The 72,089-nt window shown below is 41.0% G+C and overlaps 2 protein-coding genes and 1 non-coding gene across 4 annotated transcripts in view; 2 read left to right on the top strand and 1 right to left on the bottom strand.

Annotated features, from left to right (window-relative positions):
- Positions 1–7,827, bottom strand: part of Tmem68 (transmembrane protein 68) — an 18,583-nt gene extending 10,756 nt beyond the window's left edge. The window contains exons 1-2 of the mRNA XM_032907815.1: positions 7,261–7,827; positions 1,899–2,063 (exon numbers count right to left, since the gene is read on the bottom strand). Of these exons, the coding sequence (XP_032763706.1) occupies positions 1,899–2,063; positions 7,261–7,585 (490 nt within the window). The 5' untranslated portion in view covers positions 7,586–7,827. The remainder of the gene's footprint in view (positions 1–1,898; positions 2,064–7,260) is intronic.
- A 5,493-nt stretch (positions 7,828–13,320) lies between these two features.
- On the top strand, positions 13,321–52,453 carry Tgs1 (trimethylguanosine synthase 1). Of its 2 annotated transcripts, XM_032907814.1 has the most exons (13): positions 13,321–13,598; positions 17,274–17,338; positions 18,805–18,962; positions 19,215–20,028; positions 22,871–22,988; positions 25,013–25,099; positions 27,187–27,361; positions 36,127–36,427; positions 38,784–38,942; positions 41,210–41,353; positions 43,973–44,189; positions 45,066–45,144; positions 51,362–52,453. In XM_032907814.1, the coding sequence occupies exons 1-13, from the start codon at positions 13,495–13,497 to the stop codon at positions 51,491–51,493; spliced, it is 2,553 nt and encodes an 850-aa protein (XP_032763705.1). In that variant the 5' UTR covers positions 13,321–13,494; the 3' UTR covers positions 51,494–52,453. The 2 variants fall into 2 exon arrangements, with proteins under 2 accessions (XP_032763705.1, XP_032763704.1); XM_032907813.1 differs by lacking the exons at positions 13,321–13,598; positions 17,274–17,338; positions 18,805–18,962 and having other exon boundaries at positions 19,080–20,028; positions 38,787–38,942.
- A 3,873-nt stretch (positions 52,454–56,326) lies between these two features.
- Positions 56,327–56,455, top strand: LOC116906427. The gene has a single exon (XR_004388688.1). It is a non-coding gene; the product is annotated as a small nucleolar RNA SNORA18 (small nucleolar RNA).
- The last annotated feature ends 15,634 nt before the right edge of the window (positions 56,456–72,089 follow it).

Below are 72,089 nucleotides of genomic sequence, written 5' to 3'. Positions count from 1 at the left end.
CTGAAGAGCTGAAACAGCACTATAACTCAGGAAGACTTAAAAACACCTACTTTGCACCACTTAATTAGATTCACTCTGAGTAAATGCAAGGGAGGGTCCATGAACTACAAAATTTCTCTTGCACTAAAAATTATAAATGACTAAAAGTAACTCAGTGTCAAAGTAGGGTATGAACATAAAGGAAAAAGTATTTTGAAAAACCTAAAAACATTTCTTACGTGTGAAAAGAAAAAGCCAGAAACAAGCCTTTGCTCCGTAAGAGAACAACGGTTAGGTAAGCATTTGGGCCAATGATAAAGCTATTCTTGTTGTGGGGTAGATCAGTGTAGGACGGCCTGGCTGGCATGTGGAAGGCCCTAGGTGTAAGCTCCAGCACCTGAAAGGGGTGGGAAGCACTGTAAGACGGTAATGCTTACACTAGCCCCTTAGAGGGAATAAAACCCCTAAATGATGGCATTCTAATACCTTTCTGTTCCCCATCTACACAAAGTCGTCGCACTCTTTCCGAAGATTACATCCGATTTAACATATGCACAGAGAACAGATGTTTTAACATATACTACAGCACTAACCATATTTACAGAAGGCACTGGAGTAGACTGTTCCTTAGCTCACTGCTGAGTTTGAGTCTGGTTCCTGGGCCAGCTTGGCTTTTATTACTCCAGAGAACATACTATCAACTCTCCTGGCTGGTTTCTACTGATTTAGTGATGAAAGAAAGTAAGATTTATCTCAGTAATGTCATTCAATGATTTTTTAAAAATAACTATTTTATCTTAAACAATCTGACTAAACTTTTTAAAAAGATATAAAGTCATGATGAACAGTCTTCAATCTCAAGAGCTCAGGTCCATGAGGCAAATCACACACTGGAAGAGAAGTATGTGTACAACATTCTTCAGGACAACATGGACAAACATGCCCTGGGTATTTTCCCCCAATTCTGATCTGCTTTAAACTTTAACAGCACTAAACAAGAAAAAATATGAACACTTAACTACCTTATACACAAATATGTCTCTTTTTTTAAAATTCTGCTTGAAAGTTGAAGATCTGAGTTAGGTATATCATTAGTTCAAGGTCCGAGCCCCTGCCTAGTTCTCTATCTCTAGCATCACAGGAAACAAAGTCCGAGACTTAAGACTGCTGCTGGGGTGTAGAGGGCTGCAGTCTCCCCAACTTGGTAGGCTGAGGCAGAAGGAGTACTTAAGACCATAAGCTAAAGGCCAGTCTGGGTAACTTGGCTCAATTTTTAAAAGATTTTTAATTTAGAAAATACTGACTAAAGTTCTGTTAATAATAATAATAATAATAAATAATGAAATAGGACTAGAGGGCTACAGTACGGTGATAGAGCATTTATTTGCCTAACATGTGTTCATCCCTAGGGTTCAATCCCCAGTACTAGCAAAATAAAAAGAGATGAGGAGGAGGAGGAGGAAGAGGAGGAAGGGGGGAGAAGGGACAAGGAGGAGAGAAGAGTGGAGGCCAAGAAGGAGGAAGAAGAAAGGGGAGGAGGGGAGGAGGAGAGAGGCAGAAGAAGGGAGAAAGAATAATTAGAGCCAAGGAAGAGAGGAAAAGAGGGAAAAGGGACGGTGGGTGGGTGGGTGGGTACGTATGGATAGAGCCAGCAGTGGGGGCCACACCTAGAAAGCCAAGAGTCTGTAAAGCTAAGGCAGGAGGATTACCCACTCAAGGTGAGTTTAGGCAATAGAGCCAGACAGTCTTTAAACCAAACAAAAAGTAGGTGACACTTTTGACTATTTTTTAAAAGATGTATTACTTAAACTGGATACTTAAATGTTTTCAAATCTGCTCTCCTAAAGAGACAAAACACTTTAAGCAATATAAAAAGAGACTACCACATAATTTGATCACTACACACAGTTAAGCTTTACCTGGGATTTTAAAGACAAAGTGGTCAGCTACCACTCGGCAAGTTCTGCCTTTGTGGATGAAAATTTTAGCCATGAAGTAGTAAAAGTCTATGGGAATAGCTCCATGATAAAAAATTATAAGTGCTGGTCCTTCTGGTATCTTTTCCATCCCGTGAACTTCATAACCTGTTTGAAAGACAAGTAGTAGATAATTAGAATACCTAACAGGAAACCTGTCTTTGCCTTCCTGGGCCCTCTCCTCTGCGGCTCTTCCCCCTTCCCCTTCCCCTTCCCCTTCCTTTTAGACACGGTATAATCTGGCTCCACAGTCGTACAGCAGGACAGAATAAACAAGGCATGTGACTGGACAAGTGGCAGAGTGGTGCTAAGTCCAGGAAGGTCAGGGGTGGCCCAGGAGTGGGAGTCAAAGCAAGAGCAGAGTTGTGAGGCGAGTTCTCAAGCAGGAAAGTGTCACCTTCAGTGATGGCTCGCTAGGGAAGAGGAAGGCGCCCAAGGGTAGACAGAAAAGCACAGGGATGGGGACAGAATCCACCTCAGCACTGGGCTGGCATAAGAGGTTACAGCCAAGTGTGAAGAAAGGGGTAGGGCTGCCTGAGCAGCCTCCCCCGGCTCATGGCTTTGCATACTTCTCACTCACAAATCACTCACCACCTCGTTGTGAATGCACCTACGTTTTCTTGCTGGTGCATATTTAGCCTTAGTAGTTCCTACTATGAATACACTTAGGAATCTTATCTGCCCAACAGTGTACACTCAGGGAGCTACAATCCATGATTATTGCAGTTAAGCTATTACACTTAACTTTATGAAAAATATAAAATGTCTATTGAGGACATTACTATATAAATTTTCAAGGCAAACAAATGTTAAGAACCTAGCCTTTAAGAGTTCATTCCCATTTTCCAGGAAGAATGCTTTTTTAACAAACTGAGAAAGGTTTAAGCTCAAAGGCTGCTAGCCACTTGAAGGTAGGAACACAGAATTTTTTTAAATCGTAAGGTACATATGATCTGAGGGTAAATTTTATAATATAATATAAAATACTGAATAGATCCTGGCATAGGGATATTTTTGAATAATAAAATCTTATAAATAAATAAAATCTGTTCAGTAACAGGTAACTAAATAAACTACTAAATATTTGCGAGAAGGGTTAATAGCATGTGAAGTCCTATTTGACCACACATATACAAATGATAAATAAACCACATTTAAACAGAGTTCATTTGCATGCTACCTTTTTCTTTTTCTTTTTACAATGATCATGTTCTTGCACCCTTCTGAAGTTTAAAAAGCACACATTAAGTTTGAGTGAAACAAAATCAAAGCACAGACACAAAGACCCTTTATGTCACAAGCTCGATTTTTTAAAAAGTCTCACTTATCCAAACAAAGTAACTTAACAAAATAAAACACTAAAGCATGCTAAGCACTGAGCCTCTGAGTCATAAATACTTACTAAAACTACCTTGGAATTCCAATGTAAAATAGTGCTACATCTGCCTATATTGTCCTAAATTCAAATTGATATACATCTTGAAATTTAGGCAATGTGTATGTTGGTGAACAATGTAAACTCCTAACAAGTATCATAGGCAATGGCAACAGGTGCCACTGCTTTAAAGACAACCGAGGTGCAGCTCTGAGACGGGCACATGTGTGCTAACACAATGCTTTGTGGCCGGAGACCTGTACTGGCACGCAGGCATCTAACGAGCAAATATTAAAATCCAAAGCATCCAAACATGATTCCTGTTTGCAAAGTTCAATACCATGACTTCACCCTGAACAGCAGTGCAGGACCGATGCAGCATACAGTTTTGAGCAGGGGGCTAAAACCATTTGTCAAAATCTACATCCTCTGACTATACCTCTGAAATAACTTCTCTGAACCTGTTTCCTGAGGAGGAAAGTGGAAAAAGAACAAAAGGTTATCTATCTTGAAGTAAGGTTTAAAGAAATCAAGTTATTTGACAGTGTTTCACAGTTTAAAAAAAAAAATGCATGTTTTAACATGAACATAATGTTACCAAAGAACACATTAGTGTAAAAAAGCTATCTGTGGAAGGTTTTCTTAATGGCAGTCTATACTTCAGTGACACATATCACCAAGTGTATTTCAAAGTCTGTCCTCTCAGAAGGATTTCTGTGAGTTCAGGGTCACCTTGGTCTATATAGCAAGTTTCTGGACAGCTAGGACTATATAGAGAGGTCTTGTCTTTAAAAAAACCTCCGCTCTGAAACCACTTTGAGGCTTGACAACAGTCTGTAGAAATCTTTGTCAAATGCCGTTTTGCCTCAACAGTGGTTTGTTCTCATCAAAACATAGAACATGTGCTGGGGTTGAATCACTAATGCAGCAGCTGAGAGAAATGAGATCTATAGGAGGCTGCTAGCTGGTGAGGCAGCTCCCTAGGAACGCAGGCCACTCCTGGGGAACTCAGTTACTTTTAGGAACAGGCTTTTTGATTTTGTTTTTTTTTTTGTTTTTGTGGGTTTTTTTTGTTTTTGTTTTTTTTGCTGGGGACCCAACCCAGGGCCCAGCAAGCGCTCTACCACTGAGCTAAATCCCCAACCCTGGCTTTTTGATTTGTTTTCCTAAGACAGGACCCCAGGACCCAGCAACTAAAGTAGGCTGTGTCATTACAGAAAACTAAGAAGTTCTTAGAAAGGAACTAACAAAGTGAGAGAACACACACAGGCAGCACATTGGATGAGTCAGGCACCCAGAATATGTAAGAGGCTCAAAGATGAAGACAACAAACTGAAACCCTTTACATGGGCTAAAGAGCAACAGCTCACTTCCCTTCTTTCTTAAATTTGTTTTAGATTTTTCCTTTTATGTGTATGAATGTTTGGTCTGTGTGGAGAGCACAATGTATGCTTGAAGCTTGACGAGTTAGCAGAGTCTGTTGGACTCCCTGACACTGCAGTCATGAATGGCTGTAGGCTACTGTCTGTGTGCCAGGAAAAAAATCTGGGTCTTCTGCAAGAGGAACAAGTGCTCCCAAATGCTGGAACACCATTCCTTGGTCCCTTTTTCTTTTGGTTTTGCAATAGCCAGCCCTGAACTTCTGATGATTCCCCTGCCTCAGCGTCCTAAATTCTGGAATCATAAAACAATCTACCAGTGACCACTGAGTAAATTTCTCAAAAGTAGACATATAAATGGTCAACAAATATGAGAAAAAAATGTTTCACTGATTATCAGAAGAACGCATGCTGAAACCACAATAAAACACCATTCACCCTAGGTATAATGGCCATCATCAAAAGGTAACAAAGAGCTGCAGCGTGATGTAGCGCAGTGGAAGAGTTCCCAGTATTAGGAGGTCCTGGGTTTAATCCCCAGGGGGTAGTGGGGAATCCCAAATGCTGCTCACAATGAAGAAAGGGAAACTGTAATTTAGTTTAGCCTTTATAAAAAATCATATGGCAAATCTGGGGGAAAACCAAAAAAACAAAACAGAACCACTGATACTATAAAACCCAGCAACTCCACTGCCCGGTACAGAACCAAAGAAGCTGTAGCTGCACACAGACGCAACTGAACATCATGAGTAAAATCCGCCACACAAAGACAGCAGCACGTTTTAAATCCTTAGAAGTACAGACTAGAACAGTGGTCACTAGAAACTGGGAAAGGAGGACAGAGAGAAGGTGAAGGAACTTTTAGAGTCTGGCCGAGTGGGAGGGAAGGAGCCGGGACGGGGATATTAGCACATGTGGAAATATATCGATGAGTCTCAGGTTGTCTAGCTAATGAGTTAGTGATTATTCTTTAAAACAGCAGGCTCTAATGACGGTCTGTTCCCTTATGTTCTCTGTGCCTAGGCGCCTGCTTCCCCTCCACTTCAGACTTCCACCAGGAGCAAGGAGGCATGTGCTTAAACTCTGAGAGTTATTTACAAATTATCCCATTTCAGGGACTCTGGTTTGAAAGCGTAATAGACAGAGGGACGTATGGCTCAAATCCTTGGCATTTTTGTATAGTCCAAACATATGCCATTCATAAATAAGGGACTGGTTGAAAAATTAATTAAAAATTGGTCAAGAGAACCACCAAATCCTTGAAAACAAACCATCAGAGGTAATTTTCATAACAGCCAAAAACATAAGCCACCAACCATTAAGTGTTCAACACCAGAGCCTCGCAAGTCAGGAAGAGTACATTTCCTACAGAGAAGCATGTTGCCACCTCACTTATCCAGAAAGACACCCCGACTTCCTAGATGAATCAAGCAACAAATGGGTAAACATCACGACTGATATTTAATGTTTGCTATTATATTTCGCTCTTTTAAAATGTCGCTTTGGCAGAATCAAATTTTCTCTGAACAGAACAGCAGTGGTGGCACTTTAACCACAACACTTGGAGGGCAGAGGCAAGCAGATCTCTGCGAGTTCAGAGCCAGCCTGATCCACACAGAGACGAGCCAGGCATATGTAGAGACCCCGTCTCTAAGAAGTAGAATTAAAATGAAAAGACTTTTTCTAGCCAAGCATGGTGGCATTTGCTATAACCCCAATTAATACTCAGGAAGCCAGAGAAGGAGGGCAAATTCCAGGGTGGCTACACTACGTTTCCAAACCTTATCTCAAAGCACAAAACTCAGTGTGGCTGGAGAGACCGCTCTGCACACTTGTCCTGCTGCACAGGACCAGAGCTCGGCTTCCACCAACGTTAGATGCTTGCAACAGTCTCTAACTCCAGCTCCAACTCTGACACACGCCCTTGGCCTCTATCAGCACACATACACAGTCAATCAATCAATCAATCAATCAATCAATCAATCAGTTAATCTTTAAAAACAGGAAAATGCAGTTTCTATGAAACAGAAAGAGAGTACAGTGAGGAGAGGATGAGGTCTAAAGGGCAAAGGAAGGCGGAAACAAAAGAAGACATCTATGACATATGTGTGTGTATATATGTATACACACACACATATGGAGTACATACATACATATGTGAAACAGAAGCCAGACTGCTTAAAGGGAGGAACAGCAAGAGGTGGAGACGGGGAGAGGAAAGGAATGAATGGGGCAGCAATAAAAACAAAATGACAGACACATAGGAAAACATCACAATAAAAGCTGTGACTGTGTGGTAGGAAAACAAGAAGTTCTGACAGTTTAAGTAATGTTTATGATGTCTTAAATATCAATTTTCATATTTCAGTTTATAGTAACTGAGAGTGCTGTATAACAGAAATGAACGTTTTAGGAAAAATCCCTTAAAGACATACATATCTAGTACAATGTAGTAAAATCCCTTCCGGCCTATCTTTCAGGAACTCCCCAGCCATTGCAGACATGGGTGTCTGTGCTAACGCCAGGCTGTAAGATGCAGCAGGCCGCTTACCATGCCAAACCGCCGCGTGTCCATCCCACAGGGTCGCCACTGTTTTCCTCGCGCCATCCCACAAGTTGTGAGAGTAGGCTTCTTTTAACACGTTCTTCCTCTTATAGATGTGGAGGAAAATAATAGTAAGGTAGAGAAGGAAGATGGTAAAGTACGGAAGTATTAAAAGGATCAGTGGGGTGAAGACCCACAAGAGATGGTTTGCAAAATTCAGGTAGTCCTCCAACTGTTCCACACCCAACCACTCTTCCAGCACGTGAAGCATACAGGTCACGTAGGGCATGGAGTCCTGTCCTGCAGCACACGTCTGGTTGTTATCTATCATTTTCCTCAGATAAAAATCCCAAATTCTGTCTCTTTCTTCATTGCCATAGGTGTTACTGCAATGCCTGAAGGGAGAAAGATGCAGTTATTCTTTACAAAGGTAAATAGGTTGGTTTACTTGTCTATTTTGCTATGGACGTGGTCGTCTTTAATACCAAGTTAAGTAGGGGTTTTAACACTTAACTGTGAGAATAAGGCTTTCTCTACAAAATGGTGAAAAAGTGTCGGGCTTAGCTTCTGAAATAACTTGCAAGCTGTGGTTAAGAGGGAAATGCTGATATGGAATGAAATTGCTGCTCAAACTTGTGATCTAACCCCTATCTTCCACAGACCACACTGAACCTTTCACTCTTTCTACTGAGACTGTGTCCTACACAAAGGAAAGCATCAGTGTCTGATTCTGTAACGCAGAGTTTTAGGAAATGATGACATACACTTGGATATTTCCTTTTATAAAGAAATTGATTTGCATAAGAGCTTATCTGCTCTTTTGACACTACAGGATTTAAAAATGCACTTTTTATCTTACAGTCATGAAAATTTCTGTTAAAACATAAACGACTGAAAAATAGCTACAAAAGTATAGCATGAACTCACTCTCTAACTTGGCTTACCAGGAGTACACAAATATCCTATCTCTAGCTTCAATGCATGAACTCTGAAAACACAGTACACAAATGAAATCTTATCAAACAAAAATCATTAGGAACTTAGATTTACATTCCCATGAAATGTACGGCAGGAGATGGCCACAAATGTCTGACAAACAATGACAGCCCTAGGTGTGTCACAAGGTACACTGAGGCTGCTCTGCACAGCTTAAGGCCCACCCACGAAGCTGTTTGACTACAGCTATAAAACATGTACAAATGTACGATGTCTAAATGGCTGTCACTTCTTACTTGTACCAACAGGCTATAAGTCAAATCGTCGAATGTGACATTTGATAGTACAACTTTACTATCCTTAAGACATAATTACCTACTATGATTTCCTTCTTTCATTCATATGTTGACTGCCTCAAAGTCTGATCTTTAACCATTATTTCATATTACATAACTTTAAGAAAGCCATCTCAAATTCATTGTGACAGATCCAAGAAAGGAATAAATAAAAGAGAGAGAATAAACCAGACTCTCACACAAGAACAATTGTATGGTATTTTGTTAGCAAGATTACCTTGCTAAGTAGCTTTGTAACAGAGCACACATTCTGACTAACAGAGGACTTGGTCTGACTTCCTTGTAATGAACAGCATTTCTCTGTGGCAGCTCTGACTAACACAGTAGATGTTAAACTCCTCAACCTATGCTTGATTATATCACTGTATGGTTACTCTTCTTATCACTAAAAGTTCTGTTAAAACATAAATGACTGAACACATAGCTACAAAAATATTCCATAAACCCTCTCTCTAAAATACTCATCACTACCATTAAATACCCAAGAAATAAGGCAGTTGACAATAAGAAGGGTTGACTTTGGCTCATGGTTCAAAGGAAATCAGAAATAATGGCAAAGTTGTGGAAGCACAAAAGACTTGGTCCTATGGCAACAAATAGGAAGCAGAGAAAGTGATCACCATGGTTTCTGCATTCCTCCTTTTTATTGAGGCCAACCCTTTCAAAATACCTTCTCAGACACAGTCAGTGGGGTGCTTCACTAATGTACCAAGTGCTTCTTAATCAAGTAAAAATCAAACGTTGATAAAAAAATTAATAAAATCAAAAGTTGTAATAAAATTTAACCATTAAACTAACAAATTTACCATAAGAGTTAAACTATAATTTACCAGCATTTGATCATTTAAAATTCAATATGGCGAAATTTAGTGCCTTTAGAAACCAGCCTGGCAGTTTCTGTAGAAGCTAAACATATGTTACTATATTACCCAACAATTCTACTACTACCTATACCCATGAAGACTAAAGACATTCACACAAAAGCTTGTGCATTCATAGAATCATACTAATTCATAGAATTAGTAACAGACTCATTCATAATAGTGAAAAGTAGATAGACTGAGATGCCTACCAACTGATGAGTGAATAGAAATGACAGATCCATGTAACACAGCACCATTCAGTCAGAGAGCAGAGCCCTGCTGCAGCGGGGGTGAACCTGGAAAAAAGCACAATAAACTAAATTAAAAACATGCAAAAATCAGAAATAGCCAGGAAGTATGTGTCCACTGATATGTCATACCAAAAGTAAGCTAATCAGAAAAGTTAGGAAAATTAGTGGTTGCCAGACCTGGGGAGCATCAAAGAGATAATGAGGCACCCTAGAATTAGAGAGCAAGGATGCTGAACCCACTAATCTGCTCGGTGTAAAGTGGTACAGGTACCTGTACATGTACATGTACATGTAACTCTCAAAAACTGTTAAAGTATTCAAACACTGTTAATAAGTAAACTAGGTTAAAGGAAATTGCCTAGGCCCAACTAACAGTTTGAAACCATGGCTGTTATTGTTTAAGGCACTGACCAAGCCTAGGCTTATTTACATTTTAATAGGTTTTAACATCTTCTGACTTTATAGCTTTCTACAGTACCTCCTCAGAGAAGTTAGTAATACAATTATACTAGTCTCCCTTATCCACAAAGTGTACATTCTAGGACCCAGGTAGATTCCTAAAACTAAGGATAGCACCAATTTCTATACAGGTTATGAAAGCACTGTCAACTCCAAAACCCAAGCTGCTCCAAAACAGAAAAGTCTGAAGGCCACCAAGTAGAAAATTCCACATTTAAAGTCACAGCCTCATATAGTAAGCCACAGTGAAAATAGCATGTATATGTATATGTACATATATATATACATGTAAAGTGTATAATATGTAATATATGCAGTATATATATAATATATGTGTATGTAGATAGATAGATAGATAGATAGATAGATAGATATTATCTCCAGCTATGAGCACAGAGTACATACAAAACCTAAGTGAGATGAAGAGACCTAGGAATATCTTTAACAAAGGAAGAGAATAATCTCTACAGTAAAAGTTATAAAAACAAGGACAAAAGAAATTAAGAAGATATTAAAAAAAGTCCAAGTTTTTGTTTCAGAAAAACTAATATTGTTAAAAGTTTACATACTAGTTAAAATGATACTCATATTCAATAAAATATCAAAGACATTTCACAGAAATAGAAAAAAATACGTTCACAGAATTATAACAATCCCCAAACGACTTGAAACGACCAAAGCGACATGAGCACCGGGAATAATGATGAAGGCACTACCATATCTGCCGTCAATGTAACCAGAACATGAAACGGACATAAAAATAGACATGCAGACCAATGAAACCAAACAATATAAAAACAAATGCACATATTTACAGCCAATTTCTTTTAAACAAAGCCAGCAATGTTAAACTTTGCACTTTAAAGTATTAGGGAAAAACTATGTCCCCCCCCCCAAGCACAAACATCCAACCCCCCCCAAAAAAAATTAATCAAAGAGCAGATTTATTTCTAGACTGTACTAAGTAGTCAAAAGGTTCAACAAGAAAAGTTCACACAAGCCCATTAAGAAAAGGGTTTGAACAGTCACTTCTTGGGAGATTATGCAAATGACCAGCAAACATGAAAATAGATAGCAACAATGTTGCAGCTATTCTTCCCTGTCAATGTTGTGTTTAGAACCACTAGGAGACAAACCTCTGGGAACATCTATGAGAACTTTTTCCCTTGTGTTAACAGAGGTGGGAAGATTCACACTAACTTTGGGTGGTACCATCTTATGCTCTCATACAAGGAAGTTAAGCTCATACAAGGAAGATACAAACAGGGCAAGCGCAGGGAGGGATATAGACAGGGTGATTTAGTGGGTGTGGGGCATAGCCAAAGGGAAGAGTTAACTCTTAAAGCACAGAAGGAAAACTGGTTCACAAAGTAAGTATCCAAAAACAACTAATAGAGAAGATTTTGAATGCTCTAACACAAAGAAACACTAAGTCTGAGGTGAGAAATATATTGTTTCCTCCAACCTCTTCATGAATACATACTATATATGTGCACTGAAACACTGCCTTGTGTCGCAGAAACACGGACAAGTTTTAGATGCCATGGCTTTTTAAATTTTTTAAAAATATTTTTTATTAACTGACTCTGTGGGGAGAGTACATTAGTGAGCATATGTCATGGCTGTTCATGTGGAGGTGGAGGACAACTTTCAAGCATCAGCGAATGTTTTGTGGCAAGCACCTTTAACCAATATGCTTTCACCCCATAAAAAACAAACAAACAACTGTGATTTTAAGCTTCTTTCTCCAGGTTCTGATGTGCATTACCTTTCAAAAGATTTTTTCAATATAAAAATACTCTTCTACTTTTGATTAAAGTCTCCCACTCTCTTAATGATTACCGTTCTAATTATAGTCTAAGTCTAGTCACTCATTCCAATAATGCTCCAATACATCTTTATTTACTTACTTACTTACTTACTTACTTACTTATTTTTCAGCCAGGATCTGTGTGGACCTGACTTGCTTGGCAGATTAAGGTGGCCTTGATCTCAAAAAGATTTGTCTGCCTCTGCCTCCCAAGTCTGAGATTAAAGGTGTATGCCGCCATACCTACCTATAATCCACATCTAGACTGGTGTATCTACAAATGCAGTACTCTTTCCTTCATAACTCCTAAGTTCAAAATATATTTGACCTCAAAATCAAGCCGCATCAAGAATGTAGGGAAAAACATTTTCTTTAAAAATTAAAGTATTCCCATCGATTCACAAACATGGTCCAAATACAAATATCAGCTCAGTTCTTATACAGCCCATAAAAAGTATCAATGAACACAAACTAAGTCTTCGATGATGCAAAAACCTTCAAACATGAGCTTATTTAGTTTTTGAGGAAGCTGTTGGCCAGTCTCAAACAGCACCTAGTGCTGAATGTCTTTTTTCCCCCAAATATAGAAATTCTGTAAGTTTTCTATGTTCAACTTACGCATATTATTTCTTACAAATGTTTAACTGATTACAAAACCCAGCGATCGCGGCAGCGCAGCATTTACAGGATCTGGACCAAGTCGAATTTGCACAAATATAAAAGTTTGTAAGTGCTGTTTCCTTGGATCCTCTCCGGAGCCTCGTGGGATAATTATTGCTATTCAACCCCTTTTTATAGGTAGTCAGACGCTGCTCCTAGAGGCCAAGTGGCTTGCCAAAAGTCACATGGGTACTAAAGAGCATAAACCAGCATTCCAACCCTGCTCAGTCAGCTCACCAACAGTTCTAACCTGTACCAATGGCCTCGGCACTAGGGTCTCACTTTTCCCTCCAGCTCCATCAGGCTCGCGGGACTGGGCCGTCATGAGACAAGAGAAACGCCTAGCCTCAGACAAAAAGCTGCGGCGGTCCGTTCCGAGAGCCGAGAGAGTTGCGGATGCTGAGAACTAGCAGGCGACGGGCGTGGCAAGAGCCCGGCTCCCAGACCGGAGGGCGCAGGCGCAAAGATCCGGGAACCAGCCCGGCTTTCCGCTCCCGGCCCCGCGACCTGGACATTATGCTTGCCACCGGCTGGACATCATGGAGACGTCCATGGGAAGCCCGACGCACCTGACAAGGAAGTCACAGAAGATCAGGTTATCCTCAGCGACGTCGGCAGCTAGTCCGCGGTTGACCCGGGAGAGGCGGACTCTCAGATAGCGCCGGCTTTCTTTAAACACCTGAGAGGAAGAAGCCCGAGCCACATTGGGTGTAGAACCGTCTGTCAGACCGCCCCTTCCGGTAGCCGCCGTAGCTGCTTCCGGTGGCGCGCCTGGCCGGCTCCGGGCTCGAGCGTCCCCAGGCGCGTTCCGCTCCTCTGCCCGCGCGGGTTACGCCTCTCTGTGTCCAGCAACACAGCAGAGGCCCGGCCCCGCCGCGGACACAAGAGCGAGCCCGGGTAACAAAATGTGTTGCGAGAAGTGGAGCCACGTGGCCGAAATGCTGCTCTTCATTGAAGACCGCGAGGAGGAGTACAAGATCCTTTGCCTCTGCTCCCGAGCATTTGTAGAGTAAGTCTTGGCGGTCCTCTCACTTTTTATCCTTGCTTAGGAATGTGGGTGTCGCTGATCTCGAGTGAGGCTTACCTAAAAACCAGATGACCTGCTTCTAGGGCAGACCGATGTCTAAGAAATTGGAAACTTCTCGGGCATGAAGGAATATTCTACTTCGATTACTAAAGGGAAATTATTAAAATTTTGATTTTTAAAATGTGGTACCCTAGATATGTTATTTCGTATTTACACAAGTGAAGGGCCAATCTCAGGGTTGAGTGAGTCGTGCGCCTCAGTGATAGATGCAGAAGAATCGCAAGTTCGATCCTGAAGTACACCAGTAAATTGGAGGCGTGAAGTGTAAGCTAATGAAAATAGCACGATGAGATGAAGGATCTAAATAAAGCTCTATTTTCAAACAGTAAAATCCTTTCCAACTAAAATTTTCAACTAAAAAACAACTTCTAAGTATTTGAGACAAAAGGCTTAACTGTTTACAGCAGGTTTAGAGACATCTCTGAGGAAAATGTTTGTTTCATGCTTAAAATTGCCTGGCTGGAAAGAACCTTCTGGTAGAAAAAGCACCGACAAATTTTAAATTTAAGTTTGAAATTTTTCTTTTTCATTATGAACTTGAGGGAAGATATCCGAAAGTTCCTCAAAAGAGAATTAAAACACCATGTTAAATTTAATACTAAAAAGGCACTGTCCTCATTTGCACCGGTCAAAGTTGAGCAGTTCTGAGGGAGGGGAGGGGAGAGTAAGGATGGTAATAAGATAGAAAGGAAGACTCAGAGACAAGCATTAGAATTGGGAGGGCTGCAGGTCTGTACCACACCGGCCCCAAATGTATTTCTCATAGCCTTAATATACTTTACAGTATCGTGGGAAACAAGTCACAAACTAGCAGAGACAATGGCTGACATAGATTGGATATCTGTTCCCATCCAGAGGCTTCCCTGTTCCTTCCACCAAGATTAATAGAATGTCCGGCCCCTTACCTTGAACTTAAGTTGTAGATCCTAGTTCCGTACGTCAGCAGGCCAGGAAATCTGCTATCCAACAGGCCCTGACCTCCCTTGACTTTGCCTGACAGGCAGGCTTTCACAGAAGCAGGCAAAAATGGCTGCCAACGCTCATTATATATAGTCAGGCGTGCATTTAATTTGAACTTTTGTGCTCCTATTAGATGTGCTGGTAGGTAATGGAATAAAAGAAAGAACCAGACTGCACTGAATTTACCTTCTAAACAAAGTTCCGTATTGCACTAGGATAGCTGTTTGTAAAATTATTCAGTTAACTCTGGATATGAGATGGGTCTGTGGAGCTTTGATAGCAGTCTGTGGCAGGATAGACAGTGAAATTATGAGGCCTTGGAAGGGGAAAGTCTTCTTGAAGCCTCTTTTTGGCTGAGAGTTGAGAACACCAGTATCCTTAACAGATTTTGATGCGAAGGTTGACTGAGTGAAAAAAATGTGTAGAAATGGTTTGAATAAAGTATTAAACTAGCCTGGTGTGATGGCCCACATCTTTAATCCCAGCACTCGGAGAAGAGAAAACAGTCAGGCTGATCTCTGAGTTCAAGACCAGCCTGGTCTTCAAATCCAGTCTAGGACAGTCAGGACTCTGTTACAAAGAGAAAGCCTATCTCAAAAAGAAAAGGAAAAAAAAAGGTTGGACTACAGCAATGGACTATGGAGATGCTCAGTGAGTAAAGGCATTTACCACCAATACTGAAGGCATGGGTTTGATCCTCAGGGTCCACATGGTGGAAGAAGAGAAACAACCCCAAAGACTTTAAGACATGGTCTTACCAAGTGACTGGCTGGCCTGAAACATTCTATAGACTAGGATGGTTTCAAACTCACAGAGCTCTGCCTGTCTCTGGCTCCCAACACTAGGATTAAAGGTGTAGGCTAAAATAGCAATTAGTCATGTGAGCCATCCTGGAGCACTTGGAGAGATCTAGGCCACTAACAGACTGTCTCAAAAAGAAACTAGACAGTCTGAGGAGTGACGCCTTAGTTTATTGAGAGAGTCGACTGCTGTTGTTACTGCTACTTTTCACACTATCTTTAATGTTCCAGTAGAAGACCTTTTGGGGTAGTTCTTATAGCCCAGACTTACCTTTCCAGTTTCTAGACTCACTTCTCCAAGAGCATCTTGGTTCTTTTAGTACTGGCCTCAAGCTTTTCTGTTGCTATGATGAAAATCTTGCAACTTAAGAAAGAAAGGGTGTGTTCTAGTTCAGTTCCAGGTTATAGTCCATCAAAGGAGGCAAGCCACAGCAGCAGAAACTTGATGGACTTCGTCAAATCCAGAGTCCCCCAAGCTCGGATATGTGCCAGGGACACATATGATGCCATCCCTGTAGGTAGGTAGGTCTCCAACATCAGTTAATGCAATTAAGATGATACTTAACAAACGTTCTCAGAGGCTTTTCTCCCAGGGAGAAATTTAAATTGTGTTAGATTGACAATCAGTACTAACCAACCCAGAACTTTAAAACCAAAAGCCGTGTATTTGTTGTTCCTGTGTCTTCTCAGTAGACAGCTCTGCAGTACCCATATGAACCATAGTACATGTGTGAATGGGTATTTGCATATATGTATACATTCCGTGTATCTAAGGCCATGAGTTTTAATACTGAACCATTATGTAGAAACCTTTTTTCCACAATCCATTTATTCATTCATTGTAACCATAATGACAGCTGTACTGACCCTGCCTCCCCCTCATATCTCAGTGTCCCATGTATTTGGGTAGTGACAGACACAACACTGATGCCTGTGTGTGGCTCCCACTCCCTCCCTTGCCCATGGTGCCTGTGTTCTGGTGACTAGTGGGACTAGAGATCATGTGGCAAGAGCACATTTGCACTATATCTCCTTGCTATTCTCTGTTGATCTTTTTTATGCTTCATAAAGTATCCCTTCAAAAACAGGAGTGTTCAATCATACAGGAGTTTTATTTTGTTTGTTAGAAGGTCACCAGAAATTCAGTGCTAGGCATGGTAGCTCATGCTGTAATCCTAGTAGTTGGGATACCGAAGTGAGGGCAGGAGAGTATATGACATCTCAAGTTCAAGGCCAGGCTCTGCTACATGGTGAGACCCTATCAAAGAAAGTAATATGTTACAATGTGTGGTGTGCTTTTATTAAATGTTCTGTAGGTTTATTTTAGTAATGACATTTTCAATTATAGTAATTAATGTGCAAAAGAAAGTTGAATAAGAACATTATTCAACCTTTATACAGACCATGGCTATTTTGTCTACTGTGTAATAGATATTCTTCCTGTTTATGAATATATTATAGTATAGAGATGTAACTTAATATGTGGATGAGTTCACCCTTTCCGCTATTGGAATATATTCAAAAACTTCGAGAATACCTAGTTGCTTCTGTGGAACAAAGAAAATCAGATTTTTTTCTCCCATCGCCCAGGAGAAATTCCACTTAATTTTAAAAACTAGCAATGATAAGCATTGTCATGTGTCAAGAAATGCTATTTTATATTCGTTACCGATTTTTAAAACTCCAGGGGAAACATTGTATAGGTGAGAGAAATGTATTAACAGTTTGCTTCTCTTTCTTAACCTTTATTAGTTTATCAGTTTATCATTAACTCCTTCTTCTTTCCAGGTTTATAGTTCAACTTTTTCCAATGCAGATTATTTATTTTGCTTCACAGGGATCGGAAATTATACAACTTGGGATTAAAAGGCTACTATGTCAAAAGCAGTGGCAATAATGCAGGTAAAATAGAGTAAGGCGAATACCCCATTTTGGTAAAAAATTAACTCTGTTATCATATTCACATAATAACTTATGATAATGTGTTCTACTCGCTGGCATAAAGGTGAATGATAAATAATCCTATAATCTCTCTACCTCTCTCTCACACACACCTACATACATACACATGCACACAGGTGCTTGTCTAGAATTTCTATCAAAGTTCATCTTTTATTTTCCTGATTTTCCTGTTGTGTGCTGGCTTGGCTTAGACTCTGGTGTCTACCATTCCTTCCTGATTTGTAACCATTAGCCTGGAATTTGAAACTTTTTTAAAAATCTTTTTTTTTTTTAATTGATATTGGCATTTTGCCTGCATGTGTGTGTAAGTGTACTACAAGCATGCAGTGCCCATAGAGGGCATCTTGAGGGAATCATGAATTTTGGGAATGCCCAGAAGAGAACATCGGATGGATCCCCTACAACTGTAATTATAGATCTTCTGAGTCACTATGTAGGTGCTGGGAATCCAGCCTGACCCTCTCTGGAAAAGCAGCCAGTCCACGGAGCCATCTCTGCAGTCTAAGTTTGAAGTTTTGTAAAGTAAAAACCATGAAGTCTCTGTCAGATTTTTATAGTAAAGGTAGAATTAGGATGAATCCCAAGTGAACATTACTTCAGCCTTTTGCCTGAAGTAATAAGACACTACAATCCTATCTGACTTACAATACCAAATAAAATCAGAACATTTATTCTATGTTATGACTTGACTTTATACTCTCTCACACTTCCCTATCCCCTTTCTCTTTCCACATAAAAGTTTCTCAGAATGAACAGAACTGCAGCACAGAGTTAAGCCAAAGACAACTCCAATATAGTCTATCGTAGTTGCCTTCAAAGTACTTTACCTTTCTCAAGGATAGGGCAAGCCAAGGTTTCATACCGTGCTGTCCACATAAGGATTCTGTAGGCTCTAGACTCCTGCTGAACCTGAGAAACTGTGTTACCCACGAGAGGACCACAAAATTGGTTGATTTGTCTTCCTCATCCGATGCTCACCTGAGCTTTCATAATGTCAGTGGATGGAGTAGTGAGTGGGACGCTCTTCGCTACTTAGATGGATGCCTTGTCCTCACTGAAAAGTCTCTTAGGTAGAATTTCCTATGAGGTTTCTTTAGCAGTATCTATTTCTGTTTCCTAAATGATAGACTTGGAGTGAGGAGTGTGTGTGTGTGTGTGTGTGTGTGTGTGTGTGTGTGTGTGTGTGTGTGTATGTGTGTGTGTGTGTGTGTGTGTGTGTGAGAGAGAGAGAGAGTTCACATTACCACTACCAACTCTTTAGATTTTGAAATATGTAGCAATAGCATTAGTACAAGCATGGGCAAGTCATGTAAGAGTTTTGGATCTCAGATTCTTCTTTAAAATGAGGATAAGAAAACCTGCGTTTGCATTTTCTCTACAATGAAGCTAACAAATGCTGTCTATAGGAGACCAAGTTACAGAAGAGGAGGAAGATGATCATTCCAGTGGCACTACAGAATCACATAGCCCAGATGAAAGTGACCTTGACTCTGAGGCCAAACTCATGAGAAGTATGGGATTACCAATTCAGTTTGGTAGAATGTCTATACATGAGAATTTTGAGGTATGGGTCTACTCTTAATTTCCATTTCTTGTTTTTATAAAGCAGTATTGTCAATCAGATTCATTCACAGAACACTTTACTCGTATCATAGCGAAAGTACAAGTTGGGGTTTGTCCCACATGTAACTTTTCTTCTGTTGAGTACTTAACAGTTACTTTTTGTGTATTAAAAACCCATGCTGGGAGTTTGGGTGTGGGTGGGTTGTGCTACTCTTGAGGTAGACTCAAGCTTGTTACCATTTATCTGATGTAGGTGTCCATGAATGCAAGAAATAAAGCTAAAGTGAGGCAGAAGAGGAGAAAGCACCGAAAGCAGTATTTAGATGAAATGGTGCGGGAGGACTGGAGAAATGACTGTGAAGAAGATGACCTTGTAGTCTCCGATGACCCATCTTCAGTTGAACACTGTGAGAACAACAGAGCATGTGAAATTCAGAGCAAAACAGATGCTGAAACAGAAAACCTTTCTGTTGAAAATACACTGGCTCCAAAGCTAGAGGTCACAGAGAATTGGGAAAAGTACTGGAATGAATATGGAGAAGGGCTGTTGTGGCAAAGCTGGCAAGAAAAATATCCAGACCAGACACTGTCTTCTGAACCTTGGAACCTTCCTGATACAAAGGAAGAATGGGAGCAGCACTACAGTCAGCTTTATTGGTATTACTTGGAGCAGTTCCAGTACTGGGAAGCTCAGGGCTGGACTTTCGTGGCCTCACAAAACTGTGATAAAGATGTTTGCACATCTCATGCAGAGGTTGACCAGAATGCCGAGAGCAGCCTGAAAGCAGATGTAACGACTTTTTCATCTTCACCTAACACAGCGGAGGATGAAAGCCTTGGCTCAAATGACAATGACCACAATGAAATTATTGCTGGGCTTAATAAGATAACTCTGAGTGCAGAGGAAGTAGAACAGAGCCAGTTAGATTCCTCTGAACACTGTGACAAGCCACTCAGTGAAGTCACTGGGAAGGAGTGCCCTGCCTCTGGAGGAAGTGACTCCTGTCATGGAACACCCAAGGAAAGTGACATATCTGAGAACAGAAGCTCAGACCAACCAGCTCAAGGTAGGATTGTCCAGACTTAGTCTGTCAGGTAATGGTTCTCAGTCTGCTTAACACATTAATATTTAATGAACATTTTATCCCATCTTAATGTCGTATCACAAATAGTAATTAATTGCACATCTATATTAATAAAAAAGGTACTCCTTCCTTCTGTACCTCTGTAGCCAGTAAAGGCAAGACTGAAACACTCCTGGGAAATCTAATTTACAGTGAACTTTCAACTTAGAGTTTTTCAAAACAAATGAATTAGAATTAAAAGCAAGCATTTCACAGGCAAAAGCTTTGTTTATCATAGATTAATAATCTTCTAATTTAGAAATTTGAGGTTGTATTAAGACACAACTGCATAATCAGGCTGAAATTTATGGTCCTGCTGCCACAGCCTCTCCAGTCCTAGGCTTGTGGTAGTTGTGAACCAGTCCTGACCCCAAGTTTGCAGAGTTCTGTGGCTTTCTCTTTTCTCTGAGCTACTACATTCTCATTCCTTTCTGTTTTGAGACTCATCCTTTCTTAACTGACTTTGTGTTAAGTTTCTGTCTCTATATTCCTGATACATACATCTCAACTTCTTTCCTGTTGCTTTCCTGTGATAAAATACACATTGTGTTGCTGGCAAAACCGCCCTAAGGAAGAGAGTGTTTACTTTCTCTAGCAGTCGAAGGTTTGGACCATGGCAGGGAATTTAAGGCAGCCCTTGAAGCAGCGGGTCCTATTCAGCTGCATGCTCATACTCAGCCCACACTCTATGTCGTCCAGGCCCAAGCCCTGAAAATGGTTCCACCCACCTTTTAGGGTACTGTTCTCTTACGACAGATAACCTATTGAAGAAAATACCCCTAAGGTCCTTAGAGGCCTGTCTCCTACGTCATTCCAGAGCCCTTCCAGGGACAGTGAACACTGACCGTCACAGCTTCTCTACTTATTAAACAAAGTTTGCAGCATACTGGTCAGTGTATTAGGCTGTATTTCTGCTGTATTTTGCCCCTTTTATCCACTTCCCTGGTTATACTTTTTTCCTTTTCCAAACACAGTAATGCTTCTCAGTCATTGCCATCTATGGTCTGCCCCACATATGTTGGTTGGCTGTAATTTGCTCCTTTGAGTTGTCTCTCGGGATCAATGAGTATTTAAGGTTTTAGCATACTTTCATTTTCCTGTTAAGATCAAAATGTGGAGTCTGTGTTACATTTCTACATGCGTGTGACTTCTATGCTTTGTCACTGTCACTCTCCAGTCTATCCCTGTTTGCTTCCGTAGAGGCAGTGGGACCTGAGAGAATGGAACCAGTATATGAGATGGACTAAAGTCTCTTGCAATAGTCAACTTTATTCAGAGATAATTTATACTCTGAGGGATGAGGAGTTGCTCGTGTAGCGTGTTCAGTCACAAGTACAAAGCCACACTTGACAAAAACAAATAAAATAGCGAGTCGTAATGAATAATCTGAAGTAAACTCACTCCTGTCCACTATACCAGGGAGGGGCATGGAAACACATTCCAAGAACAGTTCTGTTTTTTGAAGAATCTGAGATCATAAGACTTTGTATTGTTTTCTTGGAGTTTTCTCATAAGCACTCATAATTCTTACATGACTCCCTTCTTGCAACATGTTCTGATATATTGCTACGGTTCACCTGTTGTTAGTAAATGTTCAATTTTACCAATACTCAGGAGCCAGATATTGGGGTGAAGCCCGGTAGCTCAGAAAGGCAGAGAATGTCCCAAAAGGAAGCTTTCCTGCTCCACGTCAAAAACCCTTCAGACTCACTGTCCCTCCCTTTTACTTCCTGTGTCTCTCTATCCATCCTCCTGTCTCCCTCTTACTCTGTATGGTTTTTTTCCAGTTTCACTTCTTGTCAACTGGTTGTTCTTTCTCTTGAACTATGATTGACTTCATTTAATCCTGTTTACAATAAACAGAAAGCTCTTGAATTAAAGGTGTGTGCTAGGTCTGGGCATACAACTAGAAACAGATTTTCCAGTAAATCACACAATCTCAGGGTTCACAGTGATCAAATATCCTACAACATTCACCTTAAGAAATTGCCTTGCCAGAGTCAATGAGGTGGCTCCGCAGGTAAAGGCACTTGCCTGACAATCTGAGTTTGATCTCTAGAACCCACATAGAAGAGAGGACCTCGTCCCACAGGTTATCCTGTGACCTCAACCCTCAGGTCATGGCCTCCCCCCACACACACACACACACCCACAAAGATTGATTTAAAAGAAAAAAGAATGTACCTGCCAACAGTTAGCAGGTAGCAGAAAGGACTAGCTGTACCCTGTAGCACACTTTGTATAGATCTAGACAAACTAGCTTCATTTTGCTTTTAAAGCACAGTTGTGTTTCAGTTACATAGGAGGTGAGGTTCTGAGAAGTTCATAATCAGGTGATTCCACTGCTGTACATTCACCAGAAGTTACTGAAATTAAAACAGTGAGTGAGTTGTGATGAAATCTCATGAGACTGGGCTGGAGAGGATGGCTCAGATGTTAGGAGCACTGGCTGCTCTTCCAGAGGTCCTACCTGAGTTTAATTCCCAGCAATCACATGATGGTTCACAACCATCTGTAGTGGGATCCGTTTACAGATGTGTCTGAAGAGATCAACAGTCTACTCACATAAAATAAATAAATCTTCAAAAAAAAAAAAAGCTTAAAATCTCATGAGACCACTATTGAGTGTTCAAATTCGCAGTGCCATCTTTGACTAAAACACAGTAACACAAAAGTGTATATGATTAGACCATGGAACCTTAACAGGCATAGCATAATTGATTGCCTTAGAAAATAACAGAAGAGTTGCCAAGACTCAAGGAAAAGTCCATTGTACTCTCTTTAGAGTTGCAGGAATCTTCAGGAACGAATACAAGTAAACATAGACCACACCATAACGGGACTGATGGAAACGAGAGTGAAGATGACCCACCTGAGCATAAGCCTAGCAAAATGAAGAGAAGGTAAGTCACACATTACCTCGCCCGGCAGCGCTGTGCTGGAAGGGAAAGACGGGTCTGTTAGTAAGACCTTTAGGCCCATAGTCCTAATTCTGCCATTCATAAATTCTAAAGAAATAATTTCTTTCCTCATTTTGTGCGACCAATAACCAGGTTTTGTGATATCATTAAGTTGACTGGAACTATCACATAGTATAGGAGATTATCGTATAGTACATAACATTCAGCCCACCCCACACATGTAGTTGAATTTCTTTCTTATATATATGTTAAGCTACTTTTGAAATAGACTTCAATCAATTGTTCTTGTTAAATGCATAGGGATGACGAGACGAAGGTAGGTTCTTTAATTTGGCACTTACCTAAATTTAGAGTGAAGATCAACTCTACCCAAGACAGTGCTTTCAGTTTACCACCCATACAGTGCAATACACCATGATGGAAAGTCTAATGTGTCCCAAGTACTGAGACTGTAGGTAATTAGGAAAGGATAGAGCATTACAGACTTGGAACGTTAGGCAGACATATTTCTTTATAGTGTTCCACATAAGATTTTTTTCCTTCCATGTAGAACTAGAAAAATGATAAGCAAACAGGAGTCTGAATAGCTTAGTCCAGTAGCACATGCCACTGCTGTGTTGGCTGTAGGAGGAACCTTTGCTTATTAGTGCTCCACTAGTTGGTACCAGTTCCCTGAAGAAGAAGGATGTGTGCTGATATTCCTAGGATTTAGTATGTACTCAGTAAAGTTTTTAGTGAGTTTGGCTTGCTTGGAAAGAGAAACTTTGTAAGAGTTACTTCTTCTGTATTCTGTTTGATGCAGTGGATCATATAATCAGTGTTCTTAAAGATACCTGTTTAAGGCACTTGTCACTTCTGAGATGCGATATCTACAGAAACAGCTTAAGGAAAGAGGCTTTGGACTCTAGCTTGAACTTAAGTTCCCATCATGACAGGGAAGTCGTGTCCATGGAAGCAACTCAAGGTTTTGACTGTAAGCACAAGAGGTAGCTGATAGTGGTACATCAGGGCTCAATGAGAGCTAAGAACTCGTTCCCATCTTGCTTTCTTTTGCGATTCTTTGTCTGTCTGGAATGCCACTGTGGAGAGCCTTTCATCCTCTAGGAGAACCCTCACACACACAGGCAGAAGTGTACTTTGTAAGTGAGCTAAGTCTGGTCAAATTCAATTGGTAAATTCTTCAGGGTTACTTGCCACCTGTATCACAGCCTTTTTTAAAGATTTGTTTTCTTATCACCTGTATGTGTTCTGAGGGTAGTATGAGATGCCCAAAGAGGTCAGAAATAGACATCAGATTCCTTGGCTCTGGAGTTTCCAATGGTTGTGAGCTGCTCAATATGGGTGCTGATTACCAAACACTGGGCTTCTGAGAGAGTTTCATGTGCTCTTAGCCTCTAAGCCATCCCTTCAGCCCCCACGCCTTACTCTTTCTAATAACAGTTCCTATGAAAATGTTTTGGTTTGATTGAGCTCTAGAGAGATCACTGCAGAAAATTAAGCTCGGGCTTCAGCGGAGATGACATAGATAAATATTTACACCATCTTCAGGGACAGAGGTAGAATACTTGAAGGTTTAAGATTGGGGAGCTACAGAGATGGCTCAGGAGTTAAGAGCACTGTTGCTTTTCCAGAGGGGCTGAGTTAGGTACCAAAAACCCATGTCACACAGCACATAATAGCTTGTAACTCCAGCCCCAGAGGATCTGAGGTCCTCGTCCTGGCCTCCACTGCCACGCCTGAATTCACACACTTATACACATAGATAGAGACACACATACATGCATTTTAAGTTAAAATCTTTAAATAAAAGAATATGAATGCTCGTTGGTTGTACACTACTGAGTACATTAAGTTATCCAAAAATACTGATTAAAGTACTTTTTTTTCGTACTTTCTGGTTTTGTGTGATACTGTTCATGCTGAAAGTCATGGCTTATTACTGTTTCCTTCTTTTGCCTTTTTTTTTAATCTTGTTTTTATTATTGTTTTTGTTTTTGTTCTTTTAGCCATGAATTGGACATTGATGAAAACCCAGATTCGGAAGTTGATGACAATGGTTTCCATCTAGGATTCAAGCATGGCTCAGGACAAAAGTAATTATTCATAAGGGCTATCACCTTCTTGAAATCCTAATAACTGCAACCGCCTGAAATCTTTTTGGAATTCAAGTAGATAGTATATGATACTGGATTTGATGCCATTGCAAATAATACGATGAAGACACCAGCTTCTCTTGTCAGTAGGACTGAACGGTAGAAGTTGCATTATGTACTCGATGTATTCTCTGTATTAATTCAGTTGCACTTAGTAGCAGCCCAATGTCATCCCAGTCTATTACATAGATGCAGCAGCTGTAGGTCACATGCAGTTTGACCTAATCCAGATCACATTTCACAAAAAGAGGGTTTCGTTTAAGCTCACCTTCAAGTGATGGTCCCCACCTGGCATCTCAGGGTGCTACCCTTTGTTCTTCTCAAAACTGAGAAACAGACCTTGGAGCAAAGATGTTGTGAAAATTCAAATGTTTCACAGCTAGGTACATAGGTGACTCATTTGTTTCTACATCACTAGTGTAGCATGCATAGGTCACAGCTTGCTTTCTTCAGCAGTATGCCATATGTTCCCTTTCTTGTGGGTACACATAAGCAGTGTTTACCTGCTCCTTTCAGTGAAAGTTGGTGTTAGATCTCCATCCTCGTTAACAATGTCCAGATTGTTCCTAAGCTCTAAGCATGGTATTTGTTGGATGCATCCCCTTTGTTCTTTCCTCCTTGATGGGGTGGGTAGTCAGTACATCGTATAGAGATAGAGCAAAAAACGATCAACCATTTGCCTTTTAAATGGCCTTTGGGGTTTTTTTTTTTTTTTTTCTGTATTTTGCTATTGCACATAAAGCTGCTGTGAACATTGTGTGTAGAAACCTAAGTATTCTCTGGAATTAAATGCCCAAAGGTTAAGAAAAATATGAATGAGTAGATATTTATGTAAGAAATTTATGCAGGAAAAGAAAATGAGAACTGCCTCACTAGTTCAAAGGTGCATGTCTATACCTCAGAGCCTATACTGACTTCACAGTCACTGCTCAGATTCCTGAAGTCAGGGATAGTTTATGTAGTCACTTTAGGCTAAAAGCATAGAGTTTAACGGTATATATAAAAGCTGTTTATATCGTTGGCAGCACTGATTTTATGTAAACTATTGTTTGACTCTTAGTAGTATACACTCATGGAGGTAAATTTCATTGTTTGGAATTTTAACTTTTGTCTTTTCTATTTAGAAATAGGATTGTACTTAAAGAGAAAGTATTTTATTATTAATATTATCATTACTATGAAGGTAACATGAGTCAAAGAAGACTTTTGGGGGCTTGGAAACTTTATAGCAGACAGAAACTCAGGCATTTAGCAACTATTCTTAGCATTAATTTGATGATGGCCCTATGTAAGGTTTTGTCATCACTCTGAGAAAAATTACCCCAACAAGGAAGTATGCTTCTGTTTCGGTTTTACTAGCCTTCTTTATAGCAATCAGCTACATAATTTCTACTTTCTAATCTACATTAGAATTGCATTTTAGTTGTGATGTCATACTTGTGATGCTAGCATTCAAGAATCTGAGGCAGGAGAATGAAGGATTTAAGGCAAACCTGGGCTATATGATATAAGCCTAACTCAAACAGGAAAAAAATAACCCATGTTAGACTTATCATCAGTGTTTCACATTTGGTTTTGGGGTTTTTTTGGAGGGAGTGGTGTTTGGTTTTTTTTGTTTGTTTGTTTGTTTGTTGTGTTTTTTGTTTTTTGTTTTTTTTTTTACTTTGGGGGGGTGTTGGTTTTGGGGGCTTGGGCTTTATTTTGGGACAGGATTTTCCTGTGTAGTCTGAAATTCTCTCTGTAGACCAGGCTGGCCTGGGACTCAGAGATTTGCCTTCACATTTGCTTTTAAATTGTCATAAAGACAAACCATAAGCTCTTCTGTAGGTCGTTATGTGATTTCATCATTTTGAAAGTTTATTAGGATTAAATGATAGCTATAACTAGCAAATACTAGTAAAAAGTATTATTTGGGGACTTGGGGGGTTGTTGGGTTTTGAGGTTTTTGTTGTTTTCATTTTTTTGGTTTTCTTTTCCCCTATACACGAAAATTTTTAGCATGAATCATTTCTTCTGGTCTGATTTAGATATGGTGGAATTCCAAATTTCAGTCGTCGACAGGTCAGGTATCTAGAGAAGAATGTGAAATACAAGTCAAAGTACCTGGACATGCGCAAGCGGATGACTGTGAAGAACAAGCACATCGTCTTCTCCGAGGAGTCAGGGAAACCCTTTATCAGGAAGAGTAAAGTACGGAGTAAGGTGCGCACAGCTGGATGAGACAGAATCGGGGTTTAGAACTTGTGTTTAAATGGGAAGTTCCACCCTTCAAGATTGAAGGCTATGTCAGATGATTTTCCACTAGCTTTACGAAGGTATATATTGTGTAAACTAGGTTTGAGGAACAGGGGAGGAAATTAAGGTAATATAGAAAAAGGGATGTTTGAAAACTAAAAAGCTGGAGCATCTAAGAAGATAAGTCAGTTAGATTGATTTGCCCATGTAGATAAGGACAGGGGAATTTTCATATCTTTTTCACACAAAGTAGGATCCCAGGATAGATTCTGCAGAGGTTTTAACCACAAGCCTGAATTCTGAGCTCATCCAAAGACTGATCACAAGACTGAAGTAATAGGCTTGACCCAAGAATGTAAAATACAAGCCTAGTTTACAGATTCACACTGTAACATGACCTCTCTTGGTCTTTGCAATCAAGAACCAGAAACAAATGTATTAGAACATCATGTGATGGGTGAGTTATCCTTCTACTAGGGATGGGGCATTTCTCATGATCAGAGCCGCCTTATCATTGATGTTGCCACCAGCTCCCTTTAAAGACAGGGAGCACAATCTCAGGCTTCTGAAAGATTTTGTTGTATCTTCGAATGCTTTGACTTCAGCATTCTGGCTAAGCATGCTACAAATAAATAGTTTATTTTTCGTATGTGCGTGTGTGTGTGTGTGTGTATGTGTGTGTGTGTGTGTGTGTTTCAGATTGGTCAAGGTTAGTGGGTTTTTTTTGTTTTGTTTTGTTTTTTTTAATTTTTATTAACTTGAATATTTCTTATATACATTTCGAGTGTTATTCCCTTTCCGGTTTCCGGGCAAACATCCCCTCCCCCCCCCCTTATGGGTGTTCCCCTCCCCACCCTCCCCCCATTGCCGCCCTCCCCCAAAAAGTCTAGTTCACTGGGGTTCAGTATTAGCAGGACCCAGGGCTTCCCTTCCACTGGTGCTCTTACTAGGATATTCATTGCTACCTATGAGGTCAGAGTCCAGGGTCAGTCCATGTATAGTCTTTAGGTAGTGGCTTAGTCCCTGGAAGCTCTGGTTGCTTGGCATTGTTGTACATATGGGGTCTCGAGCCCCTTCAAGCTCTTCCAGTTCTTTCTCTGATTCCTTCAACAGGGGTCCTATTCTCAGTTCAGTGGTTTGCTGCTGACATTCGCCTCTGTATTTGCTGTATTCTGGCTGTGTCTCTCAGGAGCGATCTACACTTCTGCACTTCTTTGCTTCATCCATCTTATCTAATTGGGTGGCTGTATATATATGGGCCACATGTGGGGCAGGCTCTGAATGGGTGTCCCTTCAGTCTCTGTTTTAATCTTTGCCTCTCTCTTCCCTGCCAAGGGTGTTCTTGTTCCCCTTTTAAAGAAGGAGTGAAGCATTCATTTTGATCATCCGTCTTGAGTTTCATTTGTTCTAGGCATCTAGGGTAATTCAAGCATTTGGGCTAATAGCCACTTATCAATGAGTGCATACCATGTATGTCTTTCTGTGATTGGGTTAGCTCACTCAGGATGATATTTTCCAGTTCCAACCATTTGCCTACAAACTTCATAAAGTCGTTGTTTTTGATAGCTGAGTAATATTCCATTGTGTAGATGTACCACATTTTCTGTATCCATTCCTCTGTTGAAGGGCATCTGGGTTCTTTCCAGCTTCTGGCTATTATAAATAAGGCTGCTATGAACATAGTGGAGCACGTATCTTTTTTATATGTTGGGGCATCTTTTGGGTATATGCCCAAGAGAGGTATAGCTGGATCCTCAGGCAGTTTAATGTCCAATTTTCTGAGGAACCTCCAGACTGATTTCCAGAATGGTTGTACCAGTCTGCAATCCCACCAACAATGGAGGAGTGTTCCTCTTTCTCCACATCCTCGCCAGCATTTGCTGTCACCTGAGTTTTTGATCTTAGCCATTCTCACTGGTGTGAGGTGAAATCTCAGGGTTGTTTTGATTTGCATTTCCCTGATGACTAAAGATGTTGAACATTTCTTTAGGTGTTTCTCAGCCATTCGGCATTCCTCAGCTGTGAATTCTTTGTTTAGCTCTGAACCCCATTTTTTAATAGGGTTATTTGTCTCCCTGGTCTAACTTTTGAGTTCTTTGTATATTTTGGATATAAGGCCTCTATCTGTTGTAGGATTGGTAAAGATCTGTTCCCAATCTGTTGGTTGCCGTTTTGTCCTAACCACAGTGTCCTTTGCCTTACAGAAGCTTTGCAGTTTTATGAGATCCCATTTGTCGATTCTTGATCTTAGAGCATAAGCCATTGGTGTTTTGTTCAGGAAATTTTTTCCAGTGCCCATGTGTTCCAGATGCTTCCCTAGTTTTTCTTCTATTAGTTTGAGTGTGCCTGGTTTGATGTGGAGGTCCTTGATCCACTTGGACTTAAGCTTTGTACAGGGTGATAAGCATGGATCGATCTGCATTCTTCTACATGTTGACCTCCAGTTGAACCAGCACCATTTGCTGAAAATGCTATCTTTTTCCATTGGATGGATTTGGCCCTTTGTCAAAAAATCAAGTGACCATAGGTGTGTGGGTTCATTTCTGGGTCTTCAATTCTGTTCCATTGGTCTATCTGTCTGTCTCTGTACCAATACCATGCAGTTTTTATCACTATTGCTCTGTAATACTGCTTGAGTTCAGGGATAGTGATTCCCCCTGAAGTCCTTTTTTTTTATTGTTGAGGATAGTTTTAGCTATCCTGGGTTTTTGTTATTCCAGATGAATTTGCAAATTGTTCTGTCTAACTCTTTGGAGAATTGGATTGGTATTTTGATGGGGATTGCATTGAATCTGTAGATCGCTTTTGGTAAAATGGCCATTTTTACTATATTAATCCTGCCAATCCATGAGCATGGGAGATCTTTCCACCTTCTGAGGTCATCTTCAATTTCTTTCTTCAGTGTCTTGAAGTTCTTATTGTACAGATCTTTTACTTGCTTGGTTAAAGTCACACCGAGGTATTTTATATTATTTGGGTCTATTATGAAGGGTGTCGTTTCCCTAATTTCTTTCTCCGCTTGTTTCTCTTTTGTGTAGAGGAAGGCTACTGATTTATTTGAGTTAATTTTATACCCAGCCACTTTGCTGAAGTTGTTTATCAGCTTTAGTAGTTCTCTGGTGGAACTTTTGGGATCACTTAAATATACTATCATATCATCTGCAAATAGTGATATTTTGACTTCTTCTTTTCCGATCTGTATCCCCTTGACCTCCTTTTGTTGTCTGATTGTTCTGGCTAGAACTTCAAGAACTATATTGAATAAGTAGGGAGAGAGTGGGCAGCCTTGTCTAGTCCCTGATTTTAGTGGGATTGCTTCAAGTTTCTCTCCATTTAGTTTAATGTTAGCCACTGGTTTGCTGTATATGGCTTTTACTATGTTTAGGTATGGACCTTGAATTCCTATTCTTTCCAGGACTTTTATCATGAAGGGGTGTTGAATTTTGTCAAATGCTTTCTCAGCATCTAATGAAATGATCATGTGGTTTTGTTCTTTCAGTTTGTTTATATAATGGATCACGTTGATGGTTTTCCGTATATTAAACCATCCCTGCATGCCTGGGATGAAGCCTACTTGATCATGGTGGATGATTGTTTTGATGTGCTCTTGGATTCGGTTTGCCAGAATTTTATTGAGTATTTTTGCATCGATATTCATAAGGGAAATTGGTCTGAAGTTCTCTTTCTTTGTTGGGTCTTTGTGTGGTTTAGGTATAAGAGTAATTGTGGCTTCATAGAAGGAATTCAGTAGTGCTCCATCTGTTTCAATTTTGTGGAATAGTTTGGATAATATTTGTATGAGGTCTTCTATGAAGGTCTGATAGCAATCTGCACTAAACCCTCCTGGACCTGGGCTCTTTTTGGTTGGGAGACCTTTAATGACTGCTTCTATTTCCTTAGGAGTTATGGGGTTGTTTAACTGGTTTATCTGTTCCTGATTTAACTTTGGTACCTGGTATCTGTCTAGGAAATTGTCCATTTCCTGTAGATTTTCAAGTTTTGTTGAATATAGGCTTTTATAGTAAGTTCTGATGATTTTTTGAATTTCCTCTGAATCTGTAGTTATGTCTCCCTTTTCATTTCTGATTTTGTTAATTTGGACACACTCTCTGTGTCCTCTCGTTAGTCTGGCTAGGGGTTTATCTATCTTGTTGCTTTTCTCAAAGAACCAACTTTTGGTTCTGTTGATTCTTTCTATGGTCCTTTTTGTTTCTACTTGGTTGATTTCAGCTCTGAGTTTGATTATTTCCTGCCTTCTACTCCTCCTGGGTGTATTTGCTTCTTTTTGTTCTAGAGCTTTTAGGTGTGCTGTCAAGCTGCTGACATATGCTCTTTCCTGTTTCTTTCTGCAGGCACTCAGCGCTATGAGTTTTCCTCTTAGCACAGCTTTCATTGTGTCCCATAAGTTTGGGTATGTTGTACCTTCATTTTCATTAAATTCTAAAAGTTTTAATTTCTTTTTTTATTTCTTCCTTGACCAGGTTATCATTGAGTAGAGCATTGTTCAATTTCCACGTATATGTGGGCATTCTTCCCTTATTGTTATTGAAGACCAGCTTTAGGCCGTGGTGGTCCGATAGCACGATGGGATTATTTCTATCTTTCTGTACCTGTTGAGGCCCGTTTTTGACCAATTATATGGTCAATTTTGGAGAAAGTACCATGAGGAGCTGAGAAGAAGGTATATCCTTTTGCTTTAGGGTAGAACGTTCTATAAATATCCGTTAAGTCCATTTGGCTCATGACTTCTCTTAGTCTGTCTACGTCTCTGTTTAATTTCTGTTTCCATGATCTGTCCATTGATGAGACTGGGGTGTTGAAATCTCCTACTATTATTGTGTTAGGTGCAATGTGTGTTTAGAGCTTTAGTAAGGTTTCTTTTACGTATGTAGGTGCCCTTGTATTTGGGGCATAGATATTTAGGATTGAGAGTTCATCTTGGTGGATTTTTCCTTTGATGAATATAAAGTGTCCTTCCTTATCTTTTTTTGATGACTTTTAGTTGGAAATTGATTTTATTTGATATTAGAATGGCTACTCCAGCTTGCTTCTTCTGACCATTTGCTTGGAAAGTTGTTTCCCAGCCTTTCACTCTGAGGTAGTGTCTGTCTTTGTCTCTGAGGTGTGTTTCCTGTAGGCAGCAGAATGCAGGGTCCTCGTTGCGTATCCAGTTTGTTAATCTATGTCTTTTTATTGGGGAGTTGAGGCCATTGATGTTGAGAGATATTAAGGAATAGTGATTATTGCTTCCTGTTATATTCATATTTGGATGTGAGGTTGTGTTTGTGTGCTTTTCTTCTCTTTGTTTTGTTGCCAAGACGATTAGTTTCTTGCCTCTTCTTGGGTATAGCTTGCCTCCTTATGTTGGGCTTTACTATTTATTATCCTTTGTAGTGCTGGATTTGTAGAAAGATATTGTGTAAATTTGGTTTTGTCATGGAATATCTTGGTTTCTCCATCTATGTTAATTGAGAGTTTTGCAGGATACAGTAGCCTGGGCTGGCATTTGTGTTCTCTTAGGGTCTGTATGACATCAGTCCAGGATCTTCTGGCCTTCATAGTTTCTGGCGAAAAGTCTGGTGTGATTCTGATAGGTCTGCCTTTATATGTTACTTGACCTTTTTCCCTTACTGCTTTTAATATTCTTTTCCTTATTTTGTGCGTTTGGTGTTTTGACTATTATGTGACGGGAGGTGTTTCTTTTCTGGTCCAATCTATTTGGAGTTCTGTAGGCTTCTTGTATGCCTATGGGTATCTCTTTTTTAGGTTAGGAAGTTTTCTTCTATGATTTTGTTGAAGATATGTACTGGTCCTTTGAGCTGGGAGTCTTCACTCTCTTCTATACCTATTATCCTTAGGTTTGATCTTCTCATTGAGTCCTGGATTTCCTGTATGTTTTGGACCAGTAGCTTTTTCCGCTTTTACATTATCTTTGACAGTTGAGTCAATGATTTCTATGGAATCTTCTGCTCCTGAGATTCTCTCTTCCATCTCTTGTATTCTGTTGGTGAAGCTTGAGATCTACAGCTCCTTGTCTCTTCTTTTGGTTTTCTATATCCAGGGTTGTTTCCATGTGTTCTTTCTTGATTGCTTCTATTTCCATTTTTAATTCCTTCCACTGTTTGATTGTGTTTTCCTGGAATTCTTTCAGGGATTTTTGTGTCTCCTCTCTATGGGCTTCTACTTGTTTATTTATGTTTTCCTGGAATTCTTTCAGGCATTTTTGCGATTCCTCTCTGTAGGCTTCTACTTGTTCTCTAAGGGAGTCTTCATGTCTTTCTTGAAGTCCTCCAGCATCATGATCAAATCTGATTTTGAAACTAGATCTTGCTTTTCTGGTGTGTTTGGATATTCCATGTTTGTTTTGGTGGGAGAATTGGGCTCCGATGATGCCAAGTAGTCTTGGTTTCTGTTGCTTGTGTTCCTGCGCTTGCCTCTCGCCATCAGATTATCTCTAGTGTTACTTTGTTCTGCTAATTCTGACAGTGGCTAGACTGTCCTATAAGCCTGTGTGTCAGGAGTGCTGTAGACCTGTTTTACTGTTTTCTTTCAGCCAGTTATGGGGACAGAGTGTTCTGCTTTTCATGTGTGTAGTTTTGCCCTCTACAGGTCTTCAGCTGTTCCTGTGGGCCTGTGTCTTGAGTTCACCAGGCAGGTCACTTGCAGCAGAAAAAGTTGGTCTTACCTGTGGTCCCGAGGCTCAAGTTCTGCATGGGTGCTGCCCACAGGTTCTCTGTGGTGGCAGCAACCGGGAAGATCTCGCCCGCCCTTCCGGAGCCTCCGTGCACCAGGGTTCCAGATGGCCTCAGTGTTTTCCTCTGGAATCAGCAATGTGTGCAGAGAGCAGTCTCTTCTGGTTTCGCAGGCGTGTCTGCCTCTCTGAAGGTTTAGCTCTCCCTCCCACGGGATTTGGGTGCAGAGAACTGTTTATCCGGTCTGTTTCCTTCAGGTTCCGGCGGTGTCTCAGGCAGGGCTCCTGCCTCTCCTGGGCCCTCTCCCACGGGAGCCCAGAGGCCTTATACAGTTTCCTCTTGGGCCAGGGATGTGGGCAGGGGTGGGCAGTGTTGGTGGCCTCTTCCGCTCTGCAGCCTCAGGAGTGCCCACCTGACCAGGCGGTGAGGTCTCTCTCCCATGGGTTTTGGGAGCAGAGAGCTGCTGCGGGCCGGGATCCGCGGGTGTGGGACTTCCGGTAAACACAGGACGTGCCCGGTCCTAGAGGAATTCTGCCTCCGTGTGTCCCGAGATCACCAGGCCGATTTCTTGCAGCAGAAAAGTTGGTCTTACCTGTGGTCCCGAGGCTCAAGTTCACTCGCGGGGTGCTGCCCACGGGCTCTCCGAGGTGGCAGCAACCGGGAAGATCTGCGCCGCCTCTTCCGGGAGCCTCCGTGCACCAGGGTTCCAGATGGCCTCCGGTGTTTTCCTCTGGAATCAGTAATGTGTGCAGAGAGCAGTCTCTTCTGGTTTCGCAGGCGTGTCTGCCTCTCTGAAGGTTTAGCTCTCCCTCCCACGGGATTTGGGTGCAGAGAACTGTTTATCCGGTCTGTTTCCTTCAGGTTCCGGCGGTGTCTCAGGCAGGGCTCCTGCCTCTCCTGGGCCCTCTCCCACGGGAGCCCAGAGGCCTTATACAGTTTCCTCTTGGGCCAGGGATGTGGGCAGGGGTGGGCAGTGTTGGTGGTCTCTTCTGCTCTGCAGCCTCAGGAGTGCCCACCTGACTAGGCGGTGAGGTCTCTCTCCCACGGGTTTTGGGAGCAGAGAGCTGCTGCGGGCCGCTTTTTTTTTTTTTTTTAAGATTTTATTTATTATATATGAGTGCACTGTAGCTGTCTTCAGACACACCAGAAGAGGGCATCAGATCTCATTACAGATGGCTGTGAGCCACCATGTGGTTGCTGGGATTTGAACTCAGGACCTCTGGAAGAGCAGTCAGTGCTCTTAAGCACTGAGCCATCTCTCCAGCCCGGTTGCTGATATTTTAATGACCCTTTTTATACCTGAAATAAACTACCTGGTGTCAGTCTCTTAAGACTTTGTAATGTGTTGGGAGTAATAATTCCCATATATTTCACCTATAGATGAATATAGAAACAGCTGCATATAATGGCTGCTATGACCTTAGTTCTCTTGGGTGTGGAGAGGTGGCACTTTCTCCTCAGTATGAGGTTTTGTTTATCATTTATCTGCCTTTCTCTGAAAGTTATTCATTCTTAAGATCATAAAGACCCGATATAGAGAAGGTTCATTGTACAGCAAATTCAAGGAAGTAACTCATCCAGCCTTTGACTGCCATTACATTTTAGCAAGTAAACTTATTTGGTTAGGACTTAATTCTGTCAGCTCTGTTATTTGTATTTATTCTTTCTGAGATAGCTCTAACTTGGCTTGAGTTTTGCTTTTAGATTTACTTATGTTTACGACTAGTGTTTGTGTGTGTGTGTATGTGTGTGTGTGTGTATGTGTATGCGTGTGTATGCCTGATACCTGTGTAGACTAGAAGACATCAAATCTTCAAGACAAATCAGCAATCAGTTGATGCCATGTAACTTCTTTTTAAAGAATTCTTAATTAGGTCATAGGATGGTCCCCTAAATTCCAGATAGCCCAGAATTACTTCTAGCTTGTTTGATACATTTAATTATGATGGCTTGTTAACCAAGTCACAAATAGTAAAAGGTGAGAAAATTCTGTTTTCTTTATAGTTAATTGATGTTTGTTATGGTATCTTAAAATTGCAGGTGGAAAAATTCCTAAAATGGGTTAATGAGCCAGTAGATGAGGAGATATCACAGGAGCCTCTGTCTCACAACAAAATGCAAGACACTTGCACAAGCAGTGACTCTGAGGAACAAGACATGTCCATGGAGAAAACTGACGGTCTGATGGAGACCAGAGATCCAGAACCTGAAAACTGTCAGACCATCTCTTCAGCCAGTGAACTGGAAGCAGAAAAGAGTGAAGGGGGCTCCTTACTAGCAGCTGTTCCAGAGAACTGTTCAACTGAAGGAGTAGCAAACTCTCCCCGTGCAGAAACAGAAGGTAACGTAGATGTGCTTCACCTGTGTGTCCTCGGCTCACACTCGGATTGCACGCCTGCCTCTGGGTAGTGAGACTGAGCTGAGGGCTGTGATCGGCACTGTGACTGGTCTTTCCTTTTCCTTACTCGGGCTGGATCAGATTAAGACAAGCACTGTCTGTGTGGACTGTGACCTCTGTTACCACTCTGTCCCTGCCGACAGTGGCTTGTCACTCTTGACATTAGTGAAGCATACATTTTCTTCTTGATAGGTTTTTGTGATGGTTTGAAGGGTTTTGATGGAATATTAACAAAATACATTTACAGTAGTTGGTGCTAATAAATATGAAAACTAACATTTTTAGTGGCCGAATTTCTTTTATTAGTAAAGATGAAAGCATTCGCGGGAACGTCACAGTAAAGACGTTTACTTACTTCACTTTGTGCATTGGCTCACGTTTGTCCTTCCGAAGCAACCGTGTATATTGCGGTCCTCCTTTCCTTTTACAGTTAATAAGAGGATCCAAGTCCTTCAGTTATGGTTACTGTTGCATTGATGATACACCAAAAAAAGTAAATTGTAAAAAGTAAATTGGGGAGGAAAGGGTTTATTTATTTGCCTTACATATCCTGAATCAGTCCTGTGAGGGAAGCCAAGGCAGCAACTGAAACAAAGCAGGACCAAGGAAGAAGGATGCCAAGGCCTGAAGGAGTGTTACTGATGGCACAGCCTGCTTTCTTACAGCATCCAGAACCACCAACCCGGGGTGACACCACCCACCATGGGGTGGGTCCTCCCACATCAATCAGTTCCTAAGAAACTAACCTACATACAGACTTGCCTACCTACATACAGACTTGCCTGCAGCCCCATCTTATGCAGGCAGTTTTTCAGGTGACATCCCCTCCTCGGAGGTGACTCCAGCTTGTATCGAGTTGACATAAAACTATCCAGCATGCTTGGTTTAGTTGACTCCTTTCCTTTGGGTAGGCACACGTGTACCTAAGTCTCCTGTCACCTATCTCCTGCCTTGTTACACTGTAGACTTCGAGTGTTCTGTGGTCTTTCATTGCCAGTGTTAGAACAGCTGACATTCATGTGCTACTTGGGCGCTGAGGTGGGTGACAACAGTACTTTTCCCTCAACACTTTTGGCTATTTGCAGTGACCTGATAGCCCTAACCTTAGAACATCTGAATGTGATAGGGCTTTATTCTCTGTCTACTGCAATCTTGTTTGTACTCTGGCAACTCTCTTCATCTACAAGCAGTGCTGCATAGATGCTTCTAATCTTCCGGAGACTTGAACCTGATAATCAGTTAATAATGTGTTTTTCTAAATGTTGACTCACCATACTTCTGAGACACCTTGTGTTATATGGCCAGGGCTAAAGCTTAATAGACCTTGGAAAGATGTTGTCTTAAAATGAAATGTGACCCTGCTGACACCCCTTCAACCTCAGCTTCTCAGGAGTCTAAAAGCAGGAGGACCACAAGTTCAACACTAGCCTGGACAAATTAAATTACCCGACCCTGTCAATGGATGGATGCATGCATGCATATGTTTGTCTACCACAGGGCACTAAGTTCAATTCCAGGAATGTAATAACAAAAGAAGTAAAGAAAAACATTTACATTTCTGTAATTCACCAACTAAAACAATGTGGCTGTCGACAGTTTTTAGACCTGTATTAGTGCTTTTGGTATACAGGTTGGATATCCTGTGTCTGATACATTGGGGACCAGATGTGTTGTAGGATTCTGGTTTTGGAAGATTTCAGATGTTTAGTCCTTACCTCCCATCAGTGCTGTAAATGAAATTAGTAAAGTACTGTGCATTCCTCATCTGTTCCTTTTGTAGGAATAAAATTAAAGCTTAGAGGTCTGGAGAGAAGGCTCCAATAAGATGGCTGCTTGTCCAGAGGACATGGGTTCAATTTTCAGCACCCATCTGGCAGCCTGTAACTGTCTGTAACTCCAGTTTGGGGGTTCCAGTGCTGTCCCACAGGTATACATACAGGCAAATCACCAGTGCACATAAATAAAACGAAATCATGAGAGAGAGAGGGCAGGGAGAGGGAGGCAGGGAGGGAGGAAAGGGAGAGGAATGAAAAGAAAAAAGAAATTAGCCAATAAATGCCAGGGCCAGTGTGGCGGCAGAGATCAGTGTCCACACAGGCAGTTTTCTCAAGCCAATAGATGACAGTCGGGCTGTAATCTGAAGCAGTAGTGCTCTGTCTTGCTCTGATTCTCTGCATGTGTCACTGCACGTGTGGTCTGCTACAGTCCAAAATGTGATTATTTGATATAGCTGCTGTTTACGAGTTCCCTAGTTCCATTCTCTTTTCATGGTCAGCAGCTGTATTACATTCTATTTTAGTAGAAATAAAGAAGAAAAAGAAGAAGAAGAAGAAGAACAAGAACAAAAAGATAAATGGTCTACCACCTGAAATAGCTTCTGTTCCGGAGCTGGCAAAATACTGGGCCCAGAGATACAGGCTTTTCTCTCGCTTTGATGATGGGATCAAATTGGACAAAGGTAAATAAAATATAGATGTATTGTTTAGCTTTATTTAGAAGCCACTGTAGATTTACAGAAAAGTTGTAAAAATTTTCATACCATTTTTACCTGGATTCAGCTATTTCCAACATTTATAATTTGATTCTGTGTGTGTTGTCTTTTTCTGATCCAGTCACATAGATCATGCCACTCCCAGTTATTTAGTATGTATTTTCTAAGAAAAATGGTTTTTGCTGTAATAATAAATAATCATCATCATCATCATCATAATAATAATAATAATAATAATGGTAATAGCAATAAGACCTGGGGCTAGTCCCTTGTATGGGAAGGTTAACCAATGATAGTAAATTATCTCTGTAACTCATGTTTTCATAAAGCAGTGTGATGTGCGTTTAGCTGTCGTGTTTTCTTAGCTTCCTGTAATCTGTAGTAGCTCCCCAGACTCTCATACCCAAGGCTTCTCTTGAGCCAGGCAGGTACTTTACCACAGAGTTACCCCTGCAGCATGATGTTGACTTCTTTCGAGGAATGATGGTTCATTGCCTGTGGAGTATCACTCAGTTGTGCACATATGGCCATCTGTGTTTTAATTTCAGATTTAACTGGTATTTGTAGCAACTTATGCAGGGTAACAGAAGTATGGACATCATTAAAAAGAGCAACTGATGAAGATATACCTAATACAGAAACTTATAATTAATTAGCAGTGAAAACTTGAATTCTTCATTGAATTTTCCTTCTCTGATTTGCTTGCTTATTTGTTTAATGTACAATTATTGCTCTGTTTTCATGCATAAGAGAAAATCAAATTTCATTACACTGAGGTTAAGGAAAGGGGATTTCTGAGAATTGAGCCTCAGACCTCTGGAAGAGCAGCCAGTGAGCCGTGGCTTCAGGTCCGTGTCCCTCCCTACCTCCATGATCTTAAAAGACAATTTAGTCTCAGAGACTGACACTGGTTTTTATATTGAGAGGTCTCGATCTATTGAGGAGTTAAGTGATTCTATGCCACCTGTGTAATTTGTAAAAGAGTGAGTGCTATAGAAAGTACATGGGAATTTATTAGGAGAACGACTGGGGAAAGTAGAAAACGTTCACTGGAGGTACTGAAGAACCATTTAAAGGTTTAGTAGGTACTGAGAACAGAAACGCTTGCCCATCTTTTTTTTTTTCCAAAGAAATTTCCTTCTGAGAAATGCAGGTTCTTTCTGATAGAAAGGGAGGGTAGTATTTTCTTCCCTCCAGCTAAATGTAACTTCATTTCTGAACATGGCAAGGGTTCTGCTATTCCTTCTATGCTGAAGCAGCCTCCTAGTCACTGGCTACTGCTCTTTGCTTTCTCTGACATTTAAAAACATGGAAATGTGGCACACACACCATGGACAGACATACATGAGGGCAAAGCACTCACGAGTAATAATAATGTAACCGAAGACTCTCCCACCTACGTCCTAGTTAATAACAACTCAGAGGCTTATTCCTTATTACTAAAGGCTTAGGCCTAAAGCTAGGCTTCGCCCTGGACTAGCACATAACTCCGCTAACTCATTTACACCAATCTCTGTCTGCCGCATGGCTGGTTACCTCCTCAGGCTCGTATGTTACCCCAAGTCCTGCAGGTGGCAAAACCGTTTCCCAGGGTTCCTCTGAGATGTCTCCCTTTCTAATCCTGCCTCAGCCTATTGGCCATCAGTTTTATTGAAAGGTGATGCTTATACACAGTACACTAGAGATCAGCCCTACATGAAACATTTTTTGAAAATGTAAATGTTCATAAAGTGTCAATAAAAACTGAATCATTGCCTGTCCATTATAAATAAAATAGTTGAGAAAGTCACTGTAGTATGGGAGGCAGTTAGCCATTTAGAACTTGCCGATTCCCATAGCTGATGAGCAGTAGTTAGTGCCGCAACCAGAAAAATCGCAGTTCTGACCGATTACCAGAGAAATGTGGAAGATAGCGTACAGACGCATCGGGAATTAGCAGCTCTGTAGGCCTTTCTCTAAAGCCAGGCAATGTGTATTCTTAGGTGCACATGTGTGGGGATGCCTCTGAAATGGAGGAGAGAAGAGGGAGTAGATCCCATAGAGCTCAAGTGAGAGGTGATCGTGACCCAGTGTGGACATGGAGCCAACTGGTCCCTTACAGGAACAGTCCAAGCTTATGACTGAGCGAATCACTAAGCCATCGCTCTGGCTTGTCTTTTTTTTTAAACTCGTGCAGTATGTTTTCTTTGGGTTCTTGGACTTGCACATTTTACCAGGCTGTTCTCCCTTTGCAGAGGGCTGGTTTTCAGTCACTCCTGAGAAGATTGCTGAGCACATTGCTGGCCGCGTCAGTCAGTCCTTCAACTGTGACATCATAGTAGATGCTTTCTGTGGGGTTGGAGGAAATACCATTCAGTTTGCCTTGACAGGAAAAAGAGGTAATGTAGTCATTTATGACAGAAAAAAGTGTCATTTCCAACTTGTGCAGAGAATATGTTTGCCTTTGTTCATATCTTTGAGGATGAAATTTAATATGTAGTTGATAATTTTATACCAGGTATTTAAAGCTATAGCTTGCAGTGTTTAGTAATCTTGCATATGTTTAGCAAATATTTCATATGTATTTATTTAGTCAACAGTCATAAATTATGTCTTTTACTATCTTAATTTCACAGCTAAACGGAGGCATAAAAAGATGAAGTAATTGCACAGGATCATACAGATGCACCTGCTAATCTCTGGAGCCAAGATTCTAGAAGCCTATAAAAACAATCATACATGATGCTTCTTAGAACCCAAGAGTAACGGATAGGGAGAAGAAGCTCTATCTCCGACTCAGTAGCTTTATGACATTTGATATAACTCAACTTTGAAGAACACATTGAGTTCATATAGTCGTAGGATGCTTTACAGCTGAAAAACACTAAAGCTCTAAAACTTTTGCAGTGAGCAAGGGCTTTTACCATTACATACATACATACATGGATGGATAGATAGATAGATAGATAGATAGATAGATAGATAGATAGATAGATAGATAGATAGATAGATAGATATAGATACAGATAGATAGATAGATAGATAGATAGATAGATAGATAGGTAGGTAGATAGGTAGATAGATAGATAGATCGATGATAGATAGGTAGATAGATGATAGATAGATAGGTAGGTAGATAAATGATAGATAGATAAATAGATGATAGGTAGGTAGATAGATGATAGATAGGTTGATAGATGATAGATAGATAGATAGATAGATAGATAGATAGATAGATAGATAGGTAGATAGATGATAGGTAGGTAGGTAGATAGATGATAGATAGATGATAGATAGGTAGATAGATGATAGGTAGATAGATGATAGATAGATAGATAGATAGATAGATAGATAGATAGATAGATAGATAGATAGGTAGATAGGTAGATAGGTAGATTGATAGATGATAGGTAGGTAGGTAGATAGATGATAGATATATGATAGATTGGTAGGTAGGTAGATAGATTGATAGATAGGTAGATAGGTAGATAAATGCTATTTAAATTAGTGGAGGGCTGGAGAGTTGGCTCAGCCATTAAAGGCTAAGCTCACAACTAAAAGTGAAAATCAATGGATGCTCTCAAGGAATATAGTGATACATACAAGTACTTGGGGAGACAAGGAGGAAGGTTGCAAACTTGAGACTGAAATGAACTACAAAGACACCATAACCTGTCCCCAAAAAATTTTTATAACTGCCTAGGACTGAAGGTTTAGCCTAGTAGAGCCTTTACCTGCAGTGTACTGGGTTTGTGACTCATGTCTGTGATATACCAGAGCTTTAGATACTGAAGATACCCAGGTCATAGTCTAAAGATACTCCACTATCTTATTAGACCTACCAGTGAATGGTGACTTTCACTTTAGTGGATTTCAGCAGAATCGCATTAATTTATATGAACTTTTAGAAGTGAATCGAGAAAGCAAAATATGAATCTGGAAACAGTTTATAGAAGTCAGAGAATGATGGACTGAATGTGCCTATTAATTTCAAGACCGGAGCAGATGAGCTGTGACCTTGATTCTACTCCTTTTGTGTTCCAGGCATACGTGACACTTGCCAAGTGTATGTCCTCTCAGAGTGACCTAAATAAAAGCACTTCTCAGTTTACCAGATCAATAATTATTTTCTTGTCTTCCACTAATTCAGTGTTTCACAATTCTTTTTTTTTTCAAATAAGCCACACACATACATACATATATACATATAGATACATATATGTACATGTATCCATAGTATGTATGTATTGCCTGAAAATATTTTCCTCAGAAGTTATCAAACACATCCCTTTCTGTCATAAGACAGTGGTTAAACTATCTGTACCCTGATAAAGCAAGGCTGGAAATTCTCTGTAAATATGAAAGAACGTGAGTATCTAAGATTAGCCTAGATTTCTTCATTGGAAAGGTTTGTTGCAGGGTTTATGGAGCTTAGCACGCATTTGGTAAAGAAGACGTATGATGTGTCCTAAAGGCAGGCTAGTTCCATAGTGTCAGCTCCCTCTGTAGCAGCGGTTCTCAACCTGTGATACCCTGCAAATCACATATTTACAGTACAATCCATGACAGTACAAAATTACAGTTATGAAATAGCAACAAGATGCTGTGGTTGGGCCCACCCCACAAGCGGAACTGTTTTAAAGGATTGCTGCATGGGGAAGGCTGAGACACTGCTCCCTGAGGAGAAGAGAAGCAAGTAGCCATCACTGGCTCTCCCTAGCGCTGTGATGACAGCCTTTCCCTGACACCATGGGGGAGTGGGAGCATTAACCCACTTCAAGGAGATTGGTCTTCTCCGAAGGCCAGCATTTAGCTTTACATCAAGTTGTAGCGTTTATAAGTGTTTACTGCTCACTGAACACAGCTGCTTCCACCCCTCCCCTCAAAGGCCATTTACAAGTTTTAACTAAAACTGTATTTGTGTGTAGCTATGTGTCTCTTAAGTCTTTTTTTTTTTTTTTTTTTTTTTAGGTGTTTTATTCAGAAAACCATCTCATTGTCATCTTTTTCTATTTTAGTGATTGCCATTGATATCGACCCTGTTAAAATTGATCTTGCTCGGAATAATGCTGAAGTTTATGGGATAGCAGATAAAATAGAGTTTATCTGCGGAGATTTCCTGCTCTTGGCTCCATGTTTAAAGGCTGACGTTGTGTTCCTGAGTCCACCGTGGGGGGGCCCAGATTATGCCACTGCGGAGACCTTTGACATTAGGACAATGATGTCTCCTGATGGATATCCTTTGAAGTCCTAATAGTATATAAATGCTTGCAGAGAGGAAAGGGGCAGGTGTGTGTGTGTGTGTGTGTGTGTGTGTGTGTGTGTGTGTGTGTGTGTGTGTGTGTGTGTGTGTGTTTGTGTGTGTGTGTACACGTGCACACGATACATGCACATGGGTGGTGTGGAAGTGTGTGTATAAGAGTTCAGAATAGAGAAAAAGTATGTTCATCACATTTGATAAATTCCATTGTATTTTACACAAAGAACCATGCACAGCCTTCCAGCTGGCTCAACTCTTAAGACACTGCATAAACCTGGCAACCTGAAATTGAGTCCCAGAGCCCACATAGAGATGCAAGAAGAGAATTTCCTCTGCTATACCCAGGAACTACATGTGTATACACTGTAATAATAATAACGAAAACTTTACAAACAACTGTCAAAATTGTGTGTTGGGTGATCAATAGGTGTACCATCTATAGATGTATTGAGACCATTGTCACTATTAAATTTTGCTGTTATAAAGCAAGAGAGCAGCCCTAGCTCCTGGGGAATGGAGGAGAGAGTGGTTTCCCAGGGTTTTGTGAATGGGTTGGCAGAGTGGCTGCTGATTCGTGATAGACGCTGCACAGCCGAGTGCCCAGAGCCGCCTTGAGGATCAGTAGGTGGACTTGTTATCTGGAGTTAGAAGCCTTGAGTCTGGGCAATGGTGTTCAACTCACAGGGCCTTCTGCTAAAGCAGCTTCATCACTTAACCTGTCAGGATCACATATCTCTCTCTTTGGGTTTCATATGTACCTTTTCATCGCTTACAAATGTACTTGGTTAGTGACAGGTAATAAACATCTCTTCACTCAGAAATGTAGCTTCTTATCCTTAACTGTTCTTCACCTTTGAAATTTTCAGGCTTTCCCAGAAGATCACTAATAATATTGTTTATTTTCTTCCAAGAAATGCTGATGTTGACCAGGTAAGCATTACTGAGGAAATTCTGTACACTTCTACTTAGCTGTTAGAAAAAAATAGACAGGAAAGTATACAGGGCAATTGAAATTCCTTACCAGAGAACCTGCTGTGAGAAGCCCCTAACTGGTGTTGTACATCCCTCCCCACCACAGCTCCTGAGGAGACGCAGATGATATCACTTGGGTTTTATGAAGATGGGTTGACAGGATGACCAGTGATGTGTTATAGATGCTGCATGGCATCCGTCCAACCCGCCTTTCTGTGCTTTCTGTACTGGGAAATAGTAGTCCAGCTGAAGAAACCAGATCTTAGGAAGGTGGAGTGGTTCATAATTCCAGCACCGGAGCAAAAACAGGAGTAGCAAGGAGAAAGAAACAAGTGGGCTTTACTTGCCCAGGAACAGTTTCTCTGTCCTCACCATCTCTTGTCCTTTATTGAAGCACCTGACTACCTCATCTTGTCCACTGTATGCTTTTAGTGTATTAGACTTTACTTTTTTCTTTTAAAGTTAAGTGTATGTATTTTACCTGTGTCTTTTCTGTCTTATCTAAGAGTCTCATAGTTTTGGTTGAATAGATTTCTCTAACCACTAATCCACTAAGGATAATGCTGACCTAAGAAAAATTCTCTGGTTTATTTTCTGGGATGAGACCCAAACAGAGTTGTTTTAGCTTTCCAAGTAGTTACAGTGTGCTCCATAGTTGACAGTCTCTGGGTTATAAAAAGAGCACGTGAAAAGCTGAGTACTTAGACTGAATTAGAGGAAATTTAAACTCTGTTTGCCTTCTGTCATGTATTAATAATCCACTTGGCCAAGTGTTAAGCCTCCCAAGATAGCATATGTGGATGTCACTCGAGTTCTTTGGGGCTGCGAGTGTCTTATGTCAGCCTCCACATTGAGCCCATTGTCTGTTACTTATGTAACTGCTTTCTAGACTTGGGCACCCACGGTTCTCCAAAACTATCTCCTAAGAGGCCGTATGATCCGGTAGACTGGTCCTGGTCCTTAATAGTACATTTAGACAAACTCATTTGGGTATTTCGTAGCAATGGGGAAACACACACACCAACACACACCTACCTACACCCTCTCTCCCCAAGTAGGGTTTCTCCATGTCTTGGCTGTTGACCAGGCTAGCCTTAAACTCAGAGATCCACCTGCCTCTGCTTCCCAGAGTTGATATTTAAGGCGTGTGCCAACACTGCCTGACGAGAAACCACATTTTAGTATGAAAAATTCAGTGATTAAATTTTTTTTGACACAAAGAAAAATTAGCTTGCTTTTTACTTTTGTTTTTGTCCTTAAAACCTGTCAGCATTAGACTTGTAGAAGCTGGGGATGTGGTTCATTTGTTAAACAAAGGAAGACACCTACTGTCAACCTCTGGCCTCTGTGGCATGTGTGCACATTTTCATTCACTCGTGTCCCACTTGTATGTGAGTACCCATAGGAACACCATTCACAAGCACAACAGTATTGGACTTCCTGGGTCCTCTGTGCTTCTGCCTCTAGAGGGAGTAGTGACACTAGAAAATGATAAAGGAAATTGCTTGGTATGAAGTATAGATGAAATAAACTGCAGTAGGAAGTTACTTTTTTGTTTTTAAACAGAAAATATGTCTGTGTGAGGTTTTCACAATGAAAAGAGATTGAGTAATAAAAGTTTGAAAGAGTGAAGAGCTGATTATGAGCCTGCAGTCTGAATCAAGGCTGCATTTTTCCATAAATGTTTCTGCAGCCAACATCAATTCCATTTCAAAGAGGTCATGCTATGTCCTACTCACTGTCAAACTGAGTATGCAGATAGAGCCTGTCTTAGAAATTGTTCATGTAGGAGATGTCACCCACTGATTTTGTAACTGGGGAAGTATTTTTCTGGCTTTGCTCTTTTCTTGACCTCTCATCCCCATTTTCTTTTGGAGTTATTCTAGAACATGTACCCTTTGCTATTCAAACACGCACTGTAAAACCACAGCTAATTTGTTCAAAACATCTTTTTGTGGGAGGCTCTGTGGAAATAGGTGTCTATCAAAAGCACACAAACCCAAGGACCTGGGTCTGATGGAAAGAATCCACAGTTGAATTGACTTGCCACTGCTGCTGCTGCTGCTGCTGCTGCTGCTGCTGCTGCTGCTGCTGCTGCTGCTGCTGCTGCTGCTGCTGGTGGTAGTAGTGATGGTGCCTGTCCATGCTGCTTTCCTTCATTCCTCTCCCTTAGCAGTCTAGAGTTGGGCAGCACTAGCTCTGGAGTCACCCTACTTTGCAAACATGAATCTTCTTTTAAGGAGGGAGCCTATACAGTATAGAGGGATGCCTCTCAATATCTTAGTCCTCCCACGGGAGCTGCATGCAGCGGCTTCAGATACTGCTTGTATTTGAAATCCTTGTGCATGGGCTCCCTTAACATGAAGAGGTTTGTTTTTGACCAGGCATGAGACAATGAGAGCAGGCCTCCCAGCCCCTGAGGTGTAGTAACTCCTCTTCCTTGTTTGCTTTCAAAACCATACAAAACATGTAACTAGACTCTTCGGTTCAGATTAAGCACTTTGATCACATTTATGCCGGTGCACATAGCAGGGCGACACTGAGCAGCAGCCCTGCATTGTGTTAAAGTAAACATGGGGCTGGAGAGGGGGCCCACCAACCAAGAGAACTGGCTACTCTTTAGGGGCTGGGCTTCAAATCCCAGCACCCACATGCTCACAGCTGGATTTAACACCCTCTTCTGGCCTCTGCAGGCACTGCATATATGTGGTACACAGACATTCATGCAGAATACTCATCCATACTCATAAAAATAAGATGAACCTGTAGCCCTCTACCAGATAGCACCTGACGCTTCTCAAGTGTAACTCCAGCCTCCATGGCCTTTTTAGATGTATATCCTGATAAACCCTATTTTATTCCAAGCATCTATATTCTCTTTGGCTTTTAAAGTTCCTTCTGTAGGAGCCTGAAAGTATAGCTAAGTGGTAGATTTTATTAGTATATATAAGGCCCTGGGTTCAATGCACAGTATCAACTAAATTCTGTTCCATATGTAATTCAGGGAATGGGCGGCTGCTAACTACTGAGCTAGATCTTCAGCCCCTATAGCTTATGTTCATTGGTTTATAGGTAGGAAGGTAGATAGGTAATGGATAAGGATGTTATTTGAAAAATTCTTGAGTATGTCTGAATATATGGAATGTAGATGGGGGTGACACATGGAGGTCAGAAGAGGGCATCAGATCCCTTAGAACTGGGGTTACAGATGTGAGCCATCAACATAGATGCTGGAAATCAACTCAGGATCAATCAGCACGTGCACTTGACCATTTTCTTCAGCCATTTTAAACACTTGCTATGCAGAATATAGTACTGAGTAACTAAAACTATTAACCAATAAAATGCCTCTTAAATGATACTGTCAAGTGGTAATTATTTACCTAATTTAGTTCATTAGCATTTTTTGAAGTGAAAAATTAGAGCCTTACTAGTTTCTAAATGTTAGAATTAATGAAAGATCATATCAAAATATTCAAATTTAAACTAATAGTAGAAATATAGTTTAACACTATATTCATGTGGTGAACGTAGTAAAGTCGTTCGAGCAGGTGGAAGACCCAGAAACATAAAGAGAGCTGAAGGTGGGGCTGGTGTGTGGAGGGACTGTCGACCCGAGGCTGTTGAACTTGAGAATAACTAGCCTTACAACTCGGCATACAGACGCTCACTCTGCCTTCTGAAATAACTGCCACATCGTAGACCAGGATGGCAGCTGGCGGATAGTGCTCCTGGGTTCTTGAGAAGACTTCAGTGCCTATTTTATTGGATTATTCCAACACTGTGAAGTGTGCATGTGAGGTTTTGAGCCTAATATGCTGAGGAAGTTTAGTGATTTGCCCAGCCATTCTGCTAGCACCTTAGCAACTTGCTGCATCCCGTGGGTGGAATAATCACTGCTGAGAAAACAAAGTTCGCCAAGTACCTCAGAGCTTGGTCACCATGAAACAAAGTTCACCAAGTACCTCAGAGCTTGGTCACCATGAAACAAAGTTCACGAAGTACCTCAGAGCTTGGTTACCATGAAACAAAGTTCACCAAGTACCTCAGAGCTTGGTTACCATGAAACAAAGTTCACCAAGTACCTCAGAGCTTGGTCACCATGAAATTGGGGGTGATGATTAGAAACTGAAGTGACAGGTGAGCAAAAGAAATTCTGTGAAAGAATGTCTGTGGTTTTCAGGATATCTCAGCAGGTAAAGGTATATCCTGCCCAGTTCAGCAACCTGAGTCCTGAACATGGAAGAAGCAGAGATGAGACTTCCCCGAGTGGTCCTTTGTTTGTTTCCTGATGCAAACACACAAGAGTCTTTGTTCGACTGGGCCAAAAACCTTCCTGATGTAACAGGATAGGAGAGCCGCCCCATGTTGTCTGCTCGACTACTGCAGCCCATGTGCCCACACACTATTAGTTGATGTACTTTAAATTGGAATACCTGTATATCGGTTCTGGTCCTTTGTGTTTGGTTTTAAAAAAGAAAAAATGGAGTGCTACGAATTGGGACCAAGTAGAGGACACTGTTGCTGGGGCTTACCTGCCATTGTTTTTTTTCTCTTGTGCTTCTGGTTGCTAGATCCCTGGTGTCTAGATCAACTATTCTTACGCGGATAGAGAAGTGTAGCTACTTGATAATCTTTATTAGCCCTCTTATCTATGAATTTGAATTCCTCAAGCCTTTGTCTTATGAATTTTCTGATAGAGAATTAAAGCAGTGTTGTGCATCACTGTACTGCATATGTGTCCTTTCTCCAGAAAGACACTAAAACTGAAGGGGATTCCTGATATTGGGTCTATGATGCTTTGTTAAGTTGTTAAACTAAGAACAGCCTTTGTTTGTCTGGGATCAGATTATGGTAACTAGTAAAGGACAAAGCTGGAGAGCTGGTTACCAGTCACTTAGAAAACAAAGATTTGTTTAAATGTAGATTAAGTTTTATTCCTATTTATCATGTGCAGGAAAATGGAGCTGGTTAAGTTTGAATATGGCCTAATTATCCATGGATAAAATGTTTTCATCTTTGACTCCCTTCTACCACTTTGACTCCTGCCTAGGCCTGTCCACTTTATCCCCCATTTCCTGAATCTTACCAATCTGGTAATCTAATCTCTGATAAATAAGATTGTTTAGAGGGTCAATAAATCTCTTTAAATGTTGGCTGCTGGATGAAAGTGAGCTTAACCTGTATAAGAACTTAAGGTTCTTATTTGCTGGTTTGAAATGTCACAAAGACTAGTGCAAGTGTTGTCAAAGCAAAAGGCTCCTTAGCAGCGAATTAGTCCTATTGCCCAGTTATTTGATTGGCATTTTTGTTTTAGCTCCTTGAGTCACTTGCTATATTTTGTAGAGCTTCAAATCACTGATACAGACACACACATAAATATATTTAAAATTCAAAATGACACAAAAGAACAATGGGTCGAGGAAGTAATTAAAGATAGAGACCACAAAAGAGATAATTAGAAAAGTGTCACCTCTACGCAACACCAAGTAAACATCATCATTGAGCAATTGAGAGAGTAGAGTGAAAATGATAGCATGATAGTTGTTAGGTGTAGGTGAGAGGATTCAGCATGTGAAGGTGCCTGCCCCAAGCCTGATGACCTAAGTTCAATTCCTGGGAACCACATAGTGGAAGAAGGGGAGAGCTGGCCTCCATTTACAATGAAAACAACTAAGTAATAATAATTTTTTTAAAAAATGAGCTTCTTAGGAAAGTACATTCTTAAATGTCTGTCCTAAATAGACATTGCAGTTTCCGTCCATTTTTTCTTCCTCCAGATCTTTCGTTTAGACCATTGGAGAGGTGGCATCTTTAGAATGACATAGCATAGTGATATGACTCATGTCTAAAGAATCCAAAAAAAGTGTTTCTACTAAAAAATACATAACGTTGCCGGTAGCAGTGAACAAGATGCTTCTTTATATGAAGGACTTACATTAAAAGTCTTCCTCTTACTGATGGTATAGACTGTGTTTTGAAAGTCATGTTTCTGCTGAGCATGTAGTGGATACGTTTAACTTTAGGAGGCAGAGGCAGGATATAAGTGAGGACAACCTGGTGTATATAGGGAATTGGCCAACCAAAGCTATTTAACGAGAGCGTGCCAAAAGAAGGAAATCAGTCAGTCAGTCAGTCCTGCTCCTGTGCATGACTTCTGTGTTTTTCCTGGCAGGTGGCATCGTTGGCTGGGCCTGGAGGACAAGTAGAAATAGAACAGAACTTTCTTAACAACAAGTTAAAGACAATCACTGCATATTTTGGTGACCTGATCAGAAGACCAGCACTTCGAAGTGCTGAGGCGTGATGCTGTAAAGCACAGAGATCATGTGGAGAGAGGATGGATGGATGGACGGACGGACGGCCTTCGAGTGGGAGACACGAGGAAGGTCTTCCTAAGCTCCTTGATACTGTGTGTGCATGTGATGAAAAGCTGAGCTTTAAAGAATGCTAATGAAGTGGTTTGAGATCTTGGTAATGTTAACTGATCTGTGTTCTGTACTTTAAAACAGCATCAGGACAAGGTGATGGTGGGGGCCTGCATCCCAGCCCTTGAAAAAGATCATGAGTTCAAGGCCATGCTGTGCTGCATAACAATTCAAGGCTGGCCTGGGCTACATGCTGTCTTGCCTCAGAATAAACATCATAAAGAGTCTAGGCATATCCCTGTGCTTACATTAAGTGCATCTGTGGTTGTGGGTGTTTTCATTCTTTAACTGTTTTAGTTTATCATCTTTGTGTCTGTGTAAATAATAATTGGTTTTTTCAAATGCAAAGAAAAACAAAGCAGTTCTACCTACACATTTGACCCCTATTGAAATAATGTTACCAATTTAATGCTAAAACAAGAAAAGTAAAGTTCCCACCACCTTACCTACCTTTTACTCAACTATCTAAAGCTAATCACAGTTAACAATGCTTTCCTTTTTAATTTTTTATTACATTTTTATTTTGTCTGTATGTGCATGCGCGTGTGTGTGTGTGTGTGTGTGTGTGTGTGTGTGTAGAGGTCAGAGGACAACTTGTGGGGTTCCCTTCTCTACTTACACCATGTGGGTTCCTGGGAATCAAGTTAAGGTCATCAGGCTTTATAACCTGAGCCATCCCATTGGTCCCCTGTTAATTCTTCTGGAGAAATGATTGCATTATAGCAGTATGCTCTGGTGCACTTTCCCATGATGCACTCGTTGTTCGTTCATTGCCTTCCCTTTGTGGATACGTAATGGATAGTATATAAAATAAATGCTTTTGTGAGAGAAATATATCTGAGAAAGGTGTGTGTGTGTGTGTGTGTGTGTGTGTGTGTGTGTGTGTGTGTGTGTGTGTGTACACGTATGTACGTACGTGTGTATGTAGGTGTGTGCGTGCACTGTACCCACTATGCCCACAGAGTCCAGGGAGAGTGTTGGATTCCTTGGAGCTGGAGTTACAGGTGGCTATGAGCTGCCAAGTGTAGGCACTGAGAAATGCACTTGGGTCTTCTGGAAGCAGAAGTAAGTTCTCTCTCCAGCCCAAGATGCTTTTTTTAATCAATATTTTTACATTTCTGTTTTGGTATGGTTTGTTTTTTCAGATAATCTCACATAACCCACGCTGGCCTCAACCTTTGTGTGACTGAGCTCCTAACCCTTCTGGCTCCAGTACTGCACCTGGCTTGTCAGTGTCTGGAAGGCCATTTCTGTTCAGTACATGTCAATCTACCTCGTGTTCTAAACGGCAGTCTTGTATTTTATTACATGTGCATATAAACTAGTTCCCTACTGAGGCACACAGGCTGTTTTTATGGTTTTATCATTACGGATTGTTCCATACTGTCTTTCCTTACAATATTTGCTGTTGAACAGATATTTGTTGGTAAGTTTCTAGCAGTTGGACTGCTAGGCTTTTGTACATTTCAGTCTTGATAAAAAGACCAAATTGCTTCAATAAAGTTAAACTTGCTTTTAGTCATATTTATCTCAAACTTTATTTCTTTGCTTTAAATAGAATTCCTTTTTAAAGCTTTGTGTGTATGTGGGAGTGCTGCCTATACAGATGCCCTCAGGCGCCAGAAGAGGGTGTCAGGTCTGCAGTTACAAGTGGTTGTGAGTCCCTAAAATATGTGGCTTCTTAACTCTCCAGCACTCATCTATCTACTTAGTCATCGTGAAGTCGGTATGAAATCATGGAATATACAAGGTAATATTTTTGAAGGTTTGTTAAGATTGCAGTCTATAGTATGCCGCCATGTGACCCAGTAAAGCAGAAATATCAGGTTAAGGTCAACAGACTGTCTTCCAAAGACAGAAACAAGAGAAGTCGGCACAGCAAGAGTGTGAGGCAGATGGAAATTGTTGAAAACCAGAACGGTGAACCAAAATGACGAAAACCCAATTAGATACAGCTGCAGCCACAGACTATTATGAGAAGAGTTTCCCAGGACTGAGAAGATGGCTCGGGGTGGTTAAGAGTGAGTACTGCTATGCAGGGGGCCTCAGTTCACTCTCCAGCACTCAGGTCAGGAAGCCCACACAGAGCTTCACTCTGATGCCATCTGGAGAGGAAACTCACTGTGTAAAGCTGAGAGCATGGGACAGTCAACCTAGCGTATCTGCATTCAGCCCTTTGCCATCTTATGATGAGAGACCGCGCAGGGATGGACTCACGCAGAGGAAGAGCTGGGAGAGGTAGCCCCAGCAGTACGTGGAAGCAGACCTCAGACCTCATCAGATAATAAACGATAACAGAGGTCAGTAGCCCCGGCTGTGCTGCCTAGTTTTATGTCAGTTAACACAAGCTCGAGTCACTGCAACCGAGAAAATGCCTTAATAGAACAGGCTGCAGGCAGGCCTGTGAGATGTTAATTAGTGATCAACGTGAGAGGACCCAGCCCATTGTAGCTGAGGCCATCCCGGGGCTGGTGGTCAAAGTAAGATGAACAAGTAAGCAGGACTCCTCCGTGGCTTCTGCATGGCCTGCCTGGGTTCCTCCTGCAACACTGGCATTTCTGTTCTGACGTCCTTCCGTGCTGGTGTGCAATGTGGCAGGATAAGCCAAGTAAACTCTTCTTCCCAGTTTGTTCTTGGTCACAGTGTATCATAGCAGTAGTAACCCTAACTAGGACACTGGGACAGAAGACTGCGGTAGACCAGTTTCTAGAGCAAGCTACCTGCCATGAGGCTCAGTGCTAACTAAGTTTAGCCCCCGTTGAAGACTTGACATCAGAGCTCCCTTACCAGCAGGGTGATGAACACTTGGCAGGTTTGGAAGTATAAAAACAGCCCTGCCTGTACAGATCCCTGATGTGCTGACTTCCCCCACTCCCAGTGCTTAGAACCAGTCCCCAGCCGGAGCATTACCCCCTCCAACACAGTAACCTGGGGAGTCTGGGAAGAGTACAAAAGACCCTCTCCTGACCAGACTGCAGAGCTGTGTGGCCCCGGTAGGTAAAGAGAAGGTGTAGAAACAAGGCTTGTTCCAGCAGGCATCAGCCACCTGGCAAAACGGACTTAGCTATAGTATAAGTCAGAGGAGTTCAATTGACTTTCACCCAACCCATATGGATATCTGATAGTCTCCAGTTATCAAAGACCAAGGGAAGAAGCCACTCCAACATTTAATATTTTTACCCTTATATTTCTCTGGTTGGTTGGTTGGTTGGTGTTTTCTTTTTATTATGCTTTAAGAAGTATTTTTACTCTTTTGGTTGTTGAGGTGTTTTGTTTCATGTGGGTGGGTGTTTTCCTTAGGTGTGTACATGTGTTGTACCAGGTACCTGTCAAGGCTAGAAGAGGGCATCAGATTCCCTAGAACTGGACTTACAGACCCGAGGGCCATATGGGTGCTGGGAATCAAATCCTCTGTGAGAGAAGTCAGTGTTAGTGACCACAGAGCCATCTCTCCAGTGCCATATGTGAATGTGTGTTCTTAAAACTATTGAGTTCCGTTTTTACTCTCCATGCTAGCGATCTAGTTTTGTTTATTCATACTTTTCATTATTAGGTCATCTTTACTTTTACTATCTTTATTTTTTAAAAAGCTTTATGCTTTCAGATTCCTTTTTTACATTTATAAATTTCCTTATTAGAAAATATCAAGTGTGTTTCTATATCTTGTGTAGTTTGATACAGTCACTGTTAGACTAGTTTTCTCGATGGCTGGTACCGGAGACTAAACCCTCAAGACCAAGATATACTAACAGAGCCTCAGATAAAAACAGAAATTATATCCAAACTGTGGGATGCATAAATTACAAACAAAAACACAATAAAGCTACTGAAGTAGTTCAGCAGATAAAAGCAATTCTCTGGTGTTCTCGTTTCTGTGAAAAAGCACTAACCCAAGCCAGCTTAGAGAAAAGAAGAAAAGGCTATTTCATCTTAAAACTCCCAAGTCGCAGTCTATCCCTGAGGGGAGCGAAGGCAGGTACTGAAACATAAGCCATAATAAAATGCTGTTTCCTGGCTTCTCCAAACCTGCCTTTCCTACAGCCCAGGCCCACCTCCTAGGGATGGCGCTGCTTACTAACCTGATAGCAATTCCTCAGTTGAATTTTCCTCTTCCCAGGTATTTTCCTCTGTCCAGCTGGCAACTAAAGCTAACTATGAGATCACACAAGCTCGAAAACCTGGGTTCAGTCCCTGGAACCCACAGTAGAAAGGCTTATTCTACAAGGTTATTCTCTGACCTCACGCCCACCATGATATGCGTATGCACACACACAAAAATATGATTTAAAAACAAAACCAGTAAACATGAAAAGACAATTATCAATTATTCCAGCGAAAGATTACAACTCCTCAGCTATGAAGTTCAAAGACAAAACAGGAAATAAAATACCAATAAAGATCTCAAAAGTTTACTTAACAAAAATGATGAGTGACCCAATGATATTACAAGCAAGACGATGATTAAAGAAACAAGTCTGATATGTGGGGACAAAAGCCAGTATCCAATGAGAAATTCAGCAAGATGAAAAGGGGACTCGGGGGAGAAAGCAATGTGAATGAACTCAGCTACATGGGAGACCAAGGAAAGTTAGATGGCCTGGGACAAAAATGTTGGAAATTAGTATCAGCAATTGATCCTAATTTCTGGTAATTAAGTAAATACAGTGGGGAACTCCAATAGACTGCCAAGCTGATTAAAGACTATTAGACACATTGGGGTCTATCTCGATAGGGCTTCTCCGGCAGCCGCACATCATTGGAAACGCCTCACGTGGTAACTTGTGGTTTTGCCTGACTCAGAACTGTTGAGTGGGTCTGTCGGAAGGAACTGCAAGGCAGCTTAAAAAGAAGTAAGAGATTAGTGCGAGGAGGACAAATCCAAGGATAGGCTGCATTGTGACATCAAAAGTACATAAGCCTAGCATAACTTAGAGACACTGCAAGATATGATTAAAATTAGAGACACTGCAAGATATGATTAAAATGCCAGAGCTCTAGGTAGGAGAAGGAGCTGAGAGGAAGACAAGGACCAGGGCCGGTAGCTCCTGTGTATGCATACCCTAAGCTCAGCCCCCTAGCACTCATGTTAAAGCCAACATAGCCACAGGTGCCTGTAACCCCAGTTATTTTCCTAGAGAGAAAAGCTGATCTTGGGAGCTCACAACCGCCAGAGCTGGAGCTTCAGAATCAAACACTCATCTCAAGATAATAAAGAGGATGCCCTCGTGGCCTCCACATGGACTCCTCTCTACTTGGGTACTCATGGACACATAACCCCATGAACACTAAACCTCGAAGAGACTCCCTTCAAAGAACTGGGAGGAGGCAGGGTCTCCCATCTCTGAAAGACGCCTCTGTAAGAGGCATTTAGAACCCCAAACAACACAATCAGGACGAACTTCTCCATGGTGACACAATCAAGATGTCAAAACCGCAGCACCCGAAGAGATGGCTCCCAGTTAAGAAAGCTGTGGCTGTGCTCGAGAAGGACCCAAATTTGGTTTCCAACAGCCATGTCCAGTGCTTCACAACCTCGTGACTCCCGCTCCAGGAGATTTGACAGTCGTCTGGCCTCAAGCACCCTCTCATACATTTTTTAAGATATTTTCTAAAAACACAAAGTAAAATGGCCTGGTATGATGGTCTACACCTTTAATCCCGCCTTGGCAGGCAGGTGGCTCTCTGCGATTAAGGCCACCCTGGTCTACAAAGCCAGTTTATTTCACCTTACAACTCCCAGGTCACGGTAACACACACACACACACACCCACACCCACACACACGTTGAAGGTAGAAAGAGCTATGAGTGGAGAAATGATCTAAAGAGAGGTGGAGGGGAGAACAAACAAAGGTAATATATGATGTGTCACAAAGGCATCAGAAGGGACTGTTTGTGGGGGGACCAACAGGGCCCCCCAGTGGGGGAGTGAATAACGCAAATACGCTATGTGGTAGATAATAATGCTAAATAAAGTGTCACAATAAAACCCAACTCTTTGATAATCTTAAAAGATTATACTCAGTGAAGAAGGCTCAGTGTTTACGGCTCCCGCAGAAGAACCACATGGTGACTCGTAACTGTCTGTGACTCTAGTTCCATAGTTTCAAAGCTCTCCTTTGTCCTCTGTGGACACACACACACCCATGGTGCACATATGCACATGCGTGCAAAACACTCAGATGATAAAATATGTCTTAAAGCATCTCTAAAGGGTATGGTAGTAAAAGCAAGAAATGCGTTCACATTTATTAAGTCGGAGATTGTCGGCGGGCCTCCGGAACCTCTGTAAGGTTTTCCTTCTGGCTGGGATCGACCTAGGGGAAATAAACCAAGTGGGGAGATTTTGAGTGGTTCTGGAAGGTCAGGAACATGGCTATTTGAGCAGTGCACATTCAGTCACAGTGTGCTTACATTCACTGCAGCCCCAGCCTGTGTCCTGAGATGAAAACGACAAAACCGTGATGCTGTCACATCACAAAGCAGCTCTCTGGAGACTGTTTTGAAAGTGTCCGCCACTGCGCTCAGTTGCCTTGGCACACAGCCGTCGAACTGCTCATTAATGAGCAAATGTCCTTTTACTTTCATTTGAAACATCAAGTCTGTCAGTATTCTCCATATCCCTTATACAGCAGTTTTGAATAATACCTTTAATGTTCAACAATAATTCTGCACAGGAAACCTAGCACTGACAGGGTAACACGGGGGAAAAGCAGGTTGCAAAGGTCTCCCCTTATTTTTAGCTTTTTGTCACACCCTCTCACGCATGTGTGCCTTTTTACAGTGTATGTTCTTGTTTGTCTTCCTGAACACGTGTCTCAAATGTGTGTAGAGCAAGAAGTCTGCCCAGAACTAGAGTGTTCCTGTACACAGACCACACTGGGGCGGGGGCGGGGACTCATTTATATCATTAGTGCTTGGCAAGAAACGTCCTCTGTTGTGTGACGCTTGTTCAAATAAAAATTTAATGAGAAGATAAATATGTAAAAATGGATTAAAAATAAAACACTGAGCCAGCAAGAGCCGCTGATCAAGGCATTTGCTGCCAACGCTCCTGGATGCTGGGATTGCTGCCTGAGGCTGCTACATCATTTTATATTAAGGGAATTAATTTTCCCTTATTAATTTCCCTGATTAATTTGAAGTCTGGTAAGTGTGTGTGTGTGTGTGCCTGTGTGTGTGTGTGTGTGCCTGTGTGTGTGTGTATTTGGGTGTGTATCTGTGTGTGTGTGTTTGTGTGTGTGTGTGTGTGTGTGTGTGTGTGTGTGTGTGTGTGTGTGTGTGTGTGTGTGTAAAATCATCCTACTGAAATATTTTCAATGATGGTAATGGCTCTCAATTGTTTCATGTTGCTTTTCTAAATAGGTTTCGGTGTCCACAACCATTTGTCTATTCACATATCCATTCATTTCTATTCTTTTTCTATTGCATTTGTTAGGATGTTGCAAATCTTGTAATAATGAGCCTCTTTTTCTGGCTTTAACTATCTAAAATGGTTTTGGTGGTGGTGGTGATTTGGAGGAAGTTTTCATTTAGTGTATAAAATCTAAGTCACTTTAAATTTTCAAATTACTTAATAATCTGCATAAATCCTATTATATCAAATTGTATAGTTTTAATTCACTACTATATTTTATGTGAAAAATGACTTTGCCTTATTCAGTTTATACTACTTCAGTTTGACTCAGTTTGTTTCCTTTGCCTGGCTTTAGTAGCCAACTTAGACTGTTCTAGACGAATGCTTGGACAGTCTTTCTCTTCTTTTTTATATTTCATGTGTATGAATATTTCGCCTGTGTGGATAGATGTGTACTACATCCATGCCTGGTGTCTGTGGAGGTCAAAAGAAAGTGTCAAATCTCTTGGGATTGGTTACAGAGGGTTGTAGGCTGCCATGTGGGTGCTGGAAATGGAACCTGTGTCCTCTGTGGGAGTAACCAGTGCTCTAAACGACTGAGCCAACTCTCCAGGCCCAGTCTTTCATTTCCTTACGAGCTGTATCTGTTCATTGACTTCGTGGTGCAGTTCAAGGAACGCTGGGTCTGGTACCTTCTGGGGCAAGATATTCTGACTACGGGGATTTGGTTTCACTCTGTGTTTTCTGTGATTTTAAAGGTTAGCCAGTCCTGCTAGGACACAGTTCAACCTCAGACTCCTGGTTCTCCTTCAGCCACATGCCCACCATACCCTGCTGATCTTTTGATTTACATTTTTAATGCCTTCATGAGTTTTTAAAATAAGTTGTGATTCCCTCAAATATACCCTATTTTGTTTGGGTTTTGTTTTTTGAGATCACATTTTGATTGAGTACTTGATGATGATATTTTCTTTAATTCTTCCTTTAAATGCAAAAACAGCATAAAATATCTTTATGTATTTCACTCATCTTCCTAAATATTAGTGAATATCAGTATCTTATGCCAAGTTACTCACAATGATTCCTAGTGTCATCACCCAGAATGTCATCATCAGAATGTTGCCCCATCACATCCATGGAAGGAGGAGAGAGGTGATGAGATCTGCCTATGCACGTGCTCTTTCCGCAGCCTGTATTCCAAGCTCTACTGAACTATTTTAAGTCAAATGATTTTTTTTTTTTTTTTTTTTTTTTTTTTTTTTCGGAGCTGGGGACTGAACTCAGGGCCTTGCGCTTGCTAGGCAAGCGCTCTACCATTGAGCTAAATCCCCAACCCCTCAAATGATTTTTTAATGCTAACCTTAACTAGTAACTATGATGGTTTGTCTGTGCTCAGCCCAGGGAGTGGTACTGTTGGGAGGTGTGGCCTTGTTTGAGTAGGTGTGGCCTTGTGGGTGTGGGCATTAATACCATTGCTCTAGTTTCCAGGGAGCCAGTATTCTGTTAGCAGCCTTCAGACGAAGATGTAGGACTCTTAGCTTCTCCTGCACCATGCCTGCTTAGCTGCTGCCATGTTCCTGCCTTGATGATAATGGACTGAACTTCTGAACCTGTAAACCAGCCCCAGTTAAATGTTGTCCTTCTAAGAGTTGTCTTAGTAATGGTATCTGCTCACAGTAGTAAAACCCTAACTAAGACAGTAACAGACTGTCAAATATCACACAAAAGAGAAAAATCATTCTTTTTTATATTCATGTGTGTTTCTTACTTTGGGTTTAATCCACTCAGGTTTCTCAGGGTATCCCTGGAGCTTGACACACCAGAACTAGTAGAGTACTCAGACCCTGGCAGCCCCACTTCTTCCTAGCCCTCACAGCAAGGGCTACAGAATTACTTAACTCTATTTTGTTCTTTTCACTTAAATTGATGTTCTTTACATTATGTTTCTATCAAATATGCTGAAATACTTAAATAATCACTTTCACAAAGATATGCTAGTATGTAAATCTTTTTCTTCTCCCTAAATTAATATACATTAAATGTATAGGCTTATCAAGCATTGCTAAGCCTTCGGGATTCACAATTCCAATGAAAACAACCTTCACATGTCAGTTTGTATCTCACTATGAACAATTTAAGATTTGTCACATCCAGGGCTGGTCTGTTGAAATAGAAACAGTTTTCTTGGTCACGGGCTATCCTGTTATCAGTTCATCGTGTCAAAGCAAAGCACTAAACACTAGATGGCATGGAGACCTATGAACAGCTCACCTCCAGCACTGGCCTAAAGCTCAAGAAACCAGGTAAGTCCCTGGCACTCCACACATCACTTGCAGCCCAGGCAGCCGTGCAATGCCCTGTGCCTCTGGTGTGCTGTTTGCGTTGTGTGTCAGCTGTCATTCTCTATTGCCCCTTTGGTCACTGACTTGATCAACCTAACCTGTCTATTTGGCCTTTGCTCTTGATCTAGTCTGATTCACTCCCCTTGTGTCTAACTCCTGAAAGTCCATCCTAAGGAAATGGATGCATATATCTGAAGATACTCAACATATATAAGGCAATTTTGGAAGCCAAAAGATTGCCTGAGGAAGATTGGCCAAGCGTATAATCTCCAGTCAGTGTATCAGTGTTTGGACATTTTATTTTGTGGCCATTGAGACCATGAAATCGCATCTGTTTACAATGTGACCAGTTCCTAAGAATCTGTCACATTCTGTGGCATGTATGGCACTATCAGCGCCTCTTAAGGAACAGGATACATCTTCATGGTTGAATGGACTATGACTGACGTTCCCATGCTCACCTTGGAGAAAGCATAAACCAATTTGGCACAATCGTGATTCATCTCTCCAGAACTGAACTTTTCAAAAAGCTTTTAACATTTGTTGTTGTTCTTTTGCTCTCATGGTTTCTTTTGGGCTTCTTCTTCTTGTTGTTATTTTGAGGCAGCGTTTCACGATGTAAGCTCTCCTGGACTGATCTTATGTGAGGGTCTGAAAATCACTGAAGAAAGGCCCCAGACTCGGATGTTATGCAAAAACAAAGAGCATTTATTATGCAAAAACAACAAACATGTGGGAGTCAGCTATTCTCTAAAATGGTGGCCCAGACAAAGGCACACAGGCCTTCTTATAGGGGACCAGGGGAACTCTCTAAAAGGAGTAAGTGATCTAAAATTTCATTGGTAGGTGTTAGAGGGTCACAGGTGATCAGTGGTCTGCATTCCTATGTCATGAACGTTCAACCATATGATAAAATAGGGCTGCCCAGTGCTGATGGCCCATTCTGAGATATTTCCCCATTTTTTTGTGATTTTTCCCCAGGCTCTTCTTTGCCAGGGGTTTTTATGATCTTGTTCTGAATTTTATGGTCTGTTCCTACAACTGGTGTCTTATGACAGTTACTGGGATATATGGTGTATTCCTGAAGCTGGTTCTTTCTGGCCTTTTTAAAAATCAGACCTCATCATTAAATGGAGACAAATGGGGTCCTTAAATGGAGACAAATGAGATTTATGCTGCCCTTTCACTTACAGACATCCACCTGCCTCTGCCTCTGCCTCTGCCTCTGCCTCTGCCTCTGCCTCTGCCTCTGCCTCTGCCTCTGCCTCTGCCTCTGCCTCTGCCTCTGCCTCTGCCTCTGCCTCAGCCTCTGCCTCTGCCTCTGCCTCTGCCTCTGCCTCTGCCTCTGCCTCTGCTATTCCAAAGCAGAACTTATAGAATTCTTTGAAAAAGTGACATAATTATTGTAAAAATTCATGTTTCCTTCTTTAAAATCATGATTAATGCCTATATGAAACGAGTTGTATATGAGAATACTAAGGAATTCTCTCTTCAGCTAATTATCACAGAGAAAAACACTAAGTCATGCATGTTTAACTGCCTTTTGTGAAGCACTTATTTTAAATTCATTTAATTTCAGGTAAAACATGTTTCCTTTGTTTCGTGAAATGAAACTCATGACATTGATGATTTTCTTTGTTCCTCTACATGAATAAAGCAATTCCAAAGAAGAACATATAGAATTCTTGGAGAAAGTGACATAACTTTTGTAAAAATTCATGTTTCCTTCTTAAAAACACACGTTTAATGCCTACATAAAACTAGTTGTAGACTGAACTGAACCAGTCCCACAGTTCCCAAATCCCATGGGGGAGAGAGCTGGACTCTGAGAAGTGTGGACGATCCTGAGAGCTCAGGAGAGACCCCCACTTCTGCTCACATTCCTGGCCTAAGAGGAACCTGCCTAGTGGCCTCTGGATGCAGGAAAATAGGAACAGTCAGCGGCAGAAACCTGCTGATTTCTGCCCGTGCCCAGAACTGAACTGAACTGAAACGGTCCTACAACTCCCTGCATAAAAATCCCTTGGGGGAAAGAGCTGGACCCTCAGGAGTGCTGAAAATCCTGAGAGCTCAGAGGAGACAACTATTTCTGCCCACATTCCTGACTCAAAAGAAACCTGCCTAGTGACCTCTGGGCCCTCTAGGCACAGGGACCTAGGAGGAATCAGGGGCAGGACCCTTCAGGTTTCTGCCTTTGCAAAGAGCTGAAAGACAGTTGCCAGAAGGGCCTACAAGCCTGAGAACAGAGCTAAGACCAACTCTTCTGTGCCAAGCAACCTACCTGGAGACTTCAGGTCACACCATCATAGGAGGAGCAATCTGCTCCCAGATCAGGCTAAAAGAAAACAGGTCTACAAGAGTGCTGACACACAGGCCTACAGGAGTGTCAAGTCACTGTCAGATACAGCAAAACAAGCTAACACCAGAGACAACCTGATGGCCAGAGGAAGTTCAGGAAACTAAGCAGCAGAAACGAAGACTACTTGGCATCATCAGAGTCCACTTCTCCCACCAAAGCAAATACTGGATATCCAAACACAGTAGAAAAACCAGATTTGGACTTAAAATCACATCTCATGATGATGATAGAGGACTTTAAGAAGGACTTAAATAACTCCCTTAAAGAATTACAGAACAGCACAGGTAAAGAAGTAGAAGGTCTTAAAGGGGAAACACAAAAATCCCTTAAAGAATTACAGGAAAACGAACCAAACAGGTGAAGGAATTGAACAAAACCAACCAGGATTTAAAAATGGAAATAGAAACAATAAAGAAGGTACAAAGGGAGACAACCATGGAGATAGAAAACCTAGGAAAGAGATCAGGAGACATAGATGCAAGCATCACTAACAGAATATAAGAGATAGGAGAGAGAATCTCAGGGGCAGAAGATACAATAGAAAACATCGACACAACCATCAAAGATAATGTAAAATGCAAAAAGCTCCTAACCCAAAACATCCAGGAAATCCAGGACACAATGAGAAGATCAAACCTAGGGATAATAGGTATAGAAGACAGTGAAGACTCCCAATTTAAAGGGCTAGTAAATATATTCAACAAAATTATAGAAGAAAACTTCCTAAACATAAAGAAAGAGATGCCTGTGAATATGCAAGACACCTACAGAACTCTAAATTGATTGGACAAAAAAAGAAATTCCCCGTCATCACATAATAGTCAAAACCAAAGCACAAAACAAAGAAAGAATATTAAAAGCAGTAAGGGAAAAAAGGTCAAGTAACATAAAGGCAGACCTATCAGAATTGCACCAGACTTCTCACCAGAGACTATGAAAGCCAGAAGATCCTGGGCAGATGTGATATAGACCCTAAGAGAACACAAATGCCAGCCCAGGCTACTATATCCTGCAAAACTCTCAATTAACATAGATGAAGAAACCAAGATATTCAATGACAAAACCAAATTTACACAATATCTTTCTACAAATCCAGCCCTACAAAGGATAATAGATGGAAAACTCTAACACAGGAAGGAAACTACACTCTAGAAAAAGCAAGAAAGTAATCTCCTTCCAATGAAACCAAGAGAGACACAAAACATAATTCCACCTCTAATAACAAAAATAACAGGAAACAACAATCAATATTCCTTAATATTTCTTAACATCAATGGACTCAATTCCCCAATAAAAACACATAAAACACATAGACTATCCGACTGGATACGCAAAGAGGACCCTGCATTCTGCTGCATACAGCAAACGACCTCAGAGACAAAGACAGACACTACCTCAGAGTGAAAGGCTGGAAAATAATTTTCCAAGCAAATTGTCTGAAGAAGCAAGCTGGAGTAGCCATTCTAATATCGAATAAAATCGATTTTCAACCAAAAGTTATCACAAAAGATAAGGAAGGACACTTCATATTCATCAAAGGAAAAATCCACCAAGATGAGCTCTCAATCCTGAATATCTATGCTCCAAATGCAAGGGCACCTACATTCATAAAAGAAACATTACTAAAGCTCAAAGCACACATTGCACCTTACACAATAATAGTAGAAGACTTGAACACCTCACTCTCATCAATGGACAGATCATGGAAAGAGAAAATAAACACAGACACAGTGAAACTAACAGAAGTTATGAACCAAATGGATTTAAAAGGTATTTATAGAACATTTAATCCTAAAACAAAAGAATATACCTTCTTCTCAGCCGGTCATGTGACCTTCTCCAAAATTGACCATGTAATCAGTCACAAAACAGGCCTCAACAGATACAAGGAGACTGAAATAATCCCATGCATCCTATCAGATCACCACAGAGTAAGGTTGGTCTTCAATAACAATAACGACAGAAAGCCCACATACACAGGGAAGTTGGACAATGCTCTACTCATTGATAATTTGGTGTAGAAAGAAAGAAAGAAATTAAAAACTTTTTAGAATTTAATGAAAATGAAGGCACAACATACCCAAACATACGGGACACAGTGAAAGCATTGCTCAGAGGAAAACTCAGAGTTCTGAGTGCCTGCAAAAAGAAATAGGAGACAGCATACATCAGCAGCTTGACAACACACCTAAAAGCTCTAGAACAAAAAGAAGCAAATACACCCACCCGAGTGGACAAGAAGACAGGAAATAATCAAACTCAAGGAATGAAATCAACAAAGTATTAAAAAAAAAAAAAGGACTACACAAAAGTCAAGAAAAGGAGCTGTTTCTTTGAGAAAATCAACAAGATAGATATACCCTTAGCCAGATTAACCAGTGGGCACAGAGAGTATCCAAATTAACAAAATCAGAAATGAAAAGGGAGACATAACACCAGAATCTGAGGAAATTCAAAAATCACCAGATACTACTACAAAAGCCTATATTCAGCAAAACTGGAAAATCTGGAGGAAATGGACAATTTTCTATACAGATACCATGTACCAAAGTTAAATCAAAATCAGATAAACCATCTAAACAATCCCATAACTCCTAAAGAAATAGAAGCAGTTAGTAAAAGTCTCCCAACCAAAAAAATCCCAGAACCATATCAGTTTAGAATTCTATCAGACCTTCATAGAAGACCTAACATTAATATTGTCCAAACTATTCCACAAAATAGTAACAAAAGGAACACTACCCAATTTATTCTATGAAGTCACAATTATGCTTATACCTAAACCACACAAAGACCAACAAAGAGAACTTCAGACCAATTTCCCTTATTAATATTGACACAAAAATACTCAATAAAATTCTCGCAAACCAAACCCAAGAACACATCAAAACGATCTTCCATCATGATCAAATAGGCTTTATCCCTGGGATGAAGGGATGGTTCAATATATGGAAATCCATCAACATAATCCACTATATAAACAAATTCAAAGAAAAATGTCACATGATCATTTCATTAGATGCTGAGAAAGCATTTGACAAAATTCAACACCCCTTCATGATAAAAGTCCTGGAAAGAACAGGAATTCAAGGCCCATACCTAAATATATACAGCAAACAAGTAGCTAACATCAAACTAAGTAGAGAGAAACTTGAAGCAATCCCACTAAAATCAGGAACTAGACAAGGCTGACCACTCTCTCCCTACTTATTCAATATCGTACTCAAAATCCTAGCCAGAGCAATCAGACAGCAAAAGGAGGTCAAAGGGAAACAGATTGGAAAGGAAGAATTAAAAATATCACTATTTGCAGATGGTATGATAGTATACTTAAGTGACTCCAAAAGTTCCAACAGAAAACTACTTAACCTGATAAACAACTTCAACAAAGTGGCTGGGTTTAAAATGAACTCAAAAAATCAATAGCTTTCCTCTACTCAAAGGATAAACAGGCTGAGAAAGAATTATGGAAATGACACCCTTCAAAATAGTCCCAAATAATATAAAATACCTCGTTGTGACTCTAGCCAAGCAAGTGAAAGATCTGTACGACAAGAACTTCAAATCTGAAGAATGAAATTGAAGATCTCAGAAGATGGAAAGACCTCCAATGCTCATGGATTGGCAGGATGAGTGTTGTAAAAAGTGAATATTTTGCCAAAAGCAATCTACAGATTCAACACAATCTCCATAAAAATTCCAACTCAATTCTTCATAGAATTAGAGCTATTTGCAAATTCATTTGGAATAACAAATCTCAGTATAGCAAAAACTATCCTCGACAATAAAAGAACTTCTGGGGGAATCACCATCTCTGACCTCAAGCAGTATTACAGAGCAATAGTGATAAAAACTGTGTGGTATTGTACAGAGACAGGCAGGTAGATCAGTGGAATAGAATTGAAGACCCAGAAAAGACCCACACACCTATGGCCACCTGACTTTGACAAAGGAGCTAAAACCATCCAATGGAAAAAAGATAGCATTTTCAACAAGTGGTGCTGGTTCACCTGGAGGTCCGCATGTAGAAGAATGCAGATCGATCCGTTCTTATCACCATGTACAGAGCTTAAGTCCAGGTGGATCAAGGACCTCCACATCAAACCAGATACACTCAAACTAATAGAAGAAAAAGTGGGGAAGGGACTCGATCACATGGGGAAAATTTCCTGAACAAAACACCAATGGCTTATGCTCTAAGATCAAAAACTGACAAATGGGACCTCATAAAACTGCAACGTTTCTGTAAGGCAAAGGACACTGTCATTAGGACAAAATGACAACCAACAGATTGGGAAAAGATCTTTACCAATCCTACATCTGATAGGGGGCTAATATCCAAAATATACAAAGAACTCAAGAAGTTAGACTCCAGAGAATCAAATAACCCTATTAAAAATGGGGTACAGAGCTAAACAAAAATTCTCAACTAAGGAATATTGAACAGCTGAGAAACACTTAAAGAAATGTTCAACATCCTTAGTCATCAGGGAAATGCAAATCAAAACAACTCTGAGATTCTACCTCACACCAGTCAGAATGGTTAAAATCAAAAACCCCAGTGACAACAGATTCTGGTGAGGATGTGGAGAAAGAGGAACATTCCTCCATTGTTGGTGGGATTGCGAACTGGTACAATCATTGTGGAAATCAATCTGGAGATTCCTTAGACAATTGGACATTGCACTACCTGAGGACCCAGCTGTACCTCTCTTGGGCATATAACCAAAAGATGCCCCAATATATAACAAGGAAGAAGGAAAGCCAAAGTGTGGATGGTTCAGTCCTTCTTACAAGGGGGAACAAATATATTCATAGGAGGGAATATGGAGACAAAGTTTGGAGCAGAGACTGAAGGAATGGCCATTCAGAGCCTACCCTCACATGGGTACACAGCCCACTTATATACAGCCACCAAAACTAGATAAGATTGATGAAGCCAAGAAATGTAGCTGACAGGAGCCTGATATAGCTGTCTCCTGAGAGACTCAGCCAGAGCATGTCAAATACAGAGGTGAATGCTAGCAGCAAACTGAGAACAGGGTTCCCGTTGGAGGAATTATAGAAAGGATTGCAAGAGCTGAAGGGGTTTGAAACACCATAAGAACAACAACCAACCAGAGCTCCCAGGGACTAAACCACTACCCAAAGGGTACACATGGGCACACCCATGGCTCCAGCTGCATATGTAGCAGAGGATATCCTTGTGGGGCACCAATTGGAGGAGAAGGCCTTGATCCTGTCAAGGTTGGACCCCCAGTATAGAGGAATGCTGGGGAAGGTTCAGGAAGGAGGGGTGGTTGGGGAGAGGGAATACCCTCATAGAAGAAGGGAGGGTGATGGGATAAAGGGCTTATGGCTGGGAAACTGGGAAAGGGAATAACACTTGAAATGTAAATAAAATTATCCAGTAAAAAAAAAATAAGTAAAAGAAAAAGGAGCCAGGTATATACTGCTGCTTCCTCGTGATCACAGAACTCATGGAGGGTGAGAGATGAGGATCTGAAGTTCCACATCATCCATGGCTATATAGCAGGTTTGAAGCCAGCCTAGGCTACATGAGACCCTACCTCAGGAAAACAATGTATAAGTTAATTAACTAATTAAAAATTGGAGACCATAAAAAAACTCGTTGTGTATGAAAAGAATAAGAAATTATCTCTTAAGCTAAATATCACTTTGAGAAAAACTAAGGTATGCACGTTAACTGTCTTTTGGGAAGTGTTTATTCTACAGTCCTTTACTTTCAGGTGAAACGTATTGAATTGTGTTCTTTGAAATGTATCTGTGTAAATTCATTATGTGAATCGCTTACTTTGTTCTTTTCCAAAAGTAAAGCAACTCCAAAGCAGAACGTACTGAATTCATTGAGAAAAATCATGTAATTTTTGTAAACATTCATGTTTCCTTCTTAAAAAATATGGCTAATGCCTATACAAAACTAGTTGTTTATGAAAATACTAAAGAATTCTCTTTTCAGCTAATTTTCACAGAGAGAAACACTAAAGCATGCACATTTAACTACCTTTTGACTAGCAGCCTTCAGATGAAGATGTAGAACTCTTAGCTTCTCCTGCCCCATGACCGTTTATGGAGTTTGTCCTTGCAGAAAAAAAAAATGTCTGCTAAAATGTTAAAACCCTTTAGTCACAACCTTTCATAGGCTCAGCCGCAGATACTGCCACTGCCTTTTTTTCCCCTCAAGAACACAGAAATGCTAAAGCTTTCTTCTACAGATTACTCCACTCGCCACATAGCAATGAGGTATTATGGTACCACATGCGTGTTCAGTTTCGAGAAACTGAGATAAGCCAACAATCACATGACCAATGAGTTTGAGAATCAAGAACAGCACACATATTTGTGGCGGGGAGGGGAGAATGATCAAGATAATGTCTCTCTGTGTAGTCCTGGCTGGCCTGGAACTTGCTCTGTAAACCAGGCTGGCCTCGGATTCAGAAATCCACCTGTCTCTGCCTCCAAAGTGCTAGGATTAAAGGCGTGCACCACTACTTCTGGCTAACACATAATTACTGAATCTGCCTTCTACCTAGAGCTCCTAGAACCACCTCCTGTCTCTCCGCAAGCTCACGCATCCACTGATTTCTCCACTCTGTGTATGAGACAGAGGGCACCCAGCCAGCATCACCAAACCCTGCATATACTAGATATCTTAGCCCAGAAGACTTTACATGAACATTTAATCAGAGCTACAAAATTCATACCCTTAAGAACTCTTTGTTGGCGTTTGGTCTGGTGCTTCTATGTATTCAAATTCTAAATACTGGCCCCCAAAGATCTGGTTGCCCACAATGAGCAGACCCTCAAGTACACCAAGGGAATCTATGTAAACCTTGCTCCCCAATTTTAACTATTGGTTAAATAAAGATGGCTACACAATAGAAGAGGCAGGGTTTCAGTCATCAGGCTCAGAAATCACCATGAGGAGAAGAAAGGGGAATGAAGGAGGAGAAAAAGAGAGAGAACAGGAGGTCTCCCTTAGATGTGATGACTGAAGTGCTCCCCTAGGGCAGACTGCCAGAGCAGAAGTAACCTGGGCAAGATTTCAAACAGCAACAGCTGGGAGGTGGACAGTCTAGCAAACAGGAGTATAGAGTAGGGGCGATCGTCCAATAATTGTGCTAGAGATGACTTTTAAAATCCATTAGACTCTGCCTGGACTATCGGGGGGCTGGCCAGGTCATATTAACCCCTTAGTCCAGAAGACTTTACTTGAACATTTCATCAGATCTACACAATTCATACCCATAAGAATGCTTAAAGGTACTTTTTCTATTCTAACAGTGATAAAATGAATGTTTCATATCACCGTACGATCAGTGCTCACACAATAACTTTTTGAGGATTTTATATATAAGTGCTGATTTGTATCATTTCCTCTCTTCCTCCTTTCTTCCCTCCTACAGCCTCCTCAAAAATCCTAGCCTCCTCTTCTTTATTGTTACACACACACACGCTCTCACACACACACACACACACACACACTTATAAATACAACCTGATGAATCCACTTAGTGCTGCTCATATATGTATACTTTAGGCCTAACTACTTGGAACTGAACAACCTATCAGGAGCTCTTCCCTGTGAAAGACTGATCCTCTTCTCAGCAGCCATTGGTTGCCTGTGACTCTCCATCTCAGGTGGGGTCTTGTGAGATTTCCCCCATTCACATTGCCATGTCAGTTGGCGTCATCTCTGGGGCCTTATTTAGGCAACCATACTGTTGAGATTCCATAGCGTAACGTCCCCATCATTTGTAGAACTCACTCTCAGAGCTCCTGGTCCTCTGGCTCATACAGTCTCCCCCACCTCATCTCCCATAAAGTTCCCTGAGCCTCAGGTGTAAAGGTTGTGCTGTAGATTTATCAGTTGGGGCTGGGCACCCCATGGTCAGTTGACCTCTGCATTTGGACCTCATACAGCTTCCTGTAATCTCTGTCCACTGCAGCAAGAAGCTTCCTTAATGAGGAGAAAGTGCTGCGCTTACCTGTGAGAATAAAAGTATTTAGAACACAGAAAGTGTATCGGTTTAGGAAGATGGCAATGGTTGGTTCTTTTCTCAGATCCATAGCCTCACCAGCCACAGGTAGTGGACTCGGTGTACAGAACCAGGCGTGCATTTCCTTCTATCGAGTGGCTCTTAGGTCCAGTTACGTGGCTACTGATTATCCCCAGGATAGAAGTTACACTACTGCGCTAATATCTTGCTATATCTGGAACTCTGCCTGCCAGAGTGGAGAGGGCATGGGGTGTAGGCTCCAGCAGTAACTTTGACCTCACATTTCAGCCTCATTCCCTCAGGATTTTTACTATTCACACCTAAAAAATAAACAACATGAGATCAAGTGCCATTGTTTACTACTTTTCAAACTTTCATAAAGTCTATTAAGTTTGTTG

Source organism: Rattus rattus, chromosome 7 (genome assembly GCF_011064425.1).
Source record: "Rattus rattus isolate New Zealand chromosome 7, Rrattus_CSIRO_v1, whole genome shotgun sequence".
Lineage (NCBI taxonomy): Eukaryota > Metazoa > Chordata > Mammalia > Rodentia > Muridae > Rattus > Rattus rattus.
This window is presented reverse-complemented; position numbering and strand designations above follow the sequence as displayed.

What these genes read in the sequence shown, in the direction of transcription:
- Tgs1 (XM_032907814.1), top strand. Translation starts at nt 13,495, where the DNA reads ATGTGTTGCGAGAAGTGGAGCCACGTGGCCGAAATGCTGCTCTTCATT. An exon ending in TGCTCCCGAGCATTTGTAGA is followed by an intron (nt 13,599 to 17,273) that starts GTAAGTCTTGGC and finishes TTTGCTTCACAG; the next exon opens with GGATCGGAAATTATACAACT. An exon ending in CTCAGACCAACCAGCTCAAG is followed by an intron (nt 20,029 to 22,870) that starts GTAGGATTGTCC and finishes TACTCTCTTTAG; the next exon opens with AGTTGCAGGAATCTTCAGGA.